Below are 72089 nucleotides of genomic sequence, written 5' to 3' on the forward strand. Positions count from 1 at the left end.
GGCTGCAAAAATGCACAAGTCTTCACACCTAGACAATCCAGAACAAGAGCCAGGCAATTAACAGTTATGATATGATTATCAACCTTCTCTGCCCTGTTTGTTTGGACTCTAATTGTCCAACCATCAAGGAAAAATGCTTTGAAGCTATACAATTAAACAGTATAAGAACTAAGCAGATTTGCCAGCAAGGTGTGTGCAGTCTAGACCAAGCCATCCTGTCACCCAACTAACAAGTGAAGGATCCACGCTTGGAAGCTGTATAAGAACTGCTTCCTGCTCGCATTGAGTAAAGATCTCTGTGCAGCTAAAATAATACTAAAGACTAATAGTTTGTTTTATATTTGGAAAGAGTCTTTTTTCTTTTATTTAGGTTTGTAGCCTAGTGGAAGTTATCAAAACAAACCTTTCTACTATTCATCAACCAAGCGTTGTGTCAATTCATAAACCACTAGGTTTAAAAACCCGCTTTCTAAATGCAACACTTGCCACATTATCTGTCAGCCATAGGCATCTGTTAGCTGCAGGCAGGCAGGCAGTGCAGTGGGGAAGGGAAGCATCTGTGTTCTTGCATTAACACCATCAAGAAACATCCCATGATGTACACACAGACCTGACACTGAGCCCAGAAGAACCCCACAAGCGGGCACAGTACCATGGGGCCTGGCCAGGCTTCTAGGCATGGGCAAGCATTCCCCATTCTCTCATGCTGCCCATCTGCAGCTGACAGATGCCTGGAGTGGGGCTGTGAAAATGGTCTATGCTGGAAAGGGTCTATGCTGACTCAGTTCTATGAGGGCTCATGGGCAGGCCTACTGTGTGCCCGGTAAGTAGCCAAGTTCCAGATGAGTGCTAGCACACTTCCCTGCGAGGGCAGGCTAGCCACAAAGATGCTTGAGATGCTGGCAGACAGTGACCTAACATGAATCAAGAGGAGAGGTGGTACAAAAGTTTGATTCACTGGTCTTACCACAGTCAATCCAGGTCTATCTTAGACCAGGTTCCACCATTTTTAAACCAGACTATGTGCATTGTACTTCCAAAGTCAAGGAAATGTAGGAAACACAAAAAGTGATATAGCTGCACAGGTGGCTTCTTAGTTTCTGAAAACCAAAAGAGAGAGACAGAGGCAATTAAAGAAGGACAAGTCACTAAGAAATTATATAACTGAATAGCATGAATATGTAAGACAAAATCAACAAAGGCAAAAAATGAGTTAAAACTGTTAAAAAGAAACACTGTTATAAACAACATGATGGGATGCTATAAATGTCAGACAAAAAGAAGAATAAGGGAAACTTCCAGTCTACTGCTCAGTGGAGAAGATAAGGTATTCATGGAATATGCCAAAAATGCAATCCTGCTCAATGCCTATGTGGCTTCAGTTTTCAAAGAAACATATACATAAACAAAGTGCAACATAACAATTAGCAGATTTAATATAAACAAAGATGGTGAAGGGATGCTGATATATGATAAATAAAGAGCATGTCAGAGAAGATGTCAGCAAATCCCAGTGGAACTCACCCTATGAGGCAGATGGCACACATGGACAAAAATCTCACTAGCAATAGCATTTGCAAAGTCATGCATTTAGAGGACTGGAGGAGAACTAACACAGTGCCCATCTTTAAAATAGAGGAACGAGAAGTACCTGGGGACTTCTTGGGGGAAATTCTAAAATATTCCATTTGTAAATATCAGAAGAAAACAGTAATCACTGAGAACCAACGTGTATTTGTTAAGAACAAAGGATACCAAACCCAACTTAATTTCCTTCTGCATAAGGGGGATGCAGTAGATATATTATATCTAGACTTAAATAAAGCTTTTTTCACAGTCCCACTTGCCATTCTCATAAATAAGGTAGATAAATATGGGCTAGTTGGATAAGTGGCTGAATAAAAATTACACAAAGAATAATTATTAATTGTTTGTGTTGGACTGGTAGGAGGTCTCAAATCAGGTTTCATAGGAGACTGTCCTGGGTTCAGTATCATTTTATCATTTTTTTTTTAATTTTTAAAAATTAAATATTATTTTGTTAACATTTTTAGTAAATAAAAACTGTATCATTAAACTGTGTAGATGACACAAAACTAGGAAGAATTCCAAATATAGCAGAGGACAGAATTAAAATTCAAAGGGATCTTGACAAATTTTGAAGATCTAGCCTATAGAAAACAAAAAGAAATTCAACAAAGACAAATATTAGGTGCTACATATATAAAGGAAAAAACAAATGCACAAATGGGGGATAATTCACTTGGTGGTAGCACAGCCAAGAAGGATATAAGAGATACTCAACAAACTCAACATGAGTCAGCAATGTGATGTTAATCCAAAAAAAACAAACAACAAAACATAACAAAAACCAAAAGTAAAATAGTTTGACATTGCATTAATCGACTTGGCTCTATTGGAGATAGTTTATAGGAGCCATGGTTCTTTTGTTATTAAAGCTCATGCCGCTACTTAACTGAAATAAGCCATAATGGCAAAAGGACTTTTTTTGCCAGTATAACTGGCAGTAAGGCTTTTACCATTAAAGCAATGTCAGGGAAGTGATTTTAATATTTCTAACCAATGTAGCTATACCAGCCAAACTTTTTAGTGCAGACCTGAATAATAGCAACTTGCCAAATAACAGAAGACTGGGTGGGCATTGTTTACACTGGATTTATGACCCAGATACTTTGTTCCATGTGGACCCAAATCCTCAAACTGACCACGACCTCTCCACTTGATAATAGACAAATTTTATTGATTTTATTGATACATAGTGATAGCAGATAAGAATAATGCAAACAATTCTATATAGACCAGCCCTAGAGCTGTCACAGAGCGAAGGTATGTGTGACCAGTACACAAGTTTCACCCTGAGGTTCTTTCTTGAATGTCAAATGTCAGCAGCCTGAAGGTTGAGAACCAAGGCCCATTCTTACCCCCCACCCCAGTGGGGAGCGGGGGAGGGGTTGGAGGGGCTTGTAGTATGCCCTCTGTCCATGGTGGCCTTTGTTTCCCTTGTCAGGGACCCTTTGCTGCTCTGAAATCCCTCCTTTTGTATTATTTCTCCCTCTGATGACTCTCCATTCCCAGGCATCATTGATTGGTTTCCCTGTAGTCATCATACTGTCCATGTTCTGTCCTGTCGGCATATTCCTTTGTTCCAAAAAACCTATCACATGCACACATCTTAATTTGGTTATTTACCACTATCCTAATTTGGTCTGTCCAACAAAGCCAGAAATCTCAATGGCTCTGCAGTTGGGCACTATGAACTGGCACCAATACTACAGAGTCCAGTATCTCTGTTTGGGTACACTGTTCATATCATAGAACAGTGTGGTACAGGTCTTCAGGTTCCCAGCCTGTGTATCCGCTGGCTTCAGACATAGTGGGCCTTGAAGGAAACCTTGTTACAAACAAGCTTTTAGAAATCGCTTAACCCTTGCCATTCCCCTGACCATCGTTCTAACGCAATATCTACTTTACCTACAAGCCAACTCCCAAAAATAAACCTCTGAATACCATTTTCTAGCTATCAGGCATATGTGTCCTTTAGTGCCCAGAAGGGAGTTCAGTATTCATGACATGACTCATTGACAAAGACATAGTATGGGACTATTAAGTTCAATTGTGCAGGGAAACACTCACACCTGGGAAAAGTTAAGAATTCACTGCTGGATTCTGGGCCTTGGAAAAATTGTGGACTACTTTCAAGGGGGCAAGAACTTGCTATCTATAATGCAACTGATTGAAGCATTTAAAAAAACCCTCAAAATCTCAGTGAAATTAGTTGTTTAGTTAAAAATGAAATATTTTGTGCATTGATATAGCAAAATTTCCTTGACATTTTTATTGGTAATCATCCTATGTTCAGGAAGGAGAAAGACAGAGAGAAAAAGAGATGCAAAACAATGAGAGGGAAAGATTCTGTAATCTATTCATATGCTTAAATTTAATCACACGTGTTAGTCAGAGACATTAGTGCTTGCTGGATTGAAATTTAAATGGAGCTAAATTTGGGGTTGATTTTTTTCCCCTGTAAATACCCAGTTTAAAAATAAACCTAAGGCAGAATAGAATCCCTTCCCCTCATTTTCCAACCAAATCCCATGTAGGGCCAGGCGATTCTATGCCATTTTTCTCTAGCTACATAGATTCTGGCTGTAGTGCATAAATACGTTCTAATATTTTGGTTAATACTTTGCAAATGGGGAAATTCAGCAAATAGGCCCTTTTAGTATTTGTTATTGCTCAACTCTAGCGTTAACATTAATGTTAATGCTAACTTTAAGTCTTTCACTGTGTTCTGTGCCTTGCACAATCTCAGCCAGTTCTCATTCCTAATGGTAACTATGTGACAGAGTTGGAGTAGACCCTTTTGGCCTGTAATTTCCTCCATTCCTGCCCCTCACAAGTATGCTTCAGTGATTTTCAAAGGTGTTCTGGGAAGGATCAACTCTAGAGCCGGATTTCTTTGTTATGTAGTGGTCTAGTGTGCAGAAATGACAAACAAGTTACAACAGTGCCCCTCTGCTTTGGAAACAAGCCATGTTCACAGACCATGGATCTTTTTATAAAACACTATTAAATTAATAGCTTTCAAACCTATATATTTCAGGCAAGTTAGACATATTCTCAAACACATTCTTTCCCCATCCCTAGCACAGTAGGGTAGAAGCTAAGATAGATCAGTTTAATTGGAAAGGTATTCAGTCTCAAATTACAGTGTGTTTGGTTTAATCATTTTTTTTCCACCTTGTTCCCATGAAGAAACTTATCTATAATAAGTGATCAATAATCAAACACATAAAAAGAAACTTCACAGAGCTACAAGTGCAACTGAGAAAAAGTGGTGTTCATCTATGTCGTAAAAAGTATGCATAATAAATGGAATTTACAAACACAAAAACGAAAATATTGTCAGAACTGGACAGTGGCACTTATAGGTGCCTACTTTAATGTCTGTTTTAAAGACCTTGTGACATTTGAAATCTGTTACTGGTTGCACAGGAATTTTCCTTTCCTCTCTTTTCTTTTATTAAAATAGGTTTCACCCAGCACCTTTTTTACCTTGTGTTGACCATAGGTTCTGTATCCCATATCTTTTCTCTTGTCACGTATGGCATTAAATCATTACGGACTGGATGCATCTACACAAGACACTTAACTTTTCATTAGCATAGTTTTCTGAGAAGTAAGCATGTGTGTCTACATGTGTACATGCTTACTGTGCAGTAAATCTCCCTAATCCAAAGTAAATATGCTACCTGAAAATGCAAGTAGCAAATTTACTCAGGATTAGTAATGGCACCATAGTGTTTGTGTAGATGCCTGACTGGGAGCAAAATCTGCTCCCAGTCAGCCATCCACCAGAGGGCAGGAGATAGCTCCCTACCCCCAGCCTGCTGCTGGGACAGGCTCTGCCACAGGAGCCCAGGTGGGGACTGTGTTCCCCTGCCCCAGCAGCAGAGAGCTCTAAGCCCCCTGTTCCAAAATCACAATCATAATCTGGGCAGAGAAAAAGCTCCCCAGCCCCTGCCCTGCTTGCCTGGGTGGGAATAATCTCCCTCTACCCCATCAGCAGGGAGGTTTGAGTCCCCACTCCCTGATCCTGATCATGGAGCAGGGGCTGGGAGCTTGTTACCAGCCTCTGCTCTGCAATCATGAAGCTGGGGCTGGGAACAGGCTGGGAGCTTGTTCCCAGTCCCTAATCTGTGCTCCATGATCGTGGGGCAGGGAACAAGCTCCGCACCCCCACTCCATGATTGCAATTGTGATCATAGAGCAGGGGCTGGGAGCTCCCTGTATGAGGACAGTTTCCCAACCAGCCTGAAGCTGGCTGGGACCTGCCCCTGATCAAACAGATTCCAGCCAGCTGCATGCTGCACAGGAAGCACATGCAACCTGGAGGTGGCTGGGGACTGTCCTGTTTTGGGCAGTCAGCAGCCATCTCTGGACGGCACATGCAGACTTCCCCACACAGCAGGGTTGGCCAGGAACTATCCCAGTTAGGCTGTGTGCCCTGATTGGGTGATCGAGGCATGGGGCTTGGAAAGAGCTGCAGGGGTGGGATAGGTCCTAGCCCCCTTCCCTGATCCACTGCTAGCAGTGAGCTAGCTGATAGCTACCCCACCAGCAGATTAGGGCAGGAGGCTGGGATTTGCCCCTCCCCTGCAGCTCTTTCCAAGCCCTGTGCCCCTAGTTGGGGGGCCAGGGCCAGGAGCTCCCTGCTGCCAGGGCAGGGGGACCAGTGAATTGATGATCCATCCTTTATCCAAAATCCGTAGGCTAAGATGGAAGCCACAACATATATGCTAGAAATTTCATAAAACAATTTCATTGGATTTCTGGTATTCCTTGTAAGATGAGAAAAAATATGTGATTTTTTACAAGTAACAGTCATTTTAGGTAACTGTTGTTTTAGAAAAAAAACGTATTTAACTAATGTGAAAGGGACCTCTTACAGTCAGCACACATATAACATACTAAAAATGATACATTGTTTATATGAAAAATGGACTTGGCCTGTTTCTATGAGCCATCAGTATAGAATCTTTCATAGCATTTTGTCACATCACAGCTTGACCCTTGTGGGTCAAGCATCAGCCACAGCCATTTGGTCCAGCTGATGCCAAAAAGATTGCACTTGAATAGCAGGCAGACCTGTACATGCCAGAGTTCTTGAAATGGGAGAACTAATGTGTAGTACATCCTGTTTCATGTAAGATTCTATTTAAGAATACATATGGACTGTAAATTTCATATAGGTCCAATATTAATTTCATGTAGGTCCAATATGTAAAAGCTTTGCCATAATTATGGCATTTGCATGTTATGTATATTTTTCTTCCTCGTATGAAAAGCTAACTACACTAATCTGAATTGAAAGTGATCTGCATTTGTTCTGGTAGATGGTTTAAAGCACCACACAATATCACCAACCCCAAGTACTGAGGTAGCACTTTACATGTAGGTAGAAATTTATGCATTTTCAAATGCACAAATGAATAAGCAAGCAGGTTCTCATTAAGGGAAATTTACATGAAGAAAAACCAGAACATTTTTTCATATAAATTATTCACCATGAACAGTTTGCACAGCTCGAATTTTTATTGAGGGGAAAAGTCCCAGTGCTGTTAACAAGAATCTTGTCTGAGTAAAATCTGAGACTGAGTCTTAAGAGTTTAGAAAGAAAGTATATTTCTCTTAATAGCTATGAATTACAAAAGTAGTGTATTCACCCAGACACTTGATGTTATTGAGAACCAGACACAATAGTTACTCTGTTCTCTCTGTGACTCTAAAATTTCCCAGTTGAAAAAAAAGAATCCAACATTTCAGATAAAGAGTAAGAATTCTATTTAAAAAATTAACAGAAAAATAAAAAGCCTGAATACATTTCTTAGAGGTTCCTTAAAGAAGGCCATGCACACTGAGGAAATGTATAAAGAAAAACAACCTCTCCCCCCCCCCCCCCAACCAATTTATATAAAAAGCAATTTACTTAGATGGAAATGTTCTTTTCCCCTGCTATTATTAAAGATGCTACTGTTTGAAGAGCTTTCTCCCTCACAGATCAGCTTTTCTGTCTGCTTAGGAAGTCATAACCCTGTGTTTATGACATTTCATCCTGTTTCTCCAGAAATAATTGTAGTGCCACCAGTGCAGAAGGGATCATGGAAATGATGAACTTTTAATATGTTAAACACACATCCTGATTTTAAAGGCCGTATATTCAAACTAGATGCATCCTGGCTTCTAATTTTATGCAGCCCAAATCACATTGCTATCTGTCTTAGTGCATAATTTGGGGCATTGATGTTTTTGAGCCATCAGAAACACCTGGATGTAGATACAGACTAGATTGTTAAATAGTAATAACATTATTGTAAGGAAAATCTCTTGCATAGTTATGAATATCTTCTGACCTGATTAGTTCTGCCAAGTTCTACTGAATTCAATGGGAGCTGAGAGAGAGACTATCCCAGGTCCAGCCACTGGTTCTTGGTACCTGATTTCCTGAGGCAGGAGTTGTTTGTGCACAGAATTCCAATGTTTTGCATGTTCAGCAGCCTCTTGAGAAAATCCATCCATCTCAAAACAGTGCTAAAAAATATTTGTGTCAGACTGTAATGACAATGGAATGATTTTATTGACAAGAATAATTCAAATACAAGCATTGTACACTGCTGCATTGCTACATCTTTTTTTCTCCCATGATGAGGTCCAGACATCCTTATACCAGAACCCAATCCTTCACTGTTTGGTGTTCAGGAATCATTCAAAGCCAAAGTGTCTGGCAAAGATTTGCTTCATTCAGTGTCTAAGGTTTTTTTATAGCTTTGTGGAAAATGAGCCTCTGGTTCCAACTGGCTTATGCCAGGGCTTCTTAAAGTTGTACTTCCCCATATCTGTGAGGAACCATGGTTTTAAAATATGTTAATATTGTTGTTGATATAGGATTAAATACTTATCTAGCACTTCATATTTCCAAAGTGTTGTCTAAACATAGTTACGTCTGCACAATACTATCACATTTCCCTCATTTCATAAATGGGGAAAATGAGAGAAAATGATCATAGAGGTGAAACTCATCCCTGCCCTCACTTTATATCCAATTGAAACCTTATTTTGCATGTATAAAATATGTAAAATCATGTATAAATATATAAATATTGACATAAAGAAAAGCAGTTACAAACATAAACAAAGCACAGGCCCTTAACTGGCCCTCAAGACAGCTGAATTTTGCACTAAGCACTAGTAGTCTCAGCCTGCAGTACAACATGCTGTTAGCTAGAATGTCCCAAAAACAATTGTAGGAAGGAATTGTGTTTTTGTAAGCTATAATTCCTCCTGTGCTCCCCATCTGCAGTGAAGAAGAAATTTACTTCACCACCTTTTAGGTTCAAATTACTCTTATTTTCAAATCAGAGCTAACAGGATTTCTGGGGGAAGGCCGAAATATGGTTCCATCTACTCTCTGCCCTTCCCAGTTTACTTTCTTTGCACAAGTATTATCAAGTGTACAGATGCTGCCCTCTTCCCAGTCCTTGAGCTATGAGGTAAGCTGCCCTAACTCAGCCATGCAAAGATGTGGCAGGGGAATAAGTCTCACTTACTCTTCTGTGAACTAACTTGAGGTGATTTCTCATATTCCAATAAGTCAGTGGCAAAACCTGAATTAAAATTCAGAAGTTCTTGCTGGTTCCTATTCTGCTATGCAACCATGCTTTGTTGCCAAGAAAGAACAGTAGTAAGCCCATATTTATTTTTCTAAGAAGCAAAAATAAATACATAACCCAAGTAATTGAACAGGGATGGTATTCCACTGCAAAATGTACATTTCTTTTTAAGTTTTCCCAAGTGTAATAATGTCTTTTTTAAAACCTGGAACAGTTTCCATGGTAATTTTCTAATTCTGCACATGAATATGGAATAGTTTTTTTGTTTGTTTGTTTGTTTTTCCTAATGTATAGAAAAATGGTGTTTAGGGACAATGACATTTTCATAGAATCATAGAAAATTAGGGTTGGAAGGGACCTCAGGAGGTCATCTAGTCCAGTATTTCCCAACCAGCATGCCACAGCTGACTGATGTGCCATCAGGCATGTCCAGGTGTGCTGTGGCGTTTGGGGCTGAAGCCACACCCCCCGCCCGCTGCTGCTGCAGACATAGACAGACAGGGAGTGTGGCTCCAGCCAGGCAGGGGGCATGGCTCCAGCCCAAAATGCAGCCTGGCTAGCCACATGGCACTCCTCCCCATTGGCATCCAGGTGGCCACATGCCACCCCCCAGTCACTGGCTGGCTGGCTGAGCACCACCTTCCTGCCCCACGCTCCACATCCGGTGTGCCATGGTGCTTTTTTATTTAGGTAAGTGTGCCATTGGGTGAAAAAGGTTGGGGAACTCTTATCATTTCAACCTACTGCTCAAAGTAGGACCAGCCCCAAGTATATCAGCCCTGCCAAGGCTTTGTCTATTTAGATCTTAAAAACTTTGAAGGATGGAGCTTCCACTTCTCTGGATAACCTGTTCCAGTGTTTTATTACCCTCCTAGTGAGAAAACTCTTCCTCATATCTAACCTAAACTTCCCCTGCTGCAGCTTGAAACTGTTGCTCCTTGTTATGTCATCTGTCACCACTGAAAAAAGTTTAGCTCCATCCTCTTTGTAATCACCCTATTTTAACTAATTTCACTGACCCCAATTTCTTAGTCCGTTTGTAGGCAAAACGAGAGGAGTGCATTCATGACACTTTAAAGCGAGCTAAATGCTTTTGCACCACTTTAATGGTGTTGGTGTTTGCATGTCTCGGTGGTGTATTGCTCATTAATTCCAACCGCTGTTGGAAATTCGGCAATGTAATGTGCCTTAAATGATTGGCAAACTTCGAGGAGTTTTAGTTTGCTGCCCCTACAGCTGCGAAGCAACGTACTGGGCTCTGTGCAGCTCCACGGCTCTTCAGGAAGCCCTGCAAGCAGCCTGGCAACAACCCAGGAAAGCCTAAGAAAAGCGGTGCGCCTAATCTTTTTTTTTTTTTTTTTCTTCCCTGGAGTCTGCCTGCCTGCCTGAGCTGTGCGGGGGCCCGGTGCTTCCCTCTGTGGCTGCGGTGCACCCTGGGGCCACCTGAGCTGGGTGCCTGTGCCTGTGGGTGGAGGCTGCTGCTGCTGCAGAGGGAAGCACCAGCTCCCCCCCACGCCCACAACCCAGGGACTGCTCCCCGCACTGGCAGTTCCCTCTCCACTCCCCACCGGGCAGACAGGTAAGGCATTGACATGTGTGCATGACATGGGGGTATAATCAGCCCTAAATTGAAGTGGTGTTTTTTAAAACACACTGCTTCAATCTAGGGCCCCTGTTTCATCTACACGTGCCCTTAGTTGAGTGGAAAAGCTCTATAAAAATTGGGGCAGGAAGGTCTTTGACTTTTGAGCCACAGATTTACCATCACGGCAGAGTAAAGTCAAGATTTGTTCCTTTCCTTCCAAGAAGTGGCACAGGTCAAACTACCACACACTCAGCCCATACCAAACTCCAGATATCTAGAGAAGTTTCTTGGAATTTTATAATGACTCACCCCTTCTGGCTCCATGCTTTCCTACTCCTTGCTCCTTTGCTGACCAAAACTTCAATTCTACTCACTTTTATTTTGCAGAGGGTTTCTGAATACCATATGAGGCTGTAGCAGGACACTAAGGTGCCTGCTACTAGGAGAGCCAGGAAGGCTCATCAGGTGCGGGTTGCCAGGGCAACAGGAGGCAGCAAATGACCCACACCTGCCAGCGATCAGCTGGTATAAGGGGCAAGGCCTGGCTCTTAGGAGGGGAGAGAGCTGAGACGAGAGGTGGTTTCCTGCCAGCAGGAGCAGGAGCAGGAGCAGGAGCAGGAGCAGGAGCAGGAGCAGGAGCAGGAGCAGGAGCAGGAGCAGGAGCAGGAGCAGGAGCAGGAGCAGGAGCAGGAGCAGGAGCAGGAGCAGGAGCAGGAGCAGGAGCAGGAGCTTTTGGAGTTGGGATGTGAGGAGAAGCCTAACGGCAAGTATGGCTTGACCAGAGTGGAGCAATGTTGTTATAGCCAGAGGGTGTATGTTTGAGTTATAGCCAGGAGGCTTGAGTTTTTGTTGTTATGTATTACACTGAGTTTGTGTTGATGTTACACCGGTGGTTTGGGTGAGGCTATAAGGGGATGGAGGAGGCCTCATAGGGGACTCATGGTAGAGTGAGGACCCCAGCCCCATTGAGGGCACGGAGTTCGGTGGTACAGACCCCAGCTCCAAAGAAGAGCCTGGTGAGAGGGCAGCACTGCAGGGAAGAGCCCTGGTGAGAAGGGTGGCGTATAGAGAAGGCCTGCAAGGCCTAGACACGCTGGACACCCGGAGCAGGAGAACTGTGGCTGAGTGGAGGAGAGGTAGCCTCCCTACAAAAACAGATATCATCAAAGTCATGGCGGGCGAGAATAGGAGGGTGCAAATCCGAAGCTTGGCACAGTAGAGGAGGCGGCAAGGGCTAGCACGGCAACCCTGCCATCCCTCCTGTTGCAGAGGGCATTCTCACAGATGGCAAAATGGATTATACACTACCAATATAAGCCTTCCCCTGTCTGTACCGATACCTAGCCACTCCCAACTAGATTGATTTTCCTGGTATCAGTTTGATCGCATTTTGATGGAATCAGGTCAACAGGTGCTTATTTCTTTGATAATCCTTCATCCCAAATGTACCTGGGACAGGTAAAGAGAACAGGCTGGCTGATTGGCATTGTTTTCTACTCAGTTAAGTGTGTATATACAAATGATGGGAACTTGCTAAATGAGAATTTGCTAATTGTAGAGTGAATTAATCTCTTATTCTGGTTTCACCAGATAATAGATACATTTTAACAAAAGAATTAAACTGAGTACCCTTGTAAACTGAATTAATGGAGCTGATATTAAAATAAATAATGCTCATATTAATGAATGATAAGTATTTATATAGCACTTTTGTTGTAATACTGTAACTATATAAAATCAAAATAGGTCTTTATCCCAGTATTTATGTTGTATTCTGTAGAAAAACATAATCACTGGAAACCAGTCAAATCTCTGAAATAGAGAGGTGTCTACTGTTTGACAGGCGCATCTAATAGTTTTCCTAAAGCAGCCACAATTCCAGTACTGAAAATACATCCTAGCCAGCAACCTCATACTGTAATGCCAATATGCCCTCATAAAACCTTGTTGCTACACTCAAAAATGAGGGGAAGTCATTCCATTCAGAGTATCATTCCATATTCACAGTTGCCATAAACTGCAAAATTGTCAGAAAATCCTGGAGTTTAGGGAGTTTGGGAAATTCATTTAGATAAACTTGGTTGTTTTTCAGGATATGTCAGACCTTTGTTTTAATTCAAGTGAAAAGCTACTTAAATCCCAGACCCAGTCAACATCATAAACTGAGCCTGAGCAACACTAAGCCTGAAGATAAGAGAAATAAAATAACTTAGTTCTTAGTTGGAGAACTTTATTCTAATTGATCTAGAGTAATTTAACCAGCTATCTAACTAGCATTTACACAGTAAATTATGTATAGCAGCATAGCTAGCTATCAGCTGACCTAGGTGACCATTTTATCATAGCTACTATTTTTTTTTTTCCAGCTTGAGAGAGGTTCTGATGTCCCATCCAATGTTATTGAAACTAGAGTTTTCAGTAAAACCCACTAGCCCTATAGCGCTGTGTGGGAACAACCTGTGTTTTGACAGGGTCCTGAGGTATCACGAATACAGCAGGATCTTCTCCAAACACTACCTGACAGCTGCTCCTCCCAGCACATCAAACAGCCTTAAGCAGAGGAGCCACTTGGCTAGAGACAGAGCATTACACAACCTGTAGTCTCCACAGGTAGCATGTCCACATTAAAGATTAATGTTGCTGCAATCTGCTCCGTTATAAGCAAGTCTGTGTGACACTACCCATTGGACAAATGCCAAAGTAGACTTTAAAATGTGTGTTCACATTTACTACAATTTGTTTGCTAACCTTTCCTTTTTTTCTTTACGACAGTGTTTTTAAAAAAAAAAAAAAAAAAGGAATAAACATAATTTCTTATCATAACAGATCCTCGGCTTTTTTTTGTTGTTGCTTATTACAGGTTCCTCTGGAGTTAAAATTCTGTTGTTTTGGTGCTAAATATGAACAGCTTAAGCTTAAAAATTTAAAAGCTACCAACCTAAGTGTTTTCAAAGTTCATTTAAGAAAATAAAGCAAACAACAATATCTCTCTCAGGCTGAACTTCTGTGGCAATTTAATCTGAAAGCAAACTTGTATGACTAAATAAAGGACTCAGATCTAATTCCAGATACACTTGGAACATTTTGAATTCAAGTGATCCAAAATGAATTACATGTTCAGAACACCTGTGAAATTTTCCAGTGAAAGCTACTCAGCAAAGATAACACATCCAGAGATGGCTGTATTCAAAGTTTTATGGACTTCAAATGTCTATAAGCCTGAAAATATGTATCTTTAAAGAGATGCACGCAGTCCTTAAATTCCCGACCATTGTATAATTAAATTTATCTTCCTGAATCAATCATGAACTGAAATAAAAATACAATTATAAAACAATCATTTGGCCACAATATTAATGAAATGAAAGGGACAAAGTACTCAGATAGGATGACCCTTTCCAGACCCCACTGTGCACTGATTTTTTTTTTAATACTTTTTTTTTTTTTTAATCCATAAAATAAATGTTTTTCACTGATTACTAGGCTTCTTCATAGGTGCTTATACTGTACAGCATTTCCACCTCAAAAAACTATATAGAAATGCCCTTGTATGTGCTCATTAAGCAGAAACCCCTTGAAAGGTATTTACTGAGTGTATCTATATGTGCCAGTACGGAAACATGATCAATGGCGCATGTAGCTGCTTTAATGTATCATGGTGCCATAATGGCTTGTGTAAATGCTCAAACTGCTGCAGTCCAGGGTACACTTGAAGATGCTGCACCCAGGACCACAGCAGTTTGAGCTAGGGTGAAGCATCCCTAGGAGGTTCAACATTAGGCTCCAGGAAGTGGCAAAGCATGGCAGAGGGGCTGGCTGGGGCACAGGAGTGCCCCTGTGTGCAGAGCCATGTGGCTAGGCAGCACACGGGAGTCTGACTCCTTGCTGCCTGTGCTGACCAGGTGCAATGTACACCCAGGTCAGCATTTACATGTGCATCTAGGCACAGCCATTTTTGCTGCAGTAAGACAGTACTGTCCCTGACACTACTATCTTACAGTGGCAAAAATTAATTTGCTACAGTCTAACAAGGTCACACATGAAGACTGTGAGTCTTTACACCACAGCAAATTTGTCTACTTCACAGTTAAGCACAGATGTAGATGTACTCACTGTATTGCTAAGTTGTCTCACTTTAGCATTTGAAATTCAAGATTTCATAAAAAAGCACAGACTTTTCTTCAAGGAATCAGAAAGGAGGGGCTAGAAGAAGGCAGTCTAAATTATAGAAGTAAAAATCATCAACACTTCAGTTTCAGAGTGCATTTCCAGCCACTCATTCATATTTACACATCTCTTCTGATACTCTTCAAGCTTTATATTTCACTACACTTTCTAGGTCAAACCTGAGCTATTTGTACAGTCAGATGAGTTCACAAACAGATCAATGGGAAAGAAGATTAGGATATATATTTTTCCTCTCCTCTAAACATTAAATCTAGTCATAATACTTACATTTCAATACAAATATTTCAAATTAATTCAATTGAGAAGGTTGCAAAATGTTTCCAGTTTGCTCAGAAACCTGCTATATACTCTTGCATACAGCATACCTCAATATACAACAAACACCTGGGTTTTGGAAGGCAAACTGTGGGGGGGGGAGATTGTTCTAGAGTCTTGGCCAACTTTGTGGCACAAAATAAGGAACACGGGGTGATCAGGAAGTGAAACACTGCAGGTGATGTTGTCTGAGTGAGACAGCAGACAGACAGACATTCCTGCTGCTTCACCCAAAGCATCTCCCAGGGTGCCAAACTTCCTAGACACTCTGTGTCACAGGATGTTAGATCCCAGACTCTTGCAAGGGCAGTAGCAAAACTTAGTTCTTCAGTGTAAATAATTCTATATGGAACTTCCTGTAAATAAACTGTTGCTTCCATATCACAAGCCTCATTCAGGTGCGACCAGCAGCTCACTTGCTACTTCACGAACAAGCTTCAGTGCTCAGCCATGTCTTCAAGAGGACAAACACAGGACTCCACCCCTTCAGTCCATCTTGACAGCTGCATAGCATGCCATGTCTCCAGGCACACTTCTTCCCCAATAGAGGAACCAGTATCCTTGCCTAAAACATGGTCCCCAATTTTGGGAGGCTGATTCATGCATGGGAAAGAATTATTTCTTGCATACAAGGAAATACAATACGTACAAGGTGAATCACTAAAGAATGCATGCTATATCTAAATTACATTTAGTATGAATGCATTTGTGTCTCTTATTAAAGGAGAGTTCATGATGCATTCCTATGAGATCATAGGCAGACAAGGTTCCTTGGGTGAATCTGATATCTTTTATTAGACCAACCCAAATAGTTGGAGAATAGTTAAGCAAGCTTTTGGGTTCAAAAACCCTTCATCAGTCTAAGCAAGTTTCAGCAGTTGGTACGTGCTCTTCCTGGATGGAATGAAAAGTAAAGAAGCCAGCGGCTGGGCTGGTTTGCATACAAGACAAGTAGTCAGTGAAAATGTAGATTGAGACGTCAATGGGTGAGAGACAGGCAGGGGGAGGGGAGGAAGAGAGAAGGGGGATGAAAGCCATGGGGGCTTCTCCCATGGCTCCTGTGGCTGTACCAGTGCCTGCCTCTGCCTCAGTGGGGGAAGCCACGGGGGCTATGCTCTGCTGCTGCTTGCCCAGCTGGTGCAGGGTAGGGGTGCGATGCAGGAGCAACTCACTCCAGGCAGCAGCACCTCCTGGCCCCCCTCCTGGGGTAATAAGCCCCCTGCCACAGCTGGGCAGCTTGTCCCAATCCCTCCCTCCCCCACACCCTTTCCCTGCCTCCAACCCCAACAGACTTACCAGTTGGAGGCAGTTGTGTCAGCTGCCTGTTTAGTCTATGGCTGAATCTCCAAAGTAGCCAAATCTTTTCCAAATCATTTCAGATGCTTTGAATTGATTGAGAGCTTTTAATTGGTCTCCCAACTTGGTTCCAATTCAGAGACTTGGTCCTTGAATCGAGCCGAATCTAATCCTACTCAAATCAGCTACTGAAGCTTTGCATAGCCCTAGTAATGATGTCTATTTGTGTCCTCCATTGCACTTCAGTGTAATGATATCAAAATGTCTGAAAAATTCTATTGTTATAGCAACCTAAAACAAGATGGAACAGAAACAACTAAAAATAATACTTTAAATGCCTTTTTTTTTTTTGCCGTTTCTTGTCATAAGGGACATGGAATAAAGTAGGTTAAATTTTACATCTTTCTTGTTTCTTAATAAACAAGTGGTTCCTGTTGTTTTCTCTGAATCATTGAGCAGCTCCCAGCAGGGTAATGAAGGCATTTGATTGGGAAATATCTGGAGGATTCTATGAGGATCTGGAGAATTTAAATAGTCTGCCGTTTTAAATTGGTTCTTTTTCATGTAAATTTGACCACTGAACAATGCATAAGAAAACCCTCTTCCTTCACCCTTCCCAGAGCAAATGCCAAGCTACTTCCCCAGGGAATCCTCTTTGAAACCTAACTAAAGGTACATGCAAGAGTTCAAATGCATGGGTCTGTTCCATGATTTAGTTTGAGAAGCTTAAACCCCTATTGATAGAGCACTATGCAAGTGTTCAATGTTTGGGGAGGAGGCATTCAGGCAGTTTCCACTGGCAATGGTCTGCAGACAGTGGGACTCCTCAGCACACATCCCAGAGTATCTGTCAGCTCCCCAGGCTACCAGAGGTTTCCAAGTACAGCAGAATAGGGAGAGCAGGGATCATACCCCCTCCCCCGGGACCTCCCCATTACAGTGGCTCCACCCTCCCAGAGGCTTCCAGAAGTGACCCAAACCCTCTCTTGTTAATTGCAACCATGTCAGTTTCTCTGCCTAGCCTAACATAGATCCCTGCCACTCATGCACAAGCCCATGGACCAGAAGCTGTGGCACATCCTTCCTGTCACCCTATGTGACTCTTGCCAGAGGCTGTCAGAAATTACACATGCTGTCTATATATAATTCAGCAGATGTTCATGCTGGCATTTGCCTTCCTGTCTAGGGCCCAGGAGTCTGGCCTCCCACACAGGGCTACTTACTAGACCCTACATCAACCAAATGTCCTGGAATTGGCTGACTACTACCATCTGGCCAAGGAAGCTGAGACTCTTCTGAATCGTATTGACTATGGGGTGCTATGGAAGCACATCCAGGCCATTAAGCAATGCTTCAGGACATGTAAGACCATGGGTTGTGCCCTACCTCCTGGGAAAAGGTTAAGGGAGCTCTTATCCAACTCCAGCTGCACCTGTGCCTCTAGTACCCCAGTGTCCCCAGGGAGTGGTCTGTAGCAGAACCAAGCCCCAGTGTCAGCCATGACATCCCCTGGTCACAGAGCTCCTGCCCAACTTGGGACACTCAGGGCACCCTCCATTTTTCTGTTGCCTGCCACCCCTTGATGGAATTACTTATTGGAAAAAGGGAGGCTGCTTCAGGGTCCTGGAGTGAGCCCTAGCCTGTTTTGATGAGTGGTCCTTCCCATGCCCAACTAACTGCCCTTTTGGCACTAAGTGGGGGCTCTTCTGGCCCCATCAGAGCCTCGGAGCACCAATTGCCTTAAGGCAGAGGTTCTCAAACTTTGTGATACTGTGACCCCGAGTGCAGGATGTCAGCAGTGGGGGACAGGGAGCTCGCACATGGCAGCCACCGCCATCCAACACTCCATGCCTCCACCATGTGCCACTTCCCTGCACTACCACATGTACCTCCAGGAAGTTTGTGACCCCATTTTAAGTTGCTCATGACCCCATGGGGGGTTGTGACCCACAGTTTGAGAACCCTGCTTCAGAAGGTAGCTTAAGGGCTATTTGTGACCTCCACCCCTGCAGGTGCACCCATGCCTTGGAGATGTTACTTTAAATTGCCCACTGGGCCTGTTGGCCTTGTTTATTCTAACTAATTCACCTAACCTGCCAACCTCCTGGCCCTGACTGGCATGGGCCTGCAGGGTAGAGACAGCCCTCTTGCTTGAGAGGAAGAAGGGCAACTCCTTTTAGGTTAGCATGGTATACCTCATGTCTCCAATGGTCTGGGTGGCATCACTAGTCTTCTTGAATTGGGTCTTCATCTATTTGGTTTTGGCCCTGCACTGTGTCCAGTCACAGCTGTGCCTCTAAGCCCTCCAATTTACTGAAACATTTCTGTCTTACAGTGTGCACTGTGGGGCTGCATCTGGATCTTTTCCTTACCCCAGATGGCAACAAGATCCCTCATCTTCTCAGGGAAAAATGTGCCAGGCTCTGCCATAGCATTGGGTCATGCTCTTGGGGTCTGGGTGTCCACAAATGGGTCAGGATTTCATTAGGTGGGTGAGGATCTGGCTGCAAGGGTTTAGATGGAGACATAAATCTATGCTTGGTGTGTGGTTCTCACTCAGGCTTGGTCTGACTCTGGTTGGGTGTGTCTCCTACTCCAGAATAACCCCAGTTTAGCTGGCTATGCTCCCATTCCCACTGCCCTCATCTTTTCAGGGGTATCTACGCTGTCCACAACCCCCAAACCCTCAATTTTCCAGGGGTTTCTACCTGCTTCCCCTAAGAGGGCTGTCCATGTCCCCCAGCTGCAAACTTTCCAGGGGCATTCACCTGCTGCAACAGCTCAGATGGCTATACTCTCCCATGCCTTGAACTTTCTGTAGGCATCCAGCTGCTAGTAACAAAGTCCAGGCAACATCCACCTATGCCCTGAATTCCTATGGCTCAGGTATCTGCTGGTAGTGGCTGGTCCAGCCATCGCCTCATCACCCCAAGCCCTGAATTCAGTGGAATCATCTCCCAGCCAGCTAATTCCCATCTGTCTTTCCATCTCCTCCTGCCCCAGGGCCTGAAATGTCCATTTTGGCTTTAGGTCTGTGCTGAGGTCTGGGTTGCAGTGTGCTTGGCTCTGGATTTTCAGTCCTGGCATTCTGGGTATGTGTCTGAGTTTTGGGGTTTTTTGGTCTGCTTACTCTGGTGTGCAAGTGGGTCTTGGGGTGCTTCAGGGGACAGGGTCTTGGGGGCTCAGGGTCTCAGGTGTCCAGATGTCTGGACTATCTGCAGAGGATACATCTGCCTCCCCCCCCCATCCCCACGTCTCCCTGCAGATCAGAGGTGACTGGTGCCTCCCGAGTCTCAGGGGGCATAATTTGTGGGCAGGCTCAGGGGTGGACCAAAAGCCCCATATCCACTTCTGTACTTTTGTGCCATGGCTTAGTGTCCCTCTCCCACCCCAAACATGCCACTGGCCCATGAAGAAAAAAAACTGCCCTGTCCTGAGTGGTGCCAAGTCAGGAGCCAATCTCAGGGGGGGCATGTGCCCCCCCCTCCCCTCTACCAGTCACCTGTGCTACAGATTGGAGACAGCCAGTGGGTGGAGTTTGCTCCACATTTGGCTGGAGCATTGAAGTGTAGTCTGAATGGCAGAGCATCTCTCACCAGGGGAAGAGGGTGGGGGAGCAATTCATGCTGGGATGCTGCAGGACAGCAGGGCAACTTCAATTGATAGGGGAACTGTACAAGCATTCATTAAACTGGCCCAAGTCCTATTGGTCTCATCAGAAAAGGTCTAACTTTAAACCATGCCCACCATTTTTTTTCACCAGACTAAGTATTGTTATTGCTTGCACACCTAGCATTTGAACTGAACTGAATTTGATTATATTGATCAAATGGAATGCTTGTATGCATCCTAAATGAACAAGGAAAAACATTACATTGATTTGGAGTCAAAGAGGCTCAGCTGCACTTTTTACTCTTCATTCACAAACCAAGTTCATTGCACCTATAGATCTCACTCCATACAAGAAAATGCATAGTCCATAATAATAACTGTTTCATGAAATGTGTGGTCTTGTGGAACATCTCATTGCTGTCAATTTATATTTGCCAAGTCATTGTGTTCTTTATTAAGTGTTGGTCAAAGCCTAACATGATCAGTGTTAATAAATATGAATGAATAAATAATATTAATGTTAGTATTATAAAAAGTTAATAGGAATATTTTCTCACAAAGATTTTTTCTTTGTTCATTTGTCTGGTTTGTTGGTTGGTTGTTTTCTTGCAGCTTTCAACTTTGCAGACTTCTGTGGTTTAGCATTTTTACCACAAATGAGGGATGGTAAATTCACTTTTGTCTCAATTTAAACCCACTCAAACACTGTAGATTTAAACTGGAATATTATTGGGCTCGCATTCTGCTTAGGAAAAGCTGAGAAAAAGGAGAAGAGGGAAGATGGAAAGGAAAAAAAATCCTTGACTTGGAAAAGGGACTGTCTTTTTGTTCTGTCTTTGTTCAGATGCTAGGACAACAGGACCCTGTTCCATGACTGTGGTCCCTGGGTACTGCTACAAAACAAGCAATCAATCATCATAAGTACAGGGAATAACATTTTCAACATTACCTTAGTAGTATAGGTCCTATTTTTGAAAGCATCTAAGCTACTTGGGAGCCTGTCCCCCACATACTCTCAATGGGATTTAGGTTCCTAAGTGATGGAGGAAATTTTATAATTTTATCTAGAGTAAAAAAAAAAATGGATCAGAGAGTGAGCAGGATAAAAAAATCCCCACATGTGAATAAAAAAAGCTGAAAAAGGCAGTGAAAAATTCCAATTAAAATAGGTACCATATATGTAGCCCACTGTGCACAATGCACTCACATATCATAAGGCTCTCTTTAGCCAGAAATATTTTTAAGTTAGCAGAATTATCACCCTGAAAGGCAAATGGGCTTGAATTACAGGAAAAATAATATTTGTGAACTTGGACTTGTGGTTTTGTGAACCCATAAAAACAGTTTGTGAGGTTTGAAGAATTTCAAACCACAAGAGATTCTCTGATTTGTACCATAAGCAATAATATACCCCAGGAAAACAATACATCCCAGATTGCCTATTTACAGGCCTTCCCACTTCCTGTTATTTTGCTTCAGGGTTTGTATTCCCCAATGATCACATAAAATACATGGTGCATACTACTAGTAGAACCCAACTGACTAAGTTCAAGAATGTCACAAGCTGATATGGAGAAATCATAAAAGCTGTCTGAAACAGTCACAGAGGGTTACAGAACTTATTAAAAGTCTTGCCTGTAAATTTAATTCAATGCTTTAAAATGAGGAAAGATGGGAATTTGATGGCTGAGGAGACTGTTAGCAGGATATTGAAGCCTGTCAACTCTAGATCATGAACTGAAATCCTTTCCTTGCTAGTGACGAACAAACATGATTACAACAGAATGGCTTTTTTTTTTTTTAGGGTAGCGGGCAAAATCACAGTGCTTCTTATCAAAACCGTTCTGAATCTCACATGCATTCACATGCCATTTTTTGTCTCAGATGTCCCTAAGTTTGATTCGCTTGTGGATATTAATGAACCTTTCACTAATATGAGGAGAGGAGCATTCATATTTGTAAAGAAATCAAAATCAGGCTAGTTTGGTTTGGCAACTGTGTCCAGTTTGGATGGGATTGCCCTTTCATGCAGTCTTGGGTGATTACTGACTCACACAAATGATCATGTTCAACAGGCATTGGAGGACAGTGAATGATAGTCAGACAATCTGGAGTGTGGTGTGAACTGAGTCCTAAGTATCTGAGACACCACCTTCATCTCCCTGCTGTTCCAAGTCAGTTAACATGCTCTTGCTAGCAGTACCTACAGAAAACTTATGAGGGCTGATGACAGTTGATTTTTAGAAAAGCTGGTGTGTTAAACCTGAAGCAATAGTGTTGACCACATCCATTTACTTAGATCGTTGCCTAAACAAAGTATATGGTCTGTCTTTTCTAGCTGGCAGTTGCTAATTCATTTCATATTGTTTTAACATATGCTCAGGAATACAAAGACAGCTGAAGTTGAGAGTATTTTAAAAATAAGAAAATAAATAAGATTGAAGCACAAAGTCCTCCCAATTCCATTGTGTTATACTTAAATGACTTCCCATGATTATATCGTCTAGGTATTAGTTGAGTAAGTGTCCTGTTAACAATAAATAAATAAATGCATCATAATTACATTTGGCACTAATTCATTGTGTCTTTCTCAACAGAAACAATAAGAATTGAACAGGTCCTAAATAGTGACCTATCCTGTTATTCCTCAAAGTAGTCGGCTGACAGGTTGAGCATTGACTTGCATTTCTACGCAAATTCGTATGATGGATTGTAATAACAATAACAACAATAGTGAAGAGAGGTTGAGTGAAAGACATATACTGTCTTTTGATAAAATTAGCTTACAGATAAAATAGGTTTCTGGGTTTTGCCTGTTGGGGGTTCCAAATCCAACTGGGCCCTGTTTACAGGTACAAACTAATCCCAGCTGTGAAAAAAAAATGTCAATATGGGCCAATGCCAAATATTGGCTCTTATAAATCAAAATGAGACCTTACAGTTAACCACTTATTAACTACTTTCAATTCACAGCCCATAAGGCTGTCCATTGCCCCTCATGTTTCATTCCTCCAAGTGACACTAAACCCATTCTCACTGCCTCCTCCTGTTTTCCATCCAGTCGTAGACACCCATGCATTGATTTATTGCCAATACCTAGGAACCCAATCAAAGATCCACTGTATTACCAATTGCATAGACATGTAAGAAAAGAAATTGTCCTTCCTCAAGGGATTGCAGTGAACATAGCTGATAAAGGAGTAAGTTGGGGGGAGGAGAATGCAAATATAAAGCAAACATCGTTCTACAGAAAAGCAGCTTACCACCTACTTAAGATGATGCCTGTGCTTCTCTATACATTTTTAACTTACTAGCATGTAACCTTAGCACACAATCTTTTTATTTTTTCTTTGTAAGATGTTCTTTGCTTTGTTATGTGTTTGCACACATACAACTCTATGTAAGTATATATCCATAACAAATACATGATCAATATTTCACATGTGACTTGAATGCATGTATGCAAAAAAAATATCAACAAATAATAAAAAGGCTCTCATTCAATCATAACTTTTTTTAATTGATATGAAACGTCCACTCAATATGAATGCCAATATTTTTTTAACGTTAATCTCAGGCGATCCTTGCCTGCATTTGTTCATGTGCTATTACAGATCAACTGGTATACTTACAATCACACCTTAATTAATTAAGGCTCATGTCACTAAGTTTTCTTATCTCTTTTCACAAAGACAGAGACTGGAGACAAGAATAGATAAATGAGTTATCCAAGTTAACAGTCAGGGAAAAAAATGAGAATGGAAGTAAGGAATCTTGACTTAGTCCATAGCTTTAGCCACTAGAAAATACTGCTTAATCTTCATCATAATTGTTATTTATAGGACAAGCTTCATTGATCCAGTTTCATTGATTTCAATGAGACATGCCATTTTATATTTGATAGATAATAGTAAACATCAACAAGGGCAGATTGAAGCAGAAGTCATGGTATCTGAGCCTAGGAATCGGAGAAGGACTAGCACAAAGATAAGCCTGAGGTGGGGGGCTCCAATCCATGCACCCCTCTCCACCCCACCCCCTGCAGCTCAGGCTGGGCAAACCCCAACCTGGAGCTCCCTTCCCTTCCTTCTTCCCCCTCCCTTCCTGCAGACAGCATTGGAGGGCAGGGCTGGGCTGTATCAGCCCCATCCCAATCACACAGACAGAAGTTAATGAAGCTGCTCTGCTTTGAAGTGCCTTCATCTGAACCCTTATTATAAGGGTTACATGAGGGTTAATTTGTCACATGATCAGGCAACTTTAGAGTGCTCTCCAGCCATGCACTTCTGTCAGGGCATAGCTGTAGTGTGCTTTCAGGGTGCTGATCATGTGACAAATGTTACTTCTGCCAGTGCCCTGTTATTTTTTAAATAGTTCTCCTAGAGTAGAAAAATGGACTCGTGGGTCTGAGGAAAAGGCTGCAAGTCTGAGTACCCTGAAGATCAACAGTGCTCAGCAACCCCAAGCCAATTAGTTCCTTCTGCCACTGATTTTTGGTTTCTTTGTTTTTTTTTAATGGGAGGGAATATCACTAAGAATAAGAACTAACTCATGTGTCTGGTTGAATATTCACACTGAATGTGTCCATTTTATAGATGGGGAATTGATTTAGAGTGAGGTGAAATGATTTAGAGTATAATTGGTATTACAATAAAGGAGTCCCGATGACCAGTCTTCTGCTCTAACCAGTGGCAAATCATAGCACAGAAATGCTTCCAGTGCCATCCTGTTCTATTCATAGACCTGCTTCTCCATACAGCTCAAATTTTTGTTTAGGTCACACTTAGAAATAACTTCAGGTCTAAGAATATATCTGCCAAACTTCCGGCTTCACTCTTCTGGATGATTTCTCAGGTTATCTGGCCTATCTCTAAAAACACCAGACTTTTGCTGTTACTATGGGCATGAAAGCAGGCAGAAGACAGGTAAAGGTGCATCTTGAAGGCTAACTAAATCAGAGATGCATAAGCTTTTATGACCCTGAACTCACTTCATCAGATGCTGAAGGTATGGTATGAAAGTAGTACAGAAGAGAACAGGGGTTGTTGGATAAGCAGTTCATACCATTGTGTAGATGGTGTTGTCTACACGAGATGCATTAATGTGCCTTACTCTAGTTTACTATGCAGTAAGGACACATGTCTACACATGCGCACCCTTACTGTGCAGTAAAAATGGCTAATCACAACTAAATGTGATACCGGCGCATGCAAGTATTACATTTAGTTGCAGTTAGTTAACACACAGTAACACATGTGCAGACGTGACCAGAATAAGCCAAAAGCCCTGTAATTATCTATATTCCCTAAATGTAAGGACTATAAATAAGCATGTGTACAGTCATGCATGTGAATGCACATATGCACACACATGCAATAACACATTTAAACATGCTCCTTCATTGTTCCTTTTTTCAAATGGTTCAGAAACATCCAAGTAACAGAAGTGAAAGATAGATCACAAAAAAGTTACCCTTTAGCTTTCAAATATATCTGTGAACATGCACTTGAGCAGGAAAATATGGATAGAGAGATGTAGTTTCCTTATGACTGTACAGCAGTGCCTACTGGTTGATTGCAGAGCCTCCTGGAGTCGATCTGAGGCTGGAGGGGGCTAAATGTGTGTGTGTGTGCATGTACGTGCCCCCTCACAACCCAACACGTCAGTCCGGGGGGGAGGTGCAGGGGCCAGATTAAGGTCCCCCACAGTAAGGGACAAAGTGCAGCAGAGGCAGAAGTAGGGGTAAGGTGAGAGGGCCCCTGGCTGGGCGGGTGCTGGGAGGATCAGCAGAGGTCCTGGGGGGCATGTGCCCCCTCATCTTTAGAGAGTTGGCTGCCACTGTGGGCTGGGCTTTGTGCCCCAAATCCTGATGCAGCTGGCCTGGGAGCGGCGTGATGCCACATGTGTCCAGCCACTGGGCAGGCATGGGACGAGGAGGCTCAGCACAGTGGTAGGACTCATGTGGCATCAAGCACCAGGCCAGCTGCAGCAGAGGCCAATCCTTGCATTTGCACCCCCTCTCCCACCCCCCATGCTTTGAGCCAGGAACTCCTCCGCTTCCACCCTGGCCCAGTTTAGTTACCTGTTTCAGACAGGAAGGAAATGAAAGTCCTGGTAAACCAGATGCAGGGGGAAGGGTGGCAGCTAGAATTTATGGCCAGAACAGTAAGTAAACACCCACAGGGAGGGGGGGGGCATGCAGCCTGGGAGGGCATGGGGGGCCTTTTCCCCCAGATCTGCACACAAGGCAGGGTGGGCAAGGGCTGGAGCAGTGCTGGGCTCTTCCTGGAGGGGGTGTTGTGTTGGGCTGGGCTGTGCTTGAGCCAGGTGGCAGTGGCACTGGAAGTGGGTCTGTGGGGGGGGGGGGGGCTGCAGGTACCCTAAAATTCACCATAGCCCCTCCACGCCCCCCCCCCAGTGCTGTCACCACCTGCCCTGAGTGGAGAGTGGCCCATCCCCCTGCTGAGAAGAGCCCAGCACAGCCTTTTCCTCCCCCTGCCCCTTCTCCCCCCTGAGGGCATGGGGGCCATGTGCCCAGGCTCTGTGCAGGGGGGGACAGCAGACTGGGAGGCTGTACCAGGCTCTTCCTGGCCCAAGCCCACCCCACCCCGCATGCAGATCCTGGGGCACACGCCCCCCCCCATGCCCTCCTAGCCGACATGCCTCCTCTCCCTTCACCCCCCAGACAAGTTACTCACAGGTCCATCCCATGCCCCATCCCAGCTGTGCAGGGCCTTCCTCTGCCCCAGCCCCAGCCCCAGCCCCACTCTCTCCCTCACTGCTGTGGGGTGGGGAGAGATCAAGGCTCCAGTGATAAGGGAAGGAGTGGGGCACAGGGAGGCGTGGGAGCAGAGGCTGGGGGGAATAGGGGACAAGCGAAGGTCCATGGGGCACATGCCCCCAGGCATCCATTTGTCACACCATCCAGCCCAGCCAGGGCCCTGCTCCCCAACAGCCCCTGCTCCTGCCTGTGTCCCTCACTGTTGGAGCCTCAATTTGCCTCACCCCCCACCCCCCATGGCTCTTTTCCCTCCCCCTTCCTCCACAGACTTACCTGCTGGAAGGTCGCACCCCACCCCAAATGATTTGTTCTCCCTTTGCCTCAATCTGCCCCCCCTTCCTTCCCCACAGACTGCGGGGGCAGGTGGTTGGTGGGGTGCATGGTAGATCTTGGGCTGCTTTTCAATTCAAAAAGTGATCTACTTAAAAAAGTTGGAGACCGCTGCTTTAGAGGATGATGCATCTGGGTACACGCACCTGAGCAGGAAAATTTGGATAAAGAGATGTAGTTTTCTCATGACTGCAGCTATTGAGAGAAACAGGGAGATTCTTTCAATAGCTAAATATTTATCTCCATAGCTAAGTAGAGAGCATGGCTCCAAAAAGAAAATACTGGACATGAACATCACAGAGAACACTGCTGAATATGGGCTACTAAGGGAGGTAGCTGGATGTTAGTCTAAATTCAGGCACAAGGCAAGGCAGGGTGGCACCTTAAAGAATAACTGGTTTAAAAAGGCATTCGGTGAGTCTGACTATGGACTACAAAGTTCTCTTTGGTATGCTCAAGCATTTGTAGGATTTTTTGAAGATTTTTTGCATACCAAAGCTCCATTTAGCTTTAATCCAACACTACCTACATTTGCAATTACAACTTTGGAACAAAAATCTCACTGAAAGTCAAGGCACTCAGGCTCCAAAGGCCACTAAGGTACTTTGAAAAATGTTACAGGTCTTATAGACAGAAGGGAAATATAAGCAACTGTCTAGAGTCAGACACATACAGATCTTCTGTATAGGATAAGCATTGATAGCTTAATTTTTTTGAGATTTTAAACGTTTTTAACAAGACTTTTCAAACTGAAAACAGATTGAAGTCAATGACCATTTACTGTAATTCATATTATCATCATCAGTGACTCAAGTGTATATTACTGGTCTATTCTTGATCATAACAGAGAAATAAACCAACACATTTGTAATATACACCTTTTTATCTATGTCCCCCACTGAGTAAATGATAGTTAAGCACACTTGCATACAGAGTATGAAAAGCAAATGAGCATTTTTGCTAGTTAATTTGAAGTGTAGGTGTCTGATTAATTTTAATGCAGTTATTACCTAAGAAACTGGGTTATTAGGATATGCTGTAAATGCAGCTGCTCTTCTCCAGCTTGTGTATTTCACATATTTTCAAATATTTTCCTGAGGCTTGTTGTGATAATTGTTTTCAGAAAAGGAACAAAGTACTTTATGGCCAAATCTACTGTGCTTTTTGGTGCACTTCAAAGGCACTTTAGGAACTCAATCAACAGTCTTTTTACAGTTGAAACCAGGAAAAAGTCAGAAAAAAGTGATGTAATTATAGTAAGTTATCTTGAAAAGGACATAAATCATGTTTATTTGTCTATCTATATTTAATTTTTTGCATTTTTAACCTAATGAATGTGTATTACCATGTAAAACAGGCCTTGTAACTAGATTCTAAGCAGTGGGTGAGGACATTTGGGGGAAAGTACTTTTTTTTCTAGCTTCACTAGTTGTTTTGCCTTAGTTAAATCTAAATGTCAGTGATCACGACTGAGGCTGCTTAGATCCTCCCTCATCCCTACTAATTTGAATAACAGGGTCAGTATTTATTTGGCACCCATATTTAAAAATGTGACCAGCAACACTTTGTGCATATGAAGACACTCTTCAGCTAACTGTTGGTGCTGCTTCATAAGGACTGGGGAGAAGGGACGTAAAAGGGTGAATTGGGAGCTCAAGCAGCCATGGATTCAGAAATTCCGGCCACAAGTTTCATATCATGCCAACTTTTTATCCCTCCATGACTACACTGGCTGCTTTTTTATCTTTTTCCTAAAGAACTACAGATATTTTTTGACTGTTCTTTTAAAACCCAAGGCACTTCTTTGTCTGCTGTTCCGAGGGGAGGGTTCTTATGCACTGTATTCATTTCCAAGCTGGGCCTGCCAATTATGGCTCCACCTGGGCTCGGGAATAAAAGATGTCAGGCTGCAGCCTTTGTCCTTTTCTGACTGCTTTATACTGCTATTACATTGATTGCTCTTTGTTTCCCTGTAAATGGGGTCTGCGATTTCAGTCCAACTCCTTCCATCCCTCCTACCAAAATCCCTACACCATGCTTTTTCTTTTTTCTTTTTTTTTTTCATTTTCCAATTGCTATTAATGTTCAGAAGATGTAGCATTTTGATGAGTATTCATCATGGAGCAGTGAATACCCTGCTCGGAACTAGGTCTTTATTAGATTTCAAACCACACTTACAGGCAAACGAGGGTAATTCAGCAGTGAGATCCTTACTGGCACTGGCTTTATCAAGAAGTAGTTCAGCACCTTTGTTGTAATTTACACCCTGTCTTTACAAATCCTTTTGATATCGTTTTCTGTTCAGCTTAGAGACCTAACATGAATTCTATTGAATTAGAACTGAATCCCTGCCCCTCTGTGGTCTATTCCCATCTGTCCTGAGAGCAGAGCAGGAAAGCAGCAGCCAGCAATGTCAATAGAACCCCATAAAGATTAATGGGGTACCTGAAAGCAACAAGGACTTTGAGTGATTTCAAGGATTCCAAAGACTCAATAAATCAATTTCACTGAAAATGTCCTCGCTAATTTAGTACCTGATAGTATTTGACATCCCTCTCCTCTAGTATGAACAGTGAACTCAAATAAGGATGAGGTTTTTATGCATGTTTCAATCAGGATAGTAAATGAAATGAATACTAGCAAAATCAAATAGCAAGAAAAGTCAAACATATACTTCTAAACATATGCATTCTAAAAAGAATGTTTCTTCTATAGTTTTGTTCACACCATACTGATAAAAATTAAATCACTAATAGAAAATAAATTATTGAGACCGGGTAAGTAAGAGTGCAATATTGCCTTACACCTTATAAATCTTGCAAATTATATTAAACCGTTTCTATACTTCAATAACAGTGAAGAACCATCTGAAGCTGCTAAAAAGAAAAATCCCTGATAATAAAACAATCTGAATGCCAGTAATCATGGTCTTGTCATTGTTTCATCGCACATTAACAATGACACCAGCTCACACTGGAGGCTCAAAATAGGATAAAAGCAATACATAAAATAAAATCTCTCCTATGATGATGTCTTAGGTATTAAAATTCTGTTTATAGTGAAGAACTTTGTGTCCTAATTACATATTGGAAATAACTATTGTCACTTCTACCACAGTAAAAGGGCCTTAATGATGACATAGTTTGAATAGAATTTTTAAACAATCCTAATATAAAAAGAGATGCAGTTAATACAATTTTAAGCTTACTTGATCTGAGCATAGAGGTTTAATATTGCTTTGCGTAACATTTTTGGAATCTCTGTGATGTGAACAAGGTCTGGAGCTGTAAACTTTCAGAAACAAAACAGTAAAAAGGAAAACTTCTAAAATTGAAGATCTGCACAATGGAGTGAATACTTAATAAGTCACATGATTTCTTTCCTCCTTTTTAAAGAATACATTGTAATGTTATTAATTATTCTTAAAAAGAATTTGTGTTATGATAGCATCAGGAAGTCTCAACCAGGTCATAGATCCATTGTGTTAGGTGCTGATTAGATGCACATAAACTGCATCAAGGAATTTAAGATGAAATAGATGGACTATGCAAGTAAGCATCTTGAGGGGAGGAGGATGGGTGCAGGAAGATATTTTGTCATGGGCTAGCTTTATGAAGTATTCTTTGTTGGTAACCAGCAGCAGTCACAAAGCCGTTTAATTGCAAATGCCTGTGGAAAATATATTGTATTGATCTGCTTTTATTTTCCCCAAGCTGTAGTAAAAAAAAAGTGGGGGATGTGTTTTACACTGTGTATTGGAGAAATCTGATATAGAAAGAAATTAGAGATGGATTGATACATTGATATTTGTGTATACACATTACGCATACGCACATATACTCGTACATGTAATATACATACACACACATAGGGACACATGTAAATATATGTGCATACACATGCACATATACACACAAGTAGATTTTATATATATATATATATATATATATATATATATATATATCAATGTGTACAGCGTTACACAGAAAAAAGCATATTATATTGATGATCATTGAAGCATTTTGCTTAGCTATCATTCTAAGTGAGCATTCTCTGCTCTAACATTAGCTGTGCATAGCACAAGTTAACACTTTGGGATTTAAATGTTTGAATCCCACATGCTGTATAGCTTTCTCAGTGTGTCTAGCCTTGTGTAAGTAATGCTGTTAATCACTGAAGCATGTGCTGGTGTAAGGTTAGTAGATAGAACACCATACCAACTCCCGGTCTCTCCTCTCATCATTGGTAACTGTGCAGTTCACTTGCATGCATCGCCTGGCTTCACATCACAGCAGTCTGCACCCCATTTAGGTAAAATGTGCCCAATGAACAATCCCCACAGATTTGGTTTACATTTGCCAGGTTCACAGGCCTTAGCTATGCTGATGAAAGCTGATGGAAAAATTGACGAAGAGAAAAAAACCCCCGCAAATTAGGGCAGTCAGAATTAATAGCTGCTGTGTTACTGAAAAAGATGCCAGAAGCTGTATTTATAATACAGTTTAAAACTAAAAGTAAGATACACGTCTCTTAAATAAATGTAAGAGAAGCAAGGGGAAATCAGGTAGATACCACTCATGTGTGCTGTTCAAATAACCTCAATATTAAAATGTTGTTATTGTCAGAAAAGTAGCAGTTTAGGCAAAAACATCTGCTTCTTATGAGTCTTCTGAGTAATGTTCTGTTTCACATACTGAGAAAATGTGACTAAAGCACAGGTGTTAGAATAAGTATTATGGGGCTCTTTTGCTGCCTCTGCTATAAACTTCACCAATGACCTTGAGCAAATCACTTAACATCACTATGCCACAGTTTTTCTACTGGTTGACAGCGCTTAGATGTCAATGAAAAGGCATCTTTTCATTGACTTCTGTAGGCTTTGGACCAAGCTGGCAGACCTGTTGGCAGCACTTATGAAGTAGTTTGAAATTCTCAGATTAGGTAACTGGATATAGAGAAAGCATCATTATAAATTCATGTTTTTACTCCTGCCACAACTGATGAGTCACTACATTTGAAATAGAGGAAGCACATATTATTCTGCCTCTTGAATCATCAACAAAATGACCACAAGATTCGGATTTCAGTCTTTGCAGGGGTCTATGCTTGCCTTTGTAGATTATTCCTGTGAGAACAGAGTTTTATTTCTGTTACTTTTACAGTGTCAGAATTTTGTCATTAGTTGGAGGACATGTTGGCCAGACGATGATAAATAGTTGATAGCTGGATTTTCGTAGGCAATCTGCTGGAGGGCAAAGGCATCTACATGCAGTTTCCTCCAGGCTCAAAGTCCCTCCAGTATGGCATCTACAAACACCAAAATACCAGTTGGTTGGGCTTTCCTGCCCAATGCTGTTCTCAGATTTCTGTTTAGCAAGTAAGGGGTAACTCAGCATGGGGAGGCGCTCTGGAGATTCAGCCCACAGAATTATGCCTGGTTGACTGGGTGTTTGGAAGAGCCAATTTGTGGACAGTGGCTAATACCTATGTCTGACATATCTGTCCCACTTCACTCATGTCAAATGCCCAGGTCTCAGTGTCCAAAGTGCGTCATAATACATGTTTCTAGTGGTCTAAGGCATGGAGAAGCAGGCTTGTGAAAGAACATTTTCCTCTTCTGTACTTTCAGCCAAACTAAATAATATTTCTGCACACTAGTCCTATGCTTTTTATTCCCGCAGAATTCATATAAATTTTGAGCCTAGACTTAATCACGGCCCCATGGAGGATGTCATAGTTACAAGGATATCTGAATCTCTACCCCTTTTCTGACCTCTCTAAGTTCAACTCCTAAATTGTGAGGTTTCATGCCTTTGCCTCTCACCAAATGAAATTTTGCACTAGTACTTTTAGACCAGGCCTTGGGCCACAGTACTGTGGGTATCTGCTATTCCTAACTGACAGGTCAGACTGAGTACAGGTACCAACAGTTCTTCCTTCTGAGAGCATGTAACAAATGACATACATAATGATCTAAAAGACTTGAAAGCTTTGCTTGTTTTAGCTGTAGAAACAAAAATATATGTTTTTTGGGTTTTTTTCTTTTTTGTTTTTTTTAAACAATCAGCAGTCAACAAGAATAGCTGTTACCTTTCCATCCCCTGATATTAGGCAGGCCTAACCTCTTCAAACACCTGCAATAGGGTCCTGATTTCCCCATGCAACAGCCCTTCACTTGAAAGATGCTCCTTTTAATCCTCCCAGTCCTTTTGCTCTTCTGCATTCATTCCTATCCATTTGACCCTTCTAGATAAAACCAGTCATACAAGACCAATAGGCTCAGCAGAATGAACCAGAGTCTTCAAGGCTAGGGACAGACATTCAAAAAGCCCAAGCCTTAATTGATTCACTCTCTGCAGGTTAGTCTAAGCTGTGCAGCTTAAACTGATTAATAACTGGACAGAGATTCTCTGTTAAACCAGGAAATGCAGCAACATGCCTGCACTGGTTCAAGACCAAAGCTGTGGGGTGCTAGAGCAGGCCTGCCAGCCACTGCCAAAGGGAAAGCAAGAGAGATGCTCTTACCCCTCCCTGCTGGAGTGGAGGGGGCATAGCCAGGCACCAGCTGGGGCTAGCAGGACAAAGGGGATATCAGGCACCAGGTGGCGGGGGAGAGCAGTTGCTGCCAGACTGAGGAGTGGAGATGGGGAAAAGTCCTTTCTCTGAAGCAAGCACATATTGAACACAGAAATTTGCAAAGCATACAACAGGGAACTACCAAAAATCTTCACCTAAGCTAAGATACAGCCCAGTAAAACACAACATACACAACTTAGTTTAACTTAAAATGTAAATGAGGAAGACAAGCAAAAGCTTTCCATAAGTCTTACATAATCCAGTGTCTCCTTACTGCCAGGCATTCAGAAAGGCTTTGTTTAGGTATTCTCACCTTTTACAGGTTCTGCTTTATAATGTAAATGTAAAGGTTCTGCATTCTTTGGTGAAGCTGTCTGCAACTTCCCTTAACTACATCTCTAGCAAATATGTGTGATGCTTGAGACTGCACCCAAATCCAAGGGGATCTGGGGGAGAGAGGGGACAGGGAGGAATTAACTCTGCCCCTGTCTGGCTGCAGGCAAGCCATGGAGGTGCAGCTGGGGCTGGCAAACCCCAGCTGCAGTCTGGAAGGTTTGCCGGGCAGGGAGGGGAAGGAGGAATTTGCCTCAGGGGCCATAGCAGACCAGCATCTGGCCACATCCTGCCCCTACTCTGACTAGAGAGCAGAGGGGAGGGGCCAGCCCAGAGCAGAGAGCAGAACCCTGCCCAGCCCAGAGAGCATTGCAGGATGCTGGAGAAGTCTGGTTTAACTTAAACCAGCAAGGGGTCTGGGACAGACAATGCATAAACCAGTTTAAGCCAGATCAGTTAAGTTTGATACTACATTCAAATAGGTTTATATCAAACCAATTTCAGCCATTTTCAAACTGGTTTATGTACACTGAATGTCTGTTCTGTTATACATTTAAACCAGTTCTTGATCACTTAAACCGGTTTATGTGTAATGTCTGTCCCTAGCCCAAGAGACAGTAGTCCTGGGTAATGTTCAAAACTGTTCTCCAGGGTCTGCTATGGGGTGGCTCATCTGGAACCATTCTTTCCTTCCTGCCTATTTCTTAGAAGCAGGGATTTCTTAGGGTGATATTATTTTTATTGGACTGACTACATAGTTGGGATAGAGCTAGACAATCTTTTGAGTACAAGACATTCTTCATCAAGTCACCTGATGATAAGAGGATGCTGAGACATGATATAGTATGTCTTAAATTAAAAAGTTTGTCTATCCTTGCCCCTCGCCTCATTCCTGGACCATCGTAATTACATCATTCTAAAACTACAATAACATGATAGATATCAAAATCCACCCTGTACAATGGAAAATCTACAACACATTTTCCTAGACATAGTCGTCATGTGTTAGATCAACAGAGTTGCACAGAAAACTCATGAGCAACCAAGCTAATCGATAACATACATACAGCAGCCTTAGATCTCTTACAGAGAAAAACAAAAAATAGAGGGGTTTTTCATGCATTTTACTTGGTCCTTTCTCAAAATCTGTGAAAATAAAATATGTTAGAAAGTAACATTCACAGCATCAACCCTATTTATTTTTAAACTGAACAGAACTGTCACATGCATCTGGTGTCTGAAGCACTGGCTGCTGGGAATGCAACTCTGTATCCCCTGCTTGCCCAGTTCACAACACTCCTCAGGGCAGAGGCCAGGCAGCTAAGGGAAGATGAGACTAGAAAGCAAACACAATGGAGATGGACCCCTAGGGAAATGAGATAATAGACTCCACAGCTGGACAAGAATGACATATGTTAGAATGGGAAGGGAAACTTCTGCCATTTCCACAGCCCCTTACCTGGCCTTGTGCAAACCAATTCTGTGTTGAGCTTTGTTTTCAGCAGGGGCACTTGTTGCTTTTATTCCTCCTCATTCTTCTTTCCTTCTCCTAGATTGCAATTTATGCAATATTATTAACTACTACGTGCACTAGTAATTGCTACAGATCAGTAGTTCCTGTATGGGAAAGGATAGTAGACAAACTGCTATAAATACTTTTACACCACTGTAAGTGGTATATTAATCTAAAGGCATCTAGTCAGTGGCTACTACATATAACCTGGCAGCATCAGACTGTGGAAAATTATTTCAAATTATTTGTTAATATTTGAAGAGAGATGAAAAACTGAAACAGCCTTTCTATTTAGTACCATTCTAAGCCCCATCCCCAAATTTCCCATTTCTTTGATGAACTAAAACTGAAGTGGGTCATTTGGCTTTCAAGAAACATCATTATTTCAAAGCATGTGCTAATTAATTCACTTTCACTGATTATCATTCCTACTTGTGGCTGTACATCTGACATAGGCCAATAGTATATGCATAAAACTGAACGAATGCAGATTAGAAACTTAGAGTGACTTTAAAAAGATTAAACACAAGCTGCAAATACAGAAACATAAGAGACCTGCAATGAAAAAAATATATACACATTAAACATCAAATTTAAATCTGCTTTACAGAAGGATTAAATGCTCACTGTGGACTATGAGGGAATCCATTTCTAATGGTGAATTTATATCAGTCCACAGGGAACCCTATCAAGGCACAACTGACTAATGACTATCATTTTCAGTTGATTTCATTAGTATTTAAGTTATGGTATGAAGTACATTCCCTTCGGTGCACTGAAAGTTAGTGATTTACATACATTCACTCCAAAGATTTTGCTTTGGCTAATATAAAAGTGATTTGCTAGCTGAGAGTGGATTTTTTTCTTATACCTACCTAAGTCCACCTATTCAAAATAAATATTAACTTTTAATATAATGTATTATAGTACATTATAGCAGCCCATTATAATAAAATAAAAATGATGCTGTCATCTCCTAGTTTTTCTGTGCATAATGCACTGTTCTTTGTCAGGCAGTTCTCAGGGTAGTTTATAATTTTGTATTTTTTGTAAAAGGCATGCCTGTGATGCATCTTTTTCACATGGTGTCCTTAATGTACAAAATCACACATACACTATGCGCAGAGAGCTTTCAGTTTATAGGAGAACAAAGAGGGTGTTACATGACTTAATAACTACTTTCTTGCAAGAGGTTTTGTCCATGCTGTCAGTGCAGTTTCACTCTATAATATTCATCTCGCAGAAAGTAGCCTGTATTACACTACCTCCTACCATGTCTTTTGTATATCTCCATCCAGTCGAAACTCTTCATCATCATCTCAAAAGTTCTGCCCCAATTTTCTTCCCTATCTGTTCACATACTAAACCATATTGTGTTCTCCTATCCTTCATATACCCCCTCATAGCTTTATCCACACCTGTCTCCTTCAATACTATCATCACCCAAGCTTCTATGCAAACCAAATACAAACAACCCCACATCCTTTGTGTAAACTACTCTTTATCTTTCCTGTTCATAACCAATTTAATCTGCCCTGGAATTATATCATACCATTTCTCACCATATCTCAAGTGTGTATTGTACCATATGGCATCATATACAGTGTTAAATAAATAATACCAGATAATAATAATGATGATGGTCAAAATACATATGCACTAGGGCTGTGTGAAGCTTCAGTCCCTGATTCAATTTGGTGGAGATTCAGCCAAATTCGGCAGCCGAATCTCCAAATCTGAATTGAATCAGGAGACCCTTTAAACTCTCTGAATCGATTCAGAGGTTTGGAAAGATTCAACAAATTGGACATACAGCTTTAAATGTTTTTTTTTCTACATACCTCAAGGTACCAGGCGGCTTGTTAATGCTGAGATGTTGGGGCACATAGAGCGTCCCACAGGAGCACAGGAGGTTCTGCAGCAAACCCAAAAGTGACCCAGAAGCACTTCAGGTTCACTTCTGAATCCACTGGGGAATGTGCTGAGGGCCCCCCTTTGTGCATCCCTGGCTCAATGACTGGTGCCTCCTGGGGACTGGGAGGGCACCTGGGGTCCCCCTAAAGGCTGATTGCCGAGTGATCCAGAAGTACACCCAGAAGTACTTCCAGTCCACTTCTGGGTTTTCCATCGAGCATGCAGCCCCCCCTGCATTCCTGTAGCATGTTCCATCCATCCTAGCATTGCAGCGTTCATGAGCCATGCCTAGTATCTCAAGGTATGTAGAGAAAACATTTAAAGCCGTGTCTATGACTGAATTGCAGGTTCTCTGAATCAGCATCGAATCTTCAGATTTGGATTCAGCCAAATCAAATTGAGGACAGTAATCTGAATCAAAGAATCAAATCACTGTCCCTGATTCAGGCTTAATCTGAATTGAATACAGCCCGTTTCACACATGTCTAATATGCACTGTTTTGAGTGCACCATGGGATTTACAAGCTTATAATAATCTACAAGAATGCTCAGTTAGGGTTTGCAGTAAATGCAGGAGATAAGGCTATGGACAACCAGGCCATCTATGTATGAAGAGCTCAATCACATCTCACACCTACAGTTGCACAAAACTGTACAAAACACAAAGGGACCAAATCAAAGGTAAAACTTTAAAAGATACTTTCTATAGCATACCAGCATTCTAACCGGAACTGGTCATTAGGTTTTACATAAAGAGATGAATGAGATTCCATATTGATGTAGCTATTTAGAATTAGCCCACCAACCCTGTTGTAAATCCAAGACACTGTAGGAATGAGCCACATAGAATGCTTCTGATTATATTTGTTCTGTTTGCAGGACCCAAAGAACCTCCACCCCCACACCAAAATCCAGGTGCTGTAATAACGTCAAATAGATCTCTGTCCTCACACACTGAAAATCTACATAAAGAAAGTACATACAGATGTGAGAAATGGAGGACTGTTATTTCAGTTTTAGAGAGGGGAATTATAGCACAGAGATTAACCAACTTGCTCAAACTGCACCAGAAGTTTCTGACACAGTCAGAAACAAACCCATATCTCCTGAGCCCTAGTCTATTATCTTGACCACAAAAGCATTCTTTCTCTACCTCCTTGGTTATCCACTCCCTTCCTGATTCTCAAGTTTCCCCTGACCCGTAGAACTCCACAAAGCCCAGTCTTTCTGTTAACAAGGCATGCATGGATCAAGATTGTGTAGGACAAATGTGTTACTTGATTTTTTAGGTAGAATGCATCAAGTTGAAACAAGCCTTTTTCCAGCTCAACAGTTGCTTCTCATTATTCCATATAACACCCCTCTGCATGGATGCTCTTGATAGAAAATTGCCACTTCAGCAAGAAGCCTTGAAGGTGAAAAAGTGGTTCATTACAAGAACCTGGTCTGTTTGAACATTCATCCTTCAACTAGTGATCTAAATCTAAAGTTAGGAACCCTATAACTGTCTTCTTTTTGCCATTAGAGCTACACATTCCCATTAACCCTTCAAAACTTCTGTAATATAAGAAGCAAATGTGTCGAGGCTTAGGAGCTGGAGGCTCAGAAATGAAAGAGAGGGTTTCAAATATTAAAAAAGAAAAAGTTATTCAATCTCCTAATCTGGCATTAACTACAATAAGCATAAATGAATCTCACAGACATCATGCAGGGAACCCTAAGGGCCATGAAGCAAACAATGTTTTACCCTTTTGATGTTGGCTTCTGAGAATAATACAGGAGTCCAGCAGATTCCTTTTACTTAAATATTCAAATCACATTATAAGATTTTAGTAGACACTTTTTTATTTCTAGATCCCAACATACATATGCTCTATTTTACTGTGTTACAAAGCCCAACTGAGACAGCAATTCTGTCTCTGCTTCTGTCTGCTACTGAATGCCCTTTAGCAAACACTACTACTTCCAAGCATGGCATTTCCCTTTGAATTATTTGCAGGACCACTGACTGGTTGGCAGTTTGTTCTTCACCACAGCAAGTAGGTTTCAAAAATAAACTGCAGTATTTTAGATGAAGAAAGTGGGATCAGAAAACAGAGACCCATATGTCATACAGACTAAAACATTTTTTTAAAGTTTTGGATATAAACAAAATGAATTATGAGTTAAGTAAAAAGAAGTCAATTACAGTTAGGCCACTGTGTGCTTTGCAAGGTTTTCAAAATGTTAAACAAATTCAAATAAAAAGGAGGAGTGCATAAAGAGGATTAAATGATAGAACAACGAATGACCCCATTGCTGCATTCTGCGTGAATCCGAACTTTCCCTATAACATTGTGAAACCAAAAGGAAGATGGGCACTGTCCTTGAGAAAGAAGTATAACCAAAGTCGAAAACTAGAAGAATTTTCTAAAAATTAACTGAATGCTAACTGAGAAAAAGTATTTCTTTTCCTTTAACATCCTTAATTAGTTTAAATCTATATGTCTTAATATCTTTTTATGAGCAGAGAGAAATACTTAGCTGTTTAGTCTGAAGCTAGTCAGAAAACGGGGTAGATATTCACCATTAGAGACTAACTAAATAAGCTATATATTTATAGCACAAGCCTTCGTGAACCCAAGTTCTCAATTACATTTGATCATTCCACCATCAGTCTATAGGAAAGATCAAATTCAGGTTGAAACTTGAAATGTAAAATATTTTTTTTCATATATTTCCTATCAGTTCAATATTGCAAATGTCTTTATTTGTGCATAAATGATGTCTGACAGTGCCGGTAGGGGAAACGCCAAACTAGTAAACATAAAGATTTTTCCCTAACATTTTTTTTTTATTCAAGCAGTCAAAGCAGACAGCACATTTCTTCAGTGCTCCTGTAGCATCGTAAGAAGTATTTGTATTATTATATAAAGAGTACTGAATAGCACATTATGTTCTAGATAGTTGAAAAATGCTGTGTATTTGTTTCAAGCTCTGATTCAACTTTCTGCAGAATTCAGGCTGTCCAAATCTTAGGGTGTCTTTACATATGCTCCAGGGGAGCAGCAGGGGTGGAGAGGGCACTTTAATTCAGAGCAGATCTTGGGAGCCGCTCTAATTACAGCACTGTCAGCATCTTGTGTATTCAGTGTCCCCTGCTTTAAAACGGCTGTGGGGGTAATTTAGTTAAAACGCCCCTGCCACTATTTTGAACTGCAGGGATTCTGAATACACATGACACTAAGGCTGCTAGAGCATGTTAATTAGCACTTTTCAGAGCAGGAATCAGGCACATGTATGGGTGCCCTTAAAGATTAGTTGAACTATCATTAATTATCCATTTTTTCGGTGGCATTAGCAAAAAACAATTCTCCAAATCTTACAGTTCTTATAGAAGATGACTTTACCAGATGCCCAATTCTGCTACTCTTGCTCACATCTACTCGTGCCTTACTTCTATTGATTTAATTCAGAGTACTTGTGAAGTGAGGTACTTAGAATGAATATGGATACCAAAATGGGGCGTGAGCAGAGGTATTGTGGTTTACTGAGATGATCCTGTGGTTGGAAACCATGAATCCCTGCAGCCCAATCCAAACTTAGTTGCTGATTTAATTGTGGAATTGGGCAAAATTGTTAAAATCTAATCCAAAGCCCACAGAAGTCAATGTTTTTGTTCTGTTTTATTTTTCATTGCTCCCATGAGCTTTGGATTAGGCTTTGATATTGATGTATATGTGGAATAACTTCACTAGGGTTATTTCTCTGCAGTTACACTGAATTTATACGTCTGAGTTTCAATCTAGCTTTCATTTTGTGTTATCCTTTTAAAAATGTAAAACAAAGGTTAACAGTATTTAAAAACTGGTGTCAAAGCAATAGTAGGCAAGTGGTCTAGTGTTTGTACCACTTTAAAACCCCTAAGTGCTAACAGTTATTATTTCTATATTATAAGTTGCCAAGCCCTCAAGAGTGTGCTGGGTCAAAGCTACAGTATGGTCTAGAACCCATAGAGGAAGCTATATTGCAGGTCCATGAAAGGTCAACTAATTTCCAAAGCAATGGATACCCAAGGTCCGTCATTAAATAAGGGCTCATTGGGAAAGGAGATCATTTTAGAGTTACCTCCCACTCCCAGTTCATGGAGCTTAGTGCTAGAATTCTGCCATCAGAAGCTACCTATGCCAGTGGAGATGCATAGGGGGTGCACAGGGGTGCACATGCACTCCCTGAGAGTGCCAGTGTACCCCCTGACCAGCTGTGCTCACCGCTTAGGCAATGGGCATGGGGGCAGGCAGGAGCGCCAGTGCCCGCCCTGCGAGCACCAACTGGTGAGGGGGAGTGCCACAGCCGCTTTGCAATTGGCCACGGGGGGACCCCCCCCCACCATTGGTCAGATTGGCCAAGGGGGGACTCTCCCCACCCGAGTCACTGACTCGTCGCTGGGGGGCACATCCCCCCACCCCCCGACTAAGGTGGCACCAGTCTCCCATGACCTATGCAAAGCTATTACATATATCACTGATGTACACCAGCAATTCTCAAACAGATTGCTGTGATCCTTGAGATCCTTTCAAGAGTGTCACAGAGTGCCACCAAATGTTAGCACTTTTAGGTGCACAAACTTGATTCATAAGATAAACCCAGAGATTTCAAATAGGAATCCGCAGTGTTAAAAGCATTCTGACCTGCTGTAGTCTTTCTGAATTCTTTGCCTCGGAAGAATTGCTCTTTTATTTTTCTGTAGTCAAAAATCAAGTGAAAACTAAGATCTGACATTTTCCAAGGACCGCCTTGAGTCTAGTGAGGGGTGCATTGAGTCTAAAAAGGTTGAGAACCTCTGGTCTAAATTCTCCATTCAGTCAGGGAGACCATCTCCTCAGTGACTTCAATTTTCTATTCACAGACAAGAATGTTTCCAAAGATTTTAGTGAGTCTCCACAGATATTGCTTAGAGAGTGACATCCCTGGACCTTTGGCAGCTGTGACAATACCATACAGTATATAAACTGTGCAATGTTTTATCTTGGCACACTGCATTAAGTATGCAATTATATTGTAATTAGAGAGCACTCGTTTCCTGGCATGTACTAAAGAAGTTTTTCATTTTATGGTAATTTCAAGTGCAACTACCATGTAATCTGTAGGCAAGAAATAACTATGCAATTACTCTGTTATTAACATAGTAATTACTAAATGTGCCCAGAGTTATTTCTAGTTTTTAAAATTAACTTAGAAACACCTGCAAAGCACAAATTACATAGAAAGTATATACGCATCACAGGTGATCTAAAGCAAAATGAAATGACAGTGAATGTTGTTTCCAAATAGGGTCTGAGTTACTGGCATAAAGATGTTATAACCATGTGGTGAATCGTATTTAAATCTGAAATAATCTACCTTGAAATCAGCAGTCCCAGAAGCGCAAAACTTATGTAATGAAGTTGTGACTCAAGCCCCGAATCTATGTGTAGCACAATCGATTCTATGTATCATATTGTCAGGCCTGCATCTCTGAAATGATTAATTAATCTTCTTTATGAAAATGATGGTAAAATGGTTCTGCTGTGAAAAGGTTTTACCTTTTCACAGCAGAAATGCCTCACTAACAGATTTTACTCTAATTCCTTATGAGAAATGGAGTCTTAACTGGTGCCCTGGGACTACATATTGAGGCGTTTCACCTTCCTCCTATTTCATTGCTCTGAAGAAATTTCTGAAATGACAGGTTAAACCTGTGTGTGAAAAAACAAAAAGTGCCATAAAAGCTCAATAGAAATTGCTACTTGCAACATATAAGTTGCTTGACATTGCCCTATTAAAATGACAAATGTATTGTTTTTTGATTGTGTTACAGATTATATTCATTTCCAGGGCCAGCCCATCCTATCCTGTGAAACCTGCAGCTGCAGGGGGCCCCACAGCCAAGGGCCCCGCTGTGTCCGTCTGCTTACCCGCTGCCCCAAGCACCAACACCACTGCTACCGGCTTACTGTCCGGTCACCTGCCACCCTGCCCCCCGCCACTGACACCGCCACCAACAGCTTCATGTCCAGCCACTTGCCACCCCTCCTGCCGCAGATGCCATTGCTGCTGCCACCAGGTTCTTCAGCCACTCACCACACCCCTCCCCCCCACTGCCACTGGTGGCTTCTTCATGTCAGGGGGCCCAGAACTATTTCATGCAGGGGGCCCAAAAAATTGTGGCCTGGCCCTGTTCATTTCTGTGAAGTCGAAAATGGACCGTTAGACCTAGATGCATCAAAACACTTAATCCCATTCTTAAAGCACATTAGGGTCTTACTAAAGTCAAGGAGAATGCTCCTGAGCATAGGTTAAGCATGTTATGTGGCTTTCAGGATGTCATGGTCCAATTTACCAATTTTATGTACCTAAATTCATCCTTAGGCATTAACATATGCGCCTGATTGCTGGAAGTGTTCTTATTTAGAACTTGCTTGATTTGAAAGATATCATCATGTTCCACTGGGTTCACAGAGACTTCTGGATGCAATTAAAATTAAGCATGTTGTAAGAAGGTGCTTTCAAGGACTAGGAACCCAGCTGGTAACAATAATCTGCTTGTCTAGGAAACTTGAGGCCAGCTGGAAGGGATGACCAGCTTTTGCAGGTGGAGCCACTGAGAGGATTAAGAACCCCAAAAGGCCAGGTCAGGCCACTGTGGGGAAACCTAGAACAAAATCATCTCTTAACATCTGGAAAGGGAAGAGGTTTGGGGGGCTTTGTTTTGGGTTAAGAATAAAAATGGCCTGAGCAACTAAGAATGAAGCTGACCCACCTAAGGTAGCAGGTTAAGTGACCTGCTTACACATGTGCTTATGTGCCCTCCTAAATTACAGTAGATTTTGAACCAATGGGAACTGCAGGTGCCCAGCAGTTCAATTCAATTCAGTTTTATCTAGAACTGAATTTTGGCACTCGTGTCTGGAAATGTTACTTGCATTTACACTGAAATATCACCTTTCCTGATTTTATAGAAAGCGTGAATGGCATGTAGGAACACAAGACTGGAAGGGACTCCTTGGATCCTTGAGTTTTATACCCAGGAAAGAAAAAAGACAGGAAGGAAACCTATCACAAGTGCTCTGGTGTCATATATTTGATAAAAGTGAACACACCATCATGCTATCAAAAATACACCCATCCAGATTCCATTTCCATCTCCATCTAACTGATCTGAAGCTGGAAATTCAGCAAACAATTATATCCATTATTTAATTGCTCCTCTTATTTTAATTGTCACTGAGGCTTTGTTTGGTACATGTCATCTTGTTTATTTTACCTGCTTGATGAGTTGGGTTTTTTTGGTTTTTTGTTTGTTTGTTTTTGGGTTTGTTTTTTTTTTACCAATGGCAGAATGCAGATACTTTGAATTTATGGAAATTCATTTAATGTTCTGTCAGCTGTTGAGATTTATCACAATACTGTCCAGAGCTGCCTGAATGCTATATAATGAGATACACAAATGATTACAATATAAGCTAGTGGAGGGAGGGTCTGGTGTCCTGCTGCTCATTTCAGTGCTATTGGAGAAGGCAAATGTGTCTCATCTAACAACACCCACTTGAAAACGATTTTAAAGAAACCCTGACTACCACATTGCTTACCATTTAGAGAGACATCAATAATAACAGGTCTTTTCAGCAGTGGTATGGCTAGCATGCTGCTAACACTCCCCTATGTCCACATACAGCTATTTTGGGGTGATTAATTGATAACTGCCAAATGTCAATACCCCGAACTATATGTTACTAAAAATATACAGTCATTCCAGTGATGCTACTAATTTTGTTCTAATCTTGTTACAAAATTATTGAAAAATTCATCATGTTTTGTAATGAATCCAGGTTTCAGTGAAGTAACTTTTATTTTGGCTGCTGAAAGTCTTTGCTAAAGTACTATTAAATATGAAGAGAAATGAATGCCATTAGAAGCACAGATCAGCGGTGTGTTTAAGTGTTAACTTTAAGGATGTGATTATTTAAGTCAATCGCAAGTATCGCTACTGCTTTATTTAAATGTATCTGTCTAAATATCTTGTGAATTGAGGACTAAAAGCAATGGACAAGTCATAAGTTCACTCTGGCTCTATTGATATAAAGCAGAACCTTAGGCTAGAAATGTATGTTGTTTTTGCCATGGGACCAGCTATGCCAGGATATGTCCTAGCACAGGTGATCTGAATTAATTGGCAGGTACAGACATTACCTAGGGCCATTGTCCTGGAGAATTAAGCCCAATATTTTGGAATATCAGAGCATAAAGGTATTGAGTAGTAATTAGTGTAAAAACTCATTAATAGTACATGTTGTGTTTGTGGTTAGAAATCAGCCAAATTAACAATGTGCATGTATAACTAGGTTTCTGTGTCACACATATCTAGCAAACGTGCTTGCTTGGACCCACCATGCCTGTCCAGTTTCTTCATATTATTGTACAAAGGTTAAAATATAAAATGGATGAGCTCTTGCCCTTTGGAGCTTCCCTATGCTGCCAGGACATACTTCTGGAGTGAAGTTAGTATACATGCTGCCTGTTATATGGATAAACTGAGGCCTTCACTTTCAAGGGCTGTTAATCTGAAATCTTTCATGTACTCAAAATTCACACAAAGTAAAAACATTTCAGAGGGAAAAATAAAGTGATTCATAACTCAAGCATTATAATTAGTGAACTACCAAAATCTGAGGCCTTAGCTCTTGAATTCCTGGCACATGTTCTATTTTCACTGACAGTTAACAATGCACAAAGAATGCAGCAGGGTCACGTCTTTGTTGAATTAGTTCACATTCCAGAAGTGATTGTATTAATGATGATAATTATTATGAGGATTATGATGGTTAGAACTAGAATTGGTTAGCAGTTTTAAAACATAATCTGCTAATAATTTGGTTGGGGGGGGCTGTTGTTTTTTTTGGGGGGGTAATTATTTTCTAGCTAAGTCTTGCTTTTTTAACAATGACCTTTTACAAACACTAAATTGCACCACTTTGCCTTAATGTAGGAGGTTATGCCTTTTAATGGGATTTTTTAAAATAAAAAAATATTATTTTTTTTAAATGTCAAGACCTTTACCTTTAAAAGCACCTGCTGGGCATTCCAATAATGATTTCTCATATCTTTTTCCTTGAACACCAACAATTCACATTACAAACTATGTACATGAAAAGCGATTACAGTGCACTATGAATTTCGGAGATAGATTGCATTGTAATTGCATTAGGGAAACCTTCCGCAAGATCATACGTGTATCTCTCATCTCTTGCAATGAATGAGGAGTTAGCAACCTCCAGGGTACTTGCTCTCTCTAATCTAACTAGCTCATGTACCAGGCATATGGCCTATAAGTGCAGGTTATACATAGGGACTTACCAAAATCATGATCTGCCCATGAAATTAACTGGAGCCCCTTTGAGTTTGGTAGACCCCTAGTTATATATTCCTACCTAGGGTCCTGAGTATTTACTTAGGCAGCTAACCCACACTGAAATCTGGACTGTCATGGCTGCACTGCTCTAAGTGATCAAGGTAACTGGAGGTGCCTACATGTGCTGCACTCACACAAGTGTAGAATGGATATTCTTGGACTGTTTCTCCAAACCTACAGAAAGCTCTTCATGAATCCAGGGATGTGCATATCAAATTGGCAAATGCCATTCCATAACCAGCAGGGAATCAATGCAGAAGTAAATAAAAATTGTAGCTTGCTGTATGACCTTTGGCCTAGCCCCCCTGTGCTTTGAAACCCTCCTGCAGAGAAATTCCAGAGACAGCTTCCAACTAAAGATTCCCTGCAGTGCAGTACCAGTGAGAGCTACTCAGCTTATGAGCCAAGGTGGAGGACAGGTCTCCATGCAGACGGTACTGTCTCACTAATAGCCACTCTGCAGTCCAGAACCAGGTTGTAAGATCCATTACTTCCACAGACTAACTTATTCCTAGAAGGAAACATTTCCAAATGGAAAATAATCAAGTCATAGTGTAAGAGATTCCTCACAGACTGAAAGAAGCTCAAAGAAAAGTGTCGTCTGGGCCATAGAAGAGCCCCAAGAGACGGGATATAATGAACAGTAAAGCCCATAGCTGAAAAGCTTAAGAACACAGACTTTAATGTGGGGTTTTAGGGTCAGATATCAATTCAAGTACTTCAAAGGAGTTGAATAATAAAGCATTATTATTAGAAATAGGTTAATCGAATCACCTGAAATAAGAACAGGTCTGAATTTTCAGTGAACCTTTTTTTTATGTGTTGAGAGAGTTTTAACCTTTTCATCAACATATTCTTCTGTACTTCACAAATTCTGCCAGTCCAGGACTAAACACATTTTAAAGCACAATGATCATGATCTTGCTAAACATATGTCAAAAGCAAAGTAGAGAAAAGTGCTATGTCTGTGCATGCCACAAAGAAAGATTGGCTTTACCATATATTATTCCATGAGCTTTGTCAGGACCATGTGTGCAAAAGTAGTTATGCCTGAGAATTTAATTTCCCTATTTCAGCCAGTTAGATATGCACATATAAGTCCCTATGCACATGCTGTTTGCTCTGTTTTATCTCATTTTTCCTGTCGTCCCAGGGTAGATTTTCTGGTTCTTTACTTCACTAGTAAGATAGACCAAAAAGGAACGTTTCAGTTCTCAGGTGATTCCTCAGAGCTATTGAACACCTGTTCAGATCGGGGTTCTACACTAGAACAGGTATTTCTAGAAGCCAGCATATGCCTGACACACCATCTATGGTGGGCTGCCAGGAGGAGCTTTGTACTTATTGGAAGCCAGCTAACTGTTCAACCTCTTTCATCTGCTGGAGCAGCGCTAAGGCGTAGTATCCCCGGGCATTATCTGTCCCATAATATTTATCACTACTTTTCACCTGATAGTGATTGCTGCAATTCCAAATTGCATGTAACTCAGCAAATACTATATACCCTATCGTCATTTATTGCCTCATTTTGCAGCTAGAGCTGTAGCATTTTATAGCATGCCTTTCAACGTACTGAAGGGCTTATCACAAGCTGGTTCTTCAGATGTAGCATGCTTCAGTGGATAGGCTAGAGTGTGACAAGCCTTTTACTTTACCAGCAGACATGCTGCACACCACAAAATGCCAGAGCCATTTCACACTTCTAAACAATTTTCACTGTTGTTTTCTCCTATTTATTATAATACTATAAAATATCATCTTAAATAAATTAGGCAATAAAATTTGATGATATTAATATTAGAAATCATGTTTAAAAAACTTATTAATGGAAGGATATTATGTCTAGCATAGAACCAAACATTATATATGAAAAGTATAGTCTGCCCACTGTTAGATGAACTCCTAGATACACAAATTCACAACCTCAAAGATTTTTAGATTCTACATAATTTGTTTACAATGAAAATGTGTGAATAGCTGATGCTAGAACTGTAATCTCTCTTTTTAAGGGGACCACATCTATCTTCAGGCGATTCACAGCATTATAAATGCAATCCTTGCTATATTGTGTCTCTGAGGAAATTTTATATAATTATTTTATTGTGTTATGTGTGTGAATGTGTGTGCATATTACAACACTTTTTTTTTCTAATCTACATCATGCATTTCACAACTTTCAGTCACCTCACTAACAGGTCAAAGCATAAATTAGAATGAGCAGGTGTGCAAAACCAAATTCTCACAAGTACTAAATAAAATAAATGAGCCTATGTTAGGGAACCCTGAAAGGTTAGGCTGAAAGATACATTTCATAATTCAGCAACTATAATAAAGAAAGTTTTGCCACTGTTCATAACTAGCTCTAATTGAGACTTTATCTGCTTCAGAATTGTGGTCAGAAGTTTCCTTCTGTTGCTACCAACAATTAAGTAGTAAGTTTAATATAGACATGGTGCTGGTAGCCTCCAGCACTTTTGCCACTCTATCATACCTCACTGCTTTGAACAGGTTTAGATCACAAGTGTTCAAAACAGCAGCAGCAGCAGTTGCCTGGAGCCTTGTCTACGTTAATACTTTCCCATTATTGTTACCATTGACTCAGCTCATTGGTAGTATATTTGGCAAGAATTCTTATGTAGACATTGCCTTAGGAACTAACAACAAAAGCCTTCTAAACTTAATCACTGTGATTAATGCTAAATTTGGGTACCCAAAAATTTCTTATTAATGATTGCAGATTGACTCCAGTGGCACTAATATAATAAAGTCCATAAGAGCCATATTATTATTAAAATAAAGGGCCAGATTCATCAACATATTCTGGCTGCTTTCCTGAATTATAGAAACCAATAAGAGGTCACCAGGAAATCTGAATCAGAGGTTTGAATTAGAGAGTACCAACCAGTGTAGTCATTCCATATTTAAGTTTAAAACTAACTTCAGATCAAAACCCAGGTTTCAACTGCACCGTTTCTTGCACCTGCTCTCCTCCACAATGTCTCTGAGATTTCATATGTAATATCTTATCTCAAAAAGAGGGAAAGAGACAGAAGAGTTTATAAATGACCAGAAAAAATGGGAATCTTGGGCCTTGGGGGGGGGGGGGGGTTAATTATTATTTTGGGGGTGGAAATTTCATTAGGGAAGTTCAAAAATCATAAAATGGGAAATGACCTCAAAGGTCATCTCATTCAATCCCCTCACGTTCCTTGACTGGGAACCAAACCCAGGCTGTAGTGATGAGTAGTGTAACAGTAAAGTATTGAAACCATTGTCTAACTGGGGCATAGCTAGTGGGACACCCACCCATAGTGACTTAGAGGGGGTGCCAGAATTGCTCCCCAACCCTTTTGCTATGGGAAGCAAAGCTCTGTGTCTCCTAGCCATAGAAGGTGGCAGGCCTGCATTCCTTAGTGTCTGAGCCTGCAGCTGAGGGCAGGATCACTGCATACTGGTTGTACTAGCCCCTTGCATAGGCTCCCTGGAGGCTGTCCTTGCTGCCCTACTTGCTCCCTCTGTCCCCAACCTTATCCCTACCCCAACCCCACCCACCATACTCTAGTGGGCATGGAGCTGTGCCTTCCATGGCAAAAATCTTGGGAAGGGGTGCCATTCAGCTCAATCCCTTCTGTCCTGTACACTACAGAGCATATAACTGCCAAGTTTCTATGGTTAGGTGGCATGGGGCTTTGCTTTGCTTTGCTTTGTTGCCATAGCAAAGACTCCTGGGGCGAACAGGGCATTCTGGTGCCCTCTGCTGATTCTGCTGCTGCAAAAACTACAGCCAGAGTGCAGAGAGAACCAGAAAAGGTAAGACTCTTTGGCCTCTCGCTCCTTGCTCCCCAGTAATTGGCACTCTGCACAGAGTGCTGTAGGAGCTTGCTCTGAGAACACCAACTCCAGCCATTACACAACCAGGAAACACTTCATGTAAAGAGATTGGTTTGGTATATGTACACCCTAAACCAACTTAGGCAAGGAGGGACTGACATAGGAATTTATCACCACAGGGATATGTAGAGGAGGTAGTGAAAAGTTTAAGGAATCCCCAAAAAGGAGAAAGAAGATTAATTTCCCAGATTGCAATAAAAAGCGTGCACCTTGTGGTGGATAAGGAGAATCTTCTGTACCTTATCACCACTGCATGTGTCCTCCATGTCTTCCATGAAGCCTGGGCAAAGGAGGCATGGCACACAAACTGGGCATGGCAATGTGATCATACGTGGTGCAGGATGGGGGAGAAGGTGAGTCCCCCACTGATGGTGAGAGCACTGGCCACACACAGTGGCAGGTAGTCTGAATCTGGGAAGCCCTGAGCAACTACCTCCTCACCCTTGAGAACCAAGTTCTTTCCCTGGATGAGGGCTGGAGGGCTTTGAGTGCTTGTGCCTTGGCACCAGGCCATGGGTCTTCTGCCTGGGCTCTTCTGACCCTGAATCCCAGGCAGCACTGCCCACAACTCAAGCTGCCCATGTACTGTTCCCCCTTCCCTCCCCACTCTTCACCAAGGGCACACACCAGGGTACAGGGGAATGCAGAATAAGGAAGAGACATGCCTCAGTTTTAAAGAATGTTTCAGCTGCCAAACTTTATGTGTAAAGAAAACTTGTTGAACATTGCCCATGTCTTGATTTGGTTCCTCTTCCCAATTAACACAAACCAGCAAACCTTCAGAGGGCGTGGGAGGGTGGTTCAGAAAGGGTGAACGAACCTGAAAGGGATGGTTAGGATGGGGAAGGGCGACAGGCTTGGAATCAGAGGGAATGCTGCAGGAGCTGAACTCAAGAAATACAAAACCCTAGAGGGGAGGCATGAGGTATGGAGGCTTTTCACCTGGCAAACTACTCCCTGAACTTGAGAGTGAAGACCAGGGACTTCTCAATGTAGGAGTTGGACAGGTTGGTGATCCCAAATGCACTCTCCCCTTAAAAGGACTGTGGGATTGGGGGTGGGAAGCAGCTACTGGCCCAGGGGGAAAGAGCCTGCAGGATGGGAGGTGTTGCCTCAGCAGGTGCCATGGACTCCTGGCTCTCCATCACAGCACTCAAAGCCCCTCAGCCCCCCTCCCCCAGGGGCCATTCTCCTTCTTGAAGGACTATAGATCTGCAGCCCCCATCCATACCTTGGGCCCATGTCATATAGCAGATCCAAGCCCAGGGTTGCCTATCCCTGCCAAAGCTGTACTGTTTTCCTGCAGTGGGACCCATACCAGGATGGGGGCTACAGGAAGAAGAACAATCTGGAACCACTTGGGGGGCCTGGACACACAGGGCAGCTGCCAGGGGTTGGGGTGAGAGGATCAGCTCTGGGAGATGGGTGGTGTTCCTGACAGCCCTGGAAGCAGGCAGCCTTGTCCTGCTCCCTTCACTCATCGCTGCCTACCAGAGTGGGCTGCATCTAAAGCCCTTCTGCCTCCCTGAACCACAGGTCACCAGCTCCCATGTGCCACACCTCCCATCCAGGGTCCCCCTCCCAACCCAGCCAGGAGGTCTACTGGTTCTCTTCAGGAAGTGCTGGTGCCAGTCTGGGGTGTCATAGATATACACAAAGCAGTCCAGGACCCTATGCATAAACTCTCTCACCTGACACTATGACTTTCTCAGCTCTACAGCAGCCCAGGTTGCCTCCTTTACACAGCAGGTAGCCATCTCAACCTCCTGTTCCTGATCCTCAGCAGCCCGTGTGTAGGCATCTCCCAGCCTGACCTTGTCCCCCTTCCACATCTTAAATCTCTCCTTGTGCCAGTGAGTCAGCAGTGTGTACCCAGAGCTCAGATGTACTGACTAAAGCCAGCACCACAGCCTCCTTGCTTCTTTTATGTCATCTCTGGACATTCCTCATGCATGCTGCAGCTCTGTGGGCCCCTGGCCGTGGACCACAATTACCTCTACCAAACACTGTCCTCCCTCACACAGGTGGTGTCTCTGCAGTCAGACATGGGAGACAGAGAACCTTTTTTTGAGGTTACAACATTTACTGGTAAAAATGAAGTGTAAAGGGAAGCATTTTGGACCCTCTCATCACACACCTGGGGAGCCACACAGAGACACTGAGGGAGGTATGGTGAGTTCCCTGTCTGGGCCCTTATAAGGGATGTGTGAATGAGGCAATTTATGTTGCCATAAAATGGCAGATGAGCTGCTAACCACCCAAAGCCAAGAGGAGAGGGGGGGCCTGGTGCCTTGGTTATACTACAGGACGGAAGGGAGGGGAGAAAAGGGGAGCGGAAGGGTCCTTGGTCCAACCAGTGCTGAAAGACACAAACCTCTCAAGAAATTAGTGGGCACCCTCCCCAAACACACCTTCATCCCTGACCCCACCTGAACTCCTTCTGGGATTCTCAGCCACAGGAGACTGAAAGAGGGCTGTGACTCCAAGGATGGCCTATAGAAGCTACAGGTTTCCCCCACTCCTCCTTCATCAGCGGAAGTGGGGAGAGGGCTAGCCATGGGACCTGTTGCAGACCTGCTGCAGCAGTGGCCACTGCATTGGTAGTGCAGGAGCTGGGGTCCACTCTATGCAGCTGGGAGGAGGCAGGAAGGTGTCAGAGGAGTGAGAATGGAACACCTATGGCAGCAGTGAGGGGAATGGTGTCCCAAGGTACATGTGCTCTCCCATGGTCCCCAGAGTTGAGGACTAGGATGTGGGGGCTCCTGCAAGACAGAGGTCACGGGCCCGAACTCTAGGTATTGGCTTTCAATTTCTGTGCTGTCGGAGCTTTCCCCCCACTCATATGTGCTGTGCTCCCTGCTCTTGGCCACACCCAAGGAGAAATCCAGGGAACTCGGTTCCAGCTGCAGGTATACCTTGGCTCCCATATCCTGTGATGATGTGGCAACCAGTACCAGTGGGATGGACTCCTCATGGGCTAGGTCCATCAGCTGTGCTCTTGCCCTGTGGCCCCTGGGGACCTGCTCCTGGATACCCAGGCTTCTCTGTGCCTCCTCCTCTAGCGGGGTCCCTGCTGACAACTCCAGCCCCTTGGTTGTGCCATAAGTGTGCAGGGTCATGCTGGCCCTGTGTTTGGCTAGGAAGTGGGACAGCTCCCTGTAGAAGGTCTGCCTCCAGGCCCCAAACCTGGAGGGGAGAATGTGGTGAAGGGGATATTACTGTAGGAGTCTATTACAGACCTTTTAACCAGGAGGAAGAGCTTGGCCATGAATTCTCTAGGGAACTAAAAGAGGCTACATGCTCTCAGTGCATGGTTCTCATGGGTGATTCAATCACCCTGACATCTCATGGGAGGAGCATTCAGCCAAATCTGATTGGTTGCATAGCTTCCTCACCTGCATTGATGAGCTATATCTGACTCGAGAAGTCCATGGGCCAACACAAGGTGAGGCAATGCTAAATCTGTTTCTGGCCAAAGCGGATGATCTAGTGAGTGACCTGAGGATTGAAGGGAAGCTTGGTGACAGTTATCACAAGTTAATCACCTTCCTTATCCATCACAAAGCTGGCACATCATTCAGCAATGTAGAAATCTTTGACTTTAGGAAATCTGACCTTCACAAGCTCAGGGTGTTGGTTGTCAAGACACTGAAAGATCATGATCTGACAGGGAAGGGAGTTCATGATGAGTAGTCACTCCTTAAGGATGTAGTCACTCCTTAAGCACAAGGAAGTCTATTCTGGCCCACAGGAAAGGTAATAAAAGGGCTGGGAAACACCCTTGGCTAAATAGGGAACTCATGGACCTCTTAATCTTAAAAGAAAAGTCTATAAGGGTTGGAAGATGGGAAATACCTCTAAGGAGGATTGTGTATTACTGGCCTACACCTGTAGGGAGTGGACCAGAAAACCTAAGGCCTATACCAAGCTCAAGATGGCTACAAGAATCAAGGACAATAAAAAATCCTTCTTCAGATATGTAGGAAGGTGAAAAGCGAGGGGGTGAAAAGCACCCTGTTTAAATTCGCAGACAACACCAAGATTTGGGGTGAGGACCTGGACAGGTTACAAGGGTGGGCAAATGAGAATAGGATGGGATTCAACACTAACAAGTGCAGGATACTGCATTTGGGCAGTAAGAACCAGCAGCATACCTATAGGCTCGGGAACTCTCTTCTCGAAAGCACAGTTGCAGAAAGGGATCTTGGAGTCATTATTGATTCCAAGATGAACATGGACCACCAATGCAAGGACACGGTCAGTAGGGCTCACTGCACCTTGTGATGCATCCACAGATGCATCACAAGCAGGGCCAAGGAGGTGATCCTCCCCCTCTATGTGACACTGGTCAGGCAGCAGTTGGAATACTGCGTCCAGTTTTGGACACCACACTTCAAGAGGGATCATTGAGAGGGTCCAAAGGAGGGCACCTCGCATGACCTGGGGACAGCAGGGCAGACCCTAAGAGGAGAGGCTATGGGACCTTAACCTGTTCAGCCTTCACAAGAGAAGGCTGAGAGGGGACCTGGTGGCCGTCTATAAACTTACTAGGGGGGACCAGCGGGGAATGGGAGAGACCTTGTTCCCCCGAGCGCCTCCTGGAGTAACAAGGAAAAACAGCCATAAGTTGTTAGGGAGCAGGTTCAGGCTGGACATTAGAAGGCACTACTTCACAGTCAGGGCGGCTAGGATCTGGAACCAACTTCCAAGGGAAGTAGTGCTGGCTCCTACCTTGGGGGTCTTTAAGAGGATGCTTGATGATTACCTAGCTGGGGTCATTTAAGCCCAGTTTTCTCTCCTGCCCAGGGTAGAGGGTCGGACTAGAAGATCTTCAAGGTCCCTTCCAACCCTATATCTATGAATCTATGAAGTCAAAAGAAAAATAAGGGCAAAATTAGACCCCTGCTAAATCAAATGAGGTAGCTGACAACCGACACTCAGGAAAAAGCTAATCTCCTCAGTGATTACTTTGCATCAGTTTTCCACCATCCCAAGGGGAGCACCCTGCCTGACAGGACACAGGACTATGAGGGTAAGGATGACCATACGCCTACATTTGGTGAACAACCTTGTGAGGGAACACCTTGAGAAGCTGGACATGCATAGTTCCTGTTATAGCAGACCCTGATGGAATGCACCCAAGAGTGCTAAAAGAGTTGGCTGACATCATAGCTCAACCATTGGCACAGACTACAAGGAACAGAATCACACTGCAGATACTCCTAAATGGAGAGAGCTGACATGGATATTTGAGAACTTGTCGCACTCAGGAGAGGTTTCTGAAGACTGTAAGAGGGCCAAGGTGGTACCTATCTTCAAGAAAAGAAGGAAGAAAGATTCAGGGAACTACAGGCCAATCAGTTTGACCTCAATCCCTGGGAAGATCTTGGAAAAAATTATCAAAGAAGCCATCAAGAATAGGCTGACAGAAGGTGCCATTTTGAGAGACAGCCAACATGGCTTCATTGCAGGTAGGTTGTACCTGACCAACCTCATCTCCTTCTATGACCAGGTGACACATCAGCTGGAAGGGGGGGAGAGGTTGATATCATTTACTTGGACTTCACAAAACTCTTTGACTTGGTCTCCCGTGATGTCCTCATGGCATAACCGGGGAACTGCAGCCTCGACAACCTTACAGTCTAATGGCTGGGGAACTGGCTCCACGGTCAGACCCAGAGAGTGATAATCGAAGGAACCAAGTCAACATGGCATATGGTGACCAGTGGCATCCCTCAGCGTTCAATACTCAGATCAGTACTCTTTAATATATTCATTAACGATCTGGATTCGAGTGTCAGAAACAAACTAGCTAAGTTTGCAGATGACACAAAACTATGGGGAAGCGTGGTTACACTGGAGGATAGGCTGGGGATTCAGGCTAACCTGGATAGGCTCAGAAGGTGGGCAGAAATAAACCTGATGACCTGCAACATAGATAAATGCAAAGTGCTCCACCTTAGGAGAAAAAAACAACATCATACCTATGGGGTTGGCAGTGCTTTACTCATTAGCACTATGTCCAAAAGAGACTTGGGGGTCATGATTGACCATGAGATGAATATGAGCCACCAATGCGATGCCACAGCCAGCAAAATGAATAAAACCCTGGCTTGCAACTACTGATGCATCTGACACAAGCCCAAGATGTCATTCTCCTACTTTATTTGTCCTTGGTGAGGCCACAACTGGACTACTGCATCCAATTCTGGGCTCCACACTTTAAAAAGGATGTGGAGAAGCTCAAGAGAGTCCAGAGGAGAGCCACATGCTTGATCAGAGGTCAAGAGAGCAGGCCTTATGAGGAGAGAGTGAGAGGCACGGGACTTCTTCAGCATGGAAAAGCATAGGCTCAGGGGGGACTTGATGGCAACCTATAAGTATATTAGGGGTATACATCAGGATCTGGAAGAACATCTGTTCACCAGGGCTTCCCTAGGGAAAACAAGGTCTGACTGCCACAAATTACCAGAAGACCACTCTAAACCGGCCATAATGAAAAACTTCTTTACCTTTTGAGTCTTCAGAGTCTGGAATAGACTCCCCCCAGAAGTGGTGCAAGCCCCTACTCTGGACACGTTCAATTTGTGTTTGGATGATTATCTTGCTGGGGTCATCTGATGCCAGCTGACTTCCTGCACTTTGGGCAAAGAGCTGGACCAGATGATCTCATGAGGTCCCTTCCAGCTGTAATGTCTATGAAATCTATGAAACCTTTAGTTGGCATCACGCACACAGTTATACTGCATCTTCATCCGCTTGGCCTTGGCACGGCACTACAAGCAGTCCCTGTTATAGCCTTACTCCTGCATCTACTGGGCAATGCACTTGAAGACACAGATGCCTCCCTCCCCCATCCTTGCACTGCCTCCCTGTGGCTGATAGCTGGCTGTAGACAGGACAGAGGGGTGGTGGGGAGGGTCTGTGCTGACTTGGCTGTATGACAGCGTGAGGGTGGGACCAGCTAGGCACTCAGTTACAGCACCCAAGCATGAGCTGAGTTCCACCAAGTGTCCCTGTGAGAGGGAGGTTAGTGGGGTCCATAAAGCACCCTGAGATGCCTGCAGACTGCAACCTAAATTGAGTTGCTAAGGGATCTGGTAAAGAATTTCAATAGACTAGTCTAACCATGCAAGTCTGATATCACATTGATCCAGATCTATTTTAGAATGGACTGCGCCATTTTTAAACCAGTCTGTGTGCTGAACTTCTGTTCAGTTACGGGTGTAGACCAGTTTCTGATCACTTATACCAGAATAAATGTAACATCTGTGCCTGGCTTCAGTCTAACTATTTGCAGCGAATGTAGCTGATTGTGATTATAATTGCATAATGAAGACTACAAGGAACAGTGTCACACTGCAGACACTCCTAAATGAAGAAAGCAACATTGACACAGAGACTTTATAGAAAGATGTCTGCATCTTATCAAGAATAAAGGCAAGGCCTTATAAAACCTCAGGACTACAGTGCAATGCTGTTACCGTACTAGTTTGCTGCACCTGCTTATCAGACTTCTGTTACTCTGATCTCTGCTGAGATATTCAAATTACAGCTTTGGTAAGAACTGTTGGACACATGAAAATATAACAAAGAAGACTGTCAGATGTCTTTTGAAGCAGGTCATGGGGATGCAGCTGTCCTCCTTAAGGTGGTAGGGGAAAGGGACTAAAGCATGAGAAATTAGTTCAAGCTAAAAACCAGCAACCAGTTAAAAAGCTGACATTGATGTTCAGTCACCATAGGGGCTCTCAAGCTGCTCCAGGCTCTTCTCTTGCTGTGGTTCATTGATGGTAAGCCTTGACAAAAGAAAGAAAATAGCATTAATGCTTCCACCTCCTGCCTTGATAGGAATTGCTCGTATCGAAGGAAAAACAGTAAGGAGCTTTCAGAAACCTCTTTTCACCAAACCTTGTAAAAAGTTCCACAGGCTCAGAGATTAAATCTGAGCCAGTGTCTCCCATCCATGCCAAAAATAAAATATACCAACTGATTTCAGAAAGGGTTGGCTTCCCACCAAGCAAGACATAAAGATTCCCTTGCTTCCAGGCTGGATGTTCTTTCATTTAACATCTTAATTCTAACAAATCTTACCTTTTATTGATCCTCCATGTTTTTTACAGTTCAATTAAGCCACTGTTCATGGCCATATTTCCAGATGTAATGCAGCCTTTAATCACAGGATGCTACAGCAATCATCAATAGCACATGGAATTTTTTTTTATACTGCTTGTCTTAGGTAAGATAAATGGAAAATCTCTAGTTTCCAGCCTCTTGTTCAAAACCCTTTCGCTGATAGGAGGACTACATTAAACCATATTAAATTTTCTCAGACAATAATTGCAAACTTATTCTGATTCACGTTTAAGCAGCTATTAAAATATGTGCTGGCAATGTTAAAAATAGAGGAAAAGGAGGAATTGCAAAGAATGCACTGAGGCAAGGAAGAAGAAATAAATTCTTTCATTGTTCTTGTATGCTGAGCTGTTGTGATGGTTTCAAATCATTTCCAACCAACTTGATGGTTGGAAATCATCTTTGTATCAGCAGTGAAGGATCTTTGAAAAACAAAAATAAAAAAAACAATCCTTCTAATCACACAGAGTCAGATGAAAACCAAGGAAGGTATTTTTTGATACCTTCCAGATGATCCCACTCTGCTAGTGCAAAATTGTAGATAAAGCAGATTATAATTTACTATTAGTCACCCTCATCCCACCCCGCCTTGAGAGCTCTTACCCACCACTGATGCAGCATAGGTATGTGGTTGGTAAGAAGACTGCACGTGAATTTTCAGCAAAGCCAGGTACAGTTATTATACATAAACCAGTATAAGTGACCCAAAACCAGTCAACACCATACGAGAAGAGAAGTTTGGCACACAGAGACTGGTTTAAAAATGGTGGAACACTGATCAATGTGCACTCAAACTTAATTAATTCAGGTTAAACTGATGCATTGCACTTCTGTACCAGATACCCTATCAATTAATGTTAGGTCACTGTCTGCTGGCATCCCAGGCACATTTGTGGCCCCCCACTAGCCATGCTAGCATTCACCTTGTGCTTGCCTGCTCTAGCAAAGTGCCCAGTAGGCTCCACCACTGGGGTACCCCAGAGCGGAGCCAGCAAAGCCTCTGTTCCCACCCCCACCTCCTGTCTGTGACAAGCTGCCACCCACAGCTAGGCAGTGGGGAGGGAAGAGAGGCTTCTGCCACACAGACCCAGCCCTTGAATGGGTCAGAAATGCCTCTGTCCCCAGCCCTGCCTCCTGCCTGTGGTAAGGTGTCAGCCACAGCCAGATGGGGAGGATGGGAGACAGAGGCTTCTGCCACGTAGACCCAGCAGCCAACCAGGGTTGTCCTGGCCATTTGGCTGCACCCAGGGTGTGCTGGGAGGCATGTGGGGGCACTCCCAACCTGCTGACCTGGACCAGTGCAGGCAGCCTGTGTGCCTCTCCTCTGCCCCACAACCAAAGGATAAGCATGTGTTCTGTTCACTCCTGATCTAACCTGCTCCACTTACAAAAACCCATGTAGGTTTGATCAATTCCACCTTCTGAATGTCTGTACCTAGCCCAAATGTGTGAGCTGCTGCTGGGTAGCAGAATAGGAAATTTGTGGTAGCCAAAGTTGACTCTCATATGCCTTGAAACCTGGGAGAGAGAAGGGGTCTTCAGCATAAACTGACAGGCATGACTTTTAAAAAGCCTTCGATCTGGTGTCCCGTGATCTCATGGAAAAATTGGCTAACTGTGGCCTCGGCTACATCACAGTCCAATGGCTGGGGAATTGGCTCCAAGGTTGGTTCCAGAGAGTGGTAATAGAAGTAAATCATCGTGGTGTGCTGTGACCAGTGGGGTCCCCCAAGACTCCGTCCTTGGGCCTTGTCACGGCAGGGTCCTTCAGGAGGGCCGTGATCTCCTTATGGCCCCCTCACCGTGCCAAGTCGGCCCAAGGGCACCCTCAAATTCTCTCCCACCATGTCTTTGATGGTTAGATAAAGTTGGGAGGCTGCCTTACGACTCCCTGGGCACGGTTAGCTGGGACCTCTGTCCCTGTGTGTTCCCAGACCCCCTGGGGGTCTCCCGGTATGATGGGTGCTCCCCAGGCACCCTAGCCTTATGGGCTACGCGTGGCTCCTACCGACCCCTAATACCACGCCCCAAGCCTCGCTGATGTGCTGGACGTCGGTCTGTCACGATACACGCCCGTTCTCCAACGCCTCCTCTGTAATCTAGCCCACTCCTGGGCCTCCCCTGTAGTCTAGCCCACTCCTGGGCTCTCTCTCTAATACACAGCCCTGCACTGGGACTCTCGTCGAGCCCACTCTGGGCCTTCTCTAAAAGTGTTGTCCCACTCAGGGACCCTCTAGCGGGTCTCCGGTCCTTTAGGCCAACCGCACGGCTACCCTCTCTTATCTCGGCTCACCGCACTGCTATCCCCTTTTGTCGGGGACCACCGCAGCACCTTGCCTTTCTCCTGGGGTGTTGTACTACTAACCCCTTCTGTCGGGGTCCACCGCAGCACCCTGCCCCTATCTGAGGACTGTTGCCCCACTAGCCTACAGCCGGGCTCGCTATGCCCGTTGCAGGCTTCTCAATAGTCCCCCTTCTCTGGGACCTTACATGCCCGCACCGGGCTTCCCTAAAGTGCGCTCCCCCTTTCCTGGGGCTCGCCATGCCCACGCTCAGGCCTCCTGGTAGCGCCCCCTCCTGGGGCTCTTCATGCCCACGCTGGGGCTTCTCAAAATGCCCCTCTTCAGGGCTGGGGTCTACACACCCCACAAGTTGCACCCTCGCTGGCGCTAGGGTCCCACCCTCTGTGGGTCCCTATGAGGCCTCCTCCAACCTCTATAGCCTCACCCAAACCACCGGTGTAATATCAAAGCCGAACATAAACTCGAACCTTCTGGCTATAACTCAAACCTAAGGCACTGGGCCAAAACAACATAAGCCTCCTGGCTGTAACTCAATATCATTGCTCCAGCCTCTGGAGCTCTCTCGAGCTATACTTGCTGTTAGGCTTTTCCTCCCATCCTAACTGCAGGAGCTCCTGCCCCTCTAGCTGCTGGCAGGGAACTGCCAGCCTAGCCTTGGCTCTAGGCTTTATGAGGGCCAGGCCCTGCCCCCTTCTGGCCAGCTGACTCACATTAGTTGCCCTGGCAACCCGCAGCTGTGCTCATTATGTTCTGCCAGGGCTCTCTCTCCCTGGCAGTTTCTACTCCCTAGGAGCAGGCACTGAGGTGCCCTGCGACAGGCCTATACTCTTTAACATCTTTACTAATGATGTAGACATTGGTGTCAGAAGCGGACCGGCCAAATTCGCCGATGACACCAAATTCTGGGGTAAAGCGTCCACAGCTGAGGATAGACATGTTATCCAGGCCGACCTCGACAGGCTCAGAATATGAACGGATAAAAACCTTATGGCGTTGAACACCAGAAAATGCAAGGTACTCCTCCTTGGGGAAAAAACCCCACAGTAGGCTTATAGGCTCAGCAGTGCTATGCTTACTAGCACCACAGCCGAAAGGGACTTGGGGGTCATGATTGCCCACAGGATGAATATGAGCCACCAATGTGATGTTGCAGCTGGTAAAGCAAGAAAAACCCTGGCTTGCATCCATAGATGCTTCTCAAGCAAATCCCAGGATGTCATCCTCCTGCTGTACTTGGCCTTGGTGAGGCCACAGCTGGAGTACTGCATCAAATTCTGGGCTCCACAATTTAAAAAGGATGTGGAAAAGTTTGAGAGATTCCAGAGGAGAGCTACATGTATGATCAAAGGACAGGAGAACAGGCCCTATGATGAGAAGCTGAGAGCCATGGGACTCTTCAGCCTGGAAAAGCGCAGGCTCAGGGGGACCTGGAGGCTGCCTATAAGTACATAAGGAGTGTACATCAGGATCTGGGGAAATGCCTGTTCATCAGAGTACCCCAAGGGATGACAAGGTCCAATGGTCACAAACTTCTCCAAGACTGTTTCTGGCTGGACATAAGGAAAAACTTCTTTACTGTCCAAGCCCAGAAGGCCTGGAATAGACTGCCGCCAGAGGTGGTGCAAGCACCTACTCTGGACTCTTTTAAAAAACATTTGGATGTCTATCTTGCTGGGATCCTTTGGCCCTAACTGACTTCCTGCCCCTGGGGCAGGGGGCTGGACTCGATGATCTTCCGAGGCCCCTTCCAAATCTAATGTCTATGAAATCTATAATACATTGTGGGCCATATCCCATACTCTTAAAAATCATGGCTATATCCTTGATTCTTTGGAACTGCACTAGGTCAAGGCAGTTCCCTTCCTCCTTCCCTCTGTACTTTCTGACTCTGGAGACTCCAGCAGTGGGTGGTCTGCAAGAGCAGCAACTGAAGTTTGCTGCTACTGAGGGAAGATGTTACCTCATTTTGCTAGACCCCCATGTCAAGGGGGCAAAAACCCTCCTGTTTTGGGAAGCAAAAAATGGGGTAACTTCTTCTCCCAGCACCAGTAAATGTTGCTGCCACTCTATAGAACTACATTTCCCTGAGTGCCCTGTACTCACTGATGCACATATCTGTGCTACTGCAACTTTCTGCAGGGGCTGAAGCCTGGAAGAGCAGAAGGAAGTGAAGTGGCAGTCAGGAGGCTGAGCTGTTCCACCCTGCTTCATTCTGGGCCCCCTCACACATACTCACACTTAGCATAACCCCTGATGCAGAATTAAGGGCCTTTCTGAAATGGATTGAAGAAGGAGACTATATTTCTTTGTCAACTCAACCCTTCTTTCTAGAAAAAAGGATCTGTGCTTTCCTTTAAAATTGTACCAGGGTGGGGTACCTAGGGGTGGCCATGTTACCCCCCCCCACGTCCTTAACCATGCCAGTCTTTCACCCTACAAGCACCTTCATTCGTACCTGCCATGTCTTGTTGGTATAATAAATACAGGGAGGCTGCCCTTGAGCTTTAGTTTTGGACGTGGTCTGGTTAGATCCTATTAACCCTGTTGTTTCTACCCCCCTTTGAGGTCCTGCTTCACTGTTGGATGGTTCCTGAGTCTCTCAACCTTATGGGCCATATGTGTGGCTCCAACCACCCCTTTACCAGGCCCCAAGCCTCGCAGATGATACAGGTATTGTCTTGCCTAGGCTTCATATTAATTAGGCTCCTTGTCCTTGTTGGGCTCTCTGCAGCTCTGGCCCAAGTGCTGCGCCCTCTCTGGCACTGGGATCCCCATGCTGCAGTGGGTCCCTATGAGGCCTCCTCCTTCCCCAACTAGCCTCACCCAAACCACCAGTTGTTATCGGACAGCACACACTCAACCACCAACCACCATGAGTCTCTAGGCTGTAACTTAATGCAGAACTCGCATCATGCTCTGTCCCTTTGAAAGAGTAAATCTCCCACTCTGAGGCTCCTCTGCCTAGTAGGCAAGGATACCTTCTGGGCTCCTGGTGTCCCCTTTGTTCTAAGGGTAGTGTATCTACTGGCTACTACATCTGTGGGCCCTTCCTTCTCCTGGATGCTCCTTCCCCTTCAGCTACTGGTAAGGGACCAACTGCCTGGTCCCAGCCCTGGGGTTTCTATGGGCCTAGGGCCCTGCCTCCTCTGGCCAGCTGACCAGGTGCAGCTGCGGCCAATTCCCTCATTAACCGGTTGTCATGGCAACCTGCACCTGGGTTCTTATCTCTGCTCTAAGAGGAGCAGGCACCTTAGTGCCCTGCTACAAAAATCTATATTTAACCTATTTGCTGCAATAGACCACATGCCACCACCACACCTTAATAAAAGTATCTTTACTAAATTGTCTTTGTCAGGTATTCTCCAATTGGACCAGACAGTGAAAAATTAATAAAACTTTCAACAAAATGTAATTTTTATTTTTTATTCCTTTATTTCCTAGAAGACTTTGGGATTAAAGGTCAAAACTCATGTCCCATCCCTTCCACCATGTATGGAAATCTTTTGACAGCATCTCCACCCTAGGTTACTTCAAGCTGCAAACTGGGCCACAATGCAACTAGCAACTTTCCAGTTCTCCTGGGGTTCACTGCTGCATAAGCAAATACACAATCCAACTTACAAGTAACAAAACAGCAAGATAAGGTACCTTTAAACAGCACATAAATCAATGCATTGTACACCAAACCTCCCTGGGTTGCATATTTGCATAATGTAATATTAGCTATATAATTAGCCTCTTTTAATTATTTATTTCCCCCCAAGAGAACCCAAAACAATTTCTTCTCATACCAAGCTTTATTAAAGGCATAGAGTCTTTCTAAATATCCTTTTTAGCGAGTGATTCTCCCAAGCAAGGTAAAACTTATATATTTTATGATCACTCTAGCCCATGCCACAAAATAAAAGTAAAAAAAAAAGGTTGGTTATTTAAATATACATAACATTCCAGCTATTTGTACACCTCATATTTCCTGTTGCGTGTATATAAACAACCTATTCTGCATCCAGTGATTTATACATACCCTTAGATCCCAGTCCTCTGATGAGTTCCATACAATTTATTTGATTTGATTGAAATTCAAGATAAGCTTCGGGTTTTAGATTATAAACAAGAACTATCATGGCTTCAGATCAAAGATGAGGCACCTCACCCAAGCAGCACTGAAAGGAGCTTGCACAGCTGCTAGCCATATTGTATCTGGTAGGTGGATAAAGAAACTTGCCACCATCTGTAGAAATCAGATGACTGCTATATTTAGCTGTAATTAGTGCTACAAGTACCAGATTACCACAATCATGCAAAGGCTGACAGGGTGCAAATCTCCTTTTGGGGGGTTAGAGTTTTCCTCAAGTCAGGAATGCACAATTCAGGAGGAACTAACCTTAAATAATAAAAATGAACCAACAAAATTGGTAGATATGCCATAGTGATTCTAGGTATCCAGGATGTAGTCATTTTGGTCTAGAGGAAAAAGCAATCAGGAATCATGGTAGAGCTGATATATTTTATTAGACCAACTAGATTTTAGCCAAAAAAATTCCTTAATTGCAAGCTTTCAGGCACAATCACCCGTCATCACGCATAGTGATTCTAGTTATTTCATGCATGGAGGAAAATTGCATGGTTTCTAATATATATATTACTTTTTCAAAAGGAATTCTCAGTCAAAAAGGTATTTGTTTGTATGTGTTTTCCAGCAGAGCACATTATGAAAGTACAACTGTCTTTAAATGATCTTGAACTTGCTAAATGTCCTTAAGGAAGTAGATAGGTTTTCCACACACACAAACAAGTACTCATCTTAGGGCTACATTTCAAGAGGAAAAATAAACTTGTATTTGCCTGATATGGAAGCCCAGGCCAAGCTGTTTGAAGATATAAAAACACAAGGACAGATTGGATTTTTTGTGAATATGACCTTTAAAATGACTGGTTATTTCTCCAGACACTTTCAATTGTATAAGATCACCCCAATAATCCACAGCTCCTGAGTGCCTCTGCTTTGGGAAAAAACAAAAACATGTTTGTTGTGAAATATCACATAAAAGTGAGAGATGTCTGACTGCATATAGAAATCTAAAGTACAAGCTACCTCACTATACTGTAAGGAAGGCATAATTATTTTTAAACAATTCAGCATGGAATGGGCAAAGTTGAATTTTTGTTTATGTAAACTCATCTCTCTAAAACCCTGTGTTTAAAAAAGAAATAGAATTGAGCAATTATTTCATGTACAGTGCAGGGTAAACAGACAGCCATTAAATGGAGCAAATATTTGGTTAAAAAAATAAAATGTTTAAAAAATATTGCACATATTTGCACATGCCGCACATATCCCACTTATCCTTGTTTATCTAATGTGTCACCAAATTTAAAGTAACCCACATTCAATTCAATTTCTTGTTTTGAATCCAGATAAGCAGCATTGAATTTTCCTAATTTGTTTACAAAGGATGCCTTGCTAAACTGAAATATTGCAATGCCCCACTCATAGCAATTGCAACACCTCAAAGGTATCAATGAGTCCAAGAATGCCAATGTAGATTAGGATAAACAAAAATGTGTTGCTTCTTTTCACCCTGCTGTCATCACATTACCAAGAAGGTCAGGCTAAACAGTTCATGTTTTCTGCTCCCCATGTAAAGGAAAAGCTTCCTGTCAAAGCTGGAATAAGTTTTAATCATCAGGCAGACCTTATTTTACCTTCCAACTTGATGGTTCCTGTGCATGTTCCATACATAGCTAATTTGACATGCCTAATAGTAGAAATTTTTCCAGTGTTGTTTTAGAACAAGTCTTTTGCATCCGAGGATTGTCATCTCTGGCCCTTCATTCTCCAGAGATGAAAATGGGGATAAACAGCGCTTCTTTCCCTCGCTCCCAGGGTGTTGGGAAGATAAATACATTAAAAACTGTGTAGTACTGAGATACTGTAGCACTGAAGGTACATAACTACCAATCACTCCTGGTACAAAATGTTCAAAGTTATCAGGATTTGATTCCCATATCAGTTATCTCCTTGATAAACTGAACATGTTTAATTACATATATCTAAAAGTCTCTTATAGTTTTGGACTGTTAATGTTAGGATTTGCATTGATGCAGCAGAGACTCCATTCAAGATCTTTATAACACAGTTGCTGTTCTCATTGTCTACATTGGTATGGAACAAGTGAGTGGAAGAAATGACAGAAGCTGGAGGTGGGGAGGAGGAGGGAAAGTGGGGAGATTAAAAGGAGAATAAAAATAAACTATGTGGACTGTTATTTGGGCTAATGTATATAGAAAATGCTACTCACCTGTTTTAATGATCTGATAGGAGGGGTTATTATAGCTGAATATACTAAATGTAAAAAAAATGAGGAGGTAAGAATACACAAAGGATGATAAAGTACAGGTTTATATGCAATTTTCAGTGAGCAGCCCTGTGAGTATGACTGATCTTAGCAAATTAATATTTTCTAAATCGCTAAAAATGGCCAATTAAACAATATGGCTAAATGGAACAATCAATCACTTGAGAGAAAAAAAGCCAAAGCTGCTCTTGGAAGTAGAAAAAAAACTGTCCACCCTGGATGAACGCTACATATGCCTTTCACAATCTCTGGTTCAATAAATGCTTTGCTGATATAAAATGATCAATAGTCTCACAAATGCATTCATCTATTCCTTCAAAAAATAACTCAATGAAATATCTTTCAATCCAGTAAGTGACAAAAGACTGAATCCTGCCACCCTGATTCAAATTAGTGTTGTATTCCCCACAATCAATAGGACTGCTGAGGAATTGAGGAACTGTGCACTTTGAGTAAGGCCAGAAGTCTTTAAATTATTAAAATGTCTCACTTTAGAACAGTCTGTTACTCCTCTGATTGACCTAAAAATATGTTCCATCCCAATAAAACATAATATGTTCCAATAGACTGACGTTTGTCCCTAGAACATCTACCAACGTTTGAAGTGATACTTCTCCACCTAATTTCAAACTAATATTTAGTAATCTGTAGTTCCACATATGACTGTCTACAAGGTCACTTGTGAATATCAAGTGTATACCTGCATGAATGGAGATTTGTCTACCAGCTAATGGGCAATTACAGTAACATCTTGCAAAGTTTTATATTTTTACAAATGTGAAATAGATACACAACTACCATTGACTTTCTTTGGGATTTGGAGGTTTGACTGCTCTTTGTGCTTTTAAGGATTATCCCCTGAATTACTTCATTATAAAATGGCAAAACTCCTGGGACCAGGCACATATAGCAAATGTTCTATTTTTACATAATCAATATAATCAGTAAATCACATAGATTCTTATTTCTCTTATACAAAATCATTGGAACTTCCTTAAATACATCAGTTGAACTTAATATACCTCAGAAATTCCTAATGACTTTATTGATTCTTTTTTTTTTTTAGAAAAAGGGAACTATGTGGTTAAATATTCATTTTATATCTTTTTAGTTTTAAATTTTATTAAATTATCATTATCTATTGAAATGCTTTTTGATATATTTGTCAAATAATCTTCTAATTGAGTGAGCTCATATGAATAAATGTCAAATGCCTGGAAGTTGGGCTTCTAACTAGCTCTGTGGACCTGGACGTAAGTGACTTGACTAAAGCAATACCAGAAGTTTGCTGCAGAACAAGGACTTGAACCCATATAAGCACTCATCTGCAAGAATTTGATTTGTGAGGTTTATACATAGGGATTATAGTTAGGAGATTAGAAATCAGTGGGAATTTGTGCCTAAATACCTTAATGAATCTGGTCCTTAACCTGTGTGCCTCTAAAATGGGCAGGTTGGTAATGCCTTCACTCACAGAGGTGTTGTAGATATAAATACATTAAAGCTTGCAGGATAGCAAAATGTTATAGTACTGAAGATAAAAAGAATTCAGTTCAAGAACACAACATTCAAGGGTATGAAGATTTGATTTCCATACCAACTATCTACTCTATAAAATGAGCGTACATAATTACACATCCTTAAAATAATTCACACACGTTAAGCAGTGCTGTCAGATCCAAAGCCCATTGTATTGAATGGAGACTTTCCACTGACTTCAGTGGAAGTTAAAACAGGCTCTAGATTTGCATGTTCCAGTGGTTCTTAACCTGTTCACAAACAGACTGTGGCCCATTCAATACCAGATACTTGTGGCCCATTCAATACCTCATCAGGCTACACTGCCTCCTTTGTTCCATATGACTATTCCCTCTACAGACCCATACCGGCCCAGAATTCCCTTTAGCCTATATTTCCCTTGTTCCATACCTCTACCTATACCCACATCTCTACCTATAATCCTACTTTCAAGGTCAGACAATCCAAAATGCCCACCTGGGTCTGGATGCCCCCTCTTGCTCCCAGCAAGATATCTGCAATCCTGTTACAACCATAGAAGCTGTATACCATTTGCCAAGAATCTCAGAGATAGAATAACATTTATTTTAAAAAAGAATCTCTAAAACATAATGAAAAGCTATTAAAGCACACAGAAAAAGAATCAATAACTTAAAAGATTAATTGAGTAGAAGAAATGACTCTCCAAACGGTAGGCCTAACCAGTGATTAAGACAATTATTTAGGTATTTTAGGCAACTATATAAAATATTTATTTATCTTCAGAAATTTCTGAATTCAAAATGTTAAGGTTTCACATCAGTCCAAACGTTGTGTATTTCATAATCAGAAAAGGAGGAACATAGGATCAATTTTCATTCCCAGGATAACAGTGGGACTTTCAACATTCTACGCTAGGAGTGGCATTGTCAATATATTGGCTAATGTTCTGGAAAGGGGGTGAGGAAGAAAGTGGCAATTTCTGTAAAACTGGCCCAAAATTATTCTATTACTTAAAAGACTCCTCAGCTCTCACTACTTCCTCTGTCTCATTCAGTCTCATTCAGCTAAGTTGCATAACAAGCCATGACCACATGCATTTATACCTAAGCTGTGGCCACACACATTTACACTCAGAGGTCATCAGTGATGATCAAGAATTTGCCACCAAAACCACAAGCCAAATTCTTTTCTTTCTCAGTTGAGTTTACAAATTTTCAGACATGAGAATATAGTCACTACAATGAGTCAATTCCAAGCATTAGGAAAGCATACTACAGATCTTTCCTGAAAAGCAAGCATGTCCTATCCATATTTGAAGTCCACAGAAGCTCAAATGAAATCTAGGGTCCAATTTTGTTATGCACTATGGCTGGATATATGTACAACTTGGATGGCATTGTGTTTGTGATAGTTGTTAGTTCCTGAAGGAGTCCATTCCACAAATTGAGACTCGATCTGCTTCCTATATGGTTAGGTTTTCAAGATGACTCATTGAGGAGGGAGTTCCATTGCACCTGAGGAACCAAGTTTAAGGCAAAGATTAAGAACTTGTTTCTAACAAAGCCTTCAATGGGAAGTTCAAATATGGGAATGGAGGATGTTTCATGTGTTTGTGGTAATACATGTTGCTGAAGAAAGGTACTGCAGTGTTCTCAACTACCTAGAGTTTCCTGAGGGTTGATTGCTTCATCACAGAACCAGGAATAGGATCCATAGAGACTACCAGTTCCAAAGCACACAGGAGGTGAAGTTCCCCCAGGCATTGCACTTTCTAAAATATTCTTCAGTGGCTGCACTACCTGTTCTGAAATTCATTCCAAGGCATTTTTAAATAAAAGAGTATTTCATTGGCATTTCTGCAGCAATGGAGAGAAAACAATAAATTTTAAGATAAAAATAAACTTGCCTAGATACATACTGTGGAAATCATTATGAGGCAGTGTATACTCTGGGAAACTTATTTACAAGGTACTGAAATATTTACTTAAGCCTACTACATATCATAAGCCAGCCCTTTTCTCTGATTCTTATCAAAGCTGCAGGACATTGCCTGAAAGGAGGGAACACTCCCAGAGTTTGTGTCTACCAGAGGGCATGACCCATCTTCAAAGTCCTTTGGGACTTTTGGAGTTCTTAAAACATTTCAGGATTGCATCAACAAGTGGTCTAGCCAAGGGGAATAATTTCACAGGACTCTATGTCCATGCCTGTTAAAATTAGTTTTCATATGCCAACTTTAGTAAATGATTTGTGTCACTACTACTCAAAGATCTTAGGCCACTGTTTCTTTATGATTCCTGTCTCTCTCACATTAATGCCACTGCATAGTTCTTAGAACACTGTCAACAGACCTAACTTATGGTTTTCCTGCTATAATTCTTCTGAAGTAACAACCAGAAACTAAGTAAACAAAGTATAAGAGGGAGTTACTTTGATAAAAGCTATCAGGTATATTATGGTATCAAGCCATGGATCATAGACCAACAGCCATCTAAATGTCATCTATTGTCAAACATCCTTAATCTATTTGTAATCACTGTGGATGGTCAATTTAGTGTCCCTGGCAAGTAGTTGTGATACTTAAAAAATAGACATCTGATAGACATAGACATGTATGGTCACTTCACTGCCCACAGTTCTTGTTAGAAAGACAAGGTGGTTGCTCAGAAGTTGCTCAGAGCCTTTATTTGGGGCCATACACAATAGGTAATAATGAAATTAGATAGGCAGCCTCTGAAAACGGAAGAAATATCTTGTTGATAATTCCATGTCATGTGCCAGCCCTACCACATTTGTGCCACATGCCTCTTTTCAAGGAATTGTATCAGTTCAGATT

Source organism: Alligator mississippiensis, chromosome 3 (genome assembly GCF_030867095.1).
Source record: "Alligator mississippiensis isolate rAllMis1 chromosome 3, rAllMis1, whole genome shotgun sequence".
Lineage (NCBI taxonomy): Eukaryota > Metazoa > Chordata > Crocodylia > Alligatoridae > Alligator > Alligator mississippiensis.